Source organism: Euprymna scolopes, chromosome 46 (assembly GCF_053919585.1).
Source record: "Euprymna scolopes isolate OS-2025 chromosome 46, ASM5391958v1, whole genome shotgun sequence".
Taxonomy (NCBI): Eukaryota; Metazoa; Mollusca; class Cephalopoda; order Sepiida; family Sepiolidae; genus Euprymna; species Euprymna scolopes.
In genome coordinates this window covers 35280648-35352736 of record NC_136527.1, presented here as the reverse complement: position 1 = coordinate 35352736, position 72089 = coordinate 35280648, and the positions used below count along the sequence as shown (strand labels likewise).

Genomic DNA, 72089 nt, shown 5'->3' with positions numbered 1-72089 from the left:
AAACTTAATAGAAAAGATAATAATATTCATCTTGACCTCTGTAGTATTACTGAAGAATATATATTAAATAAAAATTAATAGAAAAGATAATAATATTCATCTTGACCTCTGTAGTATTACTGAAGAATATATATTAAATAAAACTTAATAGAAAAGATAATAATATTCATGTTAACCTCTGTAGTATTACTGAAGAATATATATTAAATAAAACTTAATAGAAAAGATAATAATATTCATCTTAACCTCTGTAATATTACTGAAGAATATATATTAAATAAAACTTAATAGAAAATATAATAATATTCATCTTGACCTCTGTAGTATTACTGAAGAATATATATTAAATAAAACTTAATAGAAAAGATAATAATATTCATCTTGACCTCTGTAGTATTACTGAAGAATATATATTAAATAAAACTTAATAGAAAAGATAATAATATTCATGTTAACCTCTGCAGTATTAATGAAGAATATATATTAAATAAAACTTAATAGAAAAGATAATAATATTCATCTTGACCTCTGTAGTATTACTGAAGAATATATATTAAATAAAACTTAATAGAAAAGATAATAATATTCATCTTGACCTCTGTAGTATTACTGAAGAATATATATTAAATAAAACTTAATAGAAAAGATAATAATATTCATCTTGACCTCTGTAGTATTACTGAAGAATATATATTAAATAAAACTTATTAGAAAAGATAATAATATTCATCTTAACCTCTGTAATATTACTGAAGAATATATATTAAATAAAACTTAATAGAAAATATAATAATATTCATCTTGACCTCTGTAGTATTAATGAAGAATATATATTAAATAAAACTTAATAGAAAAGATAATAATATTCATCTTGACCTCTGTAGTATTACTGAAGAATATATATTAAATAAAACTTAATAGAAAAGATAATAATAATCATCTTGACCTCTGTAGTATTACTGAAGAATATATATTAAATAAAACTTAATAGAAAAGATAATTATATTCATCTTGACCTCTGTAGTATTACTGAAGAATATATATTAAATAAAACTTAATAGAAAAGATAATAATATTCATCTTGACCTCTGTAGTATTACTGAAGAATATATATTAAATAAAACTTAATAGAAAAGATAATAATATTCATGTTAACCTCTGTAGTATTACTGAAGAATATATATTAAATAAAACTTAATAGAAAAGATAATAATATTCACCTTAACCTCTGTAGTATTACTGAAGAATATATATTAAATAAAACTTAATATAAAAGATAATAATATTCATGTTAACCTCTGTAGTATTACTGAAGAATATATATTAAATAAAACTTAATAGAAAAGATAATAATATTCATGTTAACCTCTGCAGTATTACTGAAGAATATATATTAAATAAAACTTAATAGAAAAGATAATAATATTCATCTTGACCTCTGTAGTATTACTGAAGAATATATATTAAATAAAACTTAATAGAAAAGATAATAATATTCATGTTAACCTCTGCAGTATTAATGAAGAATATATATTAAATAAAACTTAATAGAAAAGATAATAATATTCACCTTAACCTCTGTAGTATTACTGAAGAATATATATTAAATAAAACTTAATAGAAAAGATAATAATATTCATCTTAACCTCTGTAATATTACTGAAGAATATATATTAAATAAAACTTAATAGAAAATATAATAATATTCATCTTGACCTCTGTAGTATTACTGAAGAATATATATTAAATAAAACATAATAGAAAAGATAATAATATTCATCTTAACCTCTGTAATATTACTGAAGAATATATATTAAATAAAACTTAATAGAAAATATAATAATATTCATCTTGACCTCTGTAGTATTACTGAAGAATATATATTAAATAAAACTTAATAGAAAAGATAATAATATTCATCTTGACCTCTGTAGTATTACTGAAGAATATATATTAAATAAAACTTAATAGAAAAGATAATAATATTCATGTTAACCTCTGTAGTATTACTGAAGAATATATATTAAATAAAACTTAATAGAAAAGATAATAATATTCATCTTAACCTCTGTAATATTACTGAAGAATATATATTAAATAAAACTTAATAGAAAATATAATAATATTCATCTTGACCTCTGTAGTATTACTGAAGAATATATATTAAATAAAACATAATAGAAAAGATAATAATATTCATCTTGACCTCTGTAGTATTACTGAAGAATATATATTAAATAAAACTTAATAGAAAAGATAATAATATTCATGTTAACCTCTGCAGTATTAATGAAGAATATATATTAAATAAAACTTAATAGAAAAGATAATAATATTCATCTTGACCTCTGTAGTATTACTGAAGAATATATATTAAATAAAACTTAATAGAAAAGATAATAATATTCATCTTGACCTCTGTAGTATTACTGAAGAATATATATTAAATAAAACTTAATAGAAAAGATAATAATATTCATCTTGACCTCTGTAGTATTACTGAAGAATATATATTAAATAAAACTTATTAGAAAAGATAATAATATTCATCTTGACCTCTGCAGTATTACTGAAGAATATATATTAAATAAAACTTAATAGAAAAGATAATAATATTCATCTTGACCTCTGTAGTATTACTGAAGAATATATATTAAATAAAACTTATTAGAAAAGATAATAATATTCATCTTGACTTCTGCAGTATTACTGAAGAATATATATTAAATAAAACTTAATAGAAAAGATAATAATATTCATCTTGACCTCTGTAGTATTACTGAAGAATATATGTTAAATAAAACTTATTAGAAAAGATAATAATATTCATCTTGACCTCTGTAGTATTACTGAAGAATATATATTAAATAAAACTTAATAGAAAAGATAATAATATTCATCTTGACCTCTGTAGTATTACTGAAGAATATATATGAAATAAAACCTAATAGAAAAGATAATAATATTCATCTTGACCTCTGTAGTATTACTGAAGAATATATATTAAATAAAACTTAATAGAAAAGATAATAATATTCATCTTGACCTCTGTAGTATTACTGAAGAATATATATTAAATAAAACTTAATAGAAAAGATAATAATAATCATCTTGACCTCTGTAGTATTACTGAAGAATATATATTAAATAAAACTTAATAGAAAAGATAATAATATTCATCTTGACCTCTGTAGTATTACTGAAGAATATATATTAAATAAAACTTAATAGAAAAGATAATAATATTCATCTTGACCTCTGTAGTATTACTGAAGAATATATATTAAATAAAACTTAATAGAAAAGATAATAATATTCATGTTAACCTCTGCAGTATTAATGAAGAATATATATTAAATAAAACCTTATAGAAAAGATAATAATATTCATGTTAACCTCTGCAGTATTACTGAAGAATATATATTAAATAAAACTTAATAGAAAAGATAATAATATTCATCTTAACCTCTGTAATATTACTGAAGAATATATATTAAATAAAACTTAATAGAAAATATAATATTATTCATCTTGACCTCTGTAGTATTACTGAAGAATATATATTAAATAAAACTTAATAGAAAAGATAATAATATTCATCTTGACCTCTGTAGTATTACTGAAGAATATATATTAAATAAAACTTAATAGAAAAGATAATAATATTCATGTTAACCTCTGCAGTATTAATGAAGAATATATATTAAATAAAACTTAATAGAAAAGATAATAATATTCATCTTCACCTCTGTAGTATTACTGAAGAATATATATTAAATAAAACTTATTAGAAAAGATAATAATATTCATCTTGACCTCTGTAGTATTACTGAAGAATATATATTAAATAAAACTTAATAGAAAAGATAATAATATTCATGTTAACCTCTGCAATATTAATGATGAATATATATTAAATAAAACTTAATAGAAAAGATAATAATATTCATCTTGACCTCTGTAGTATTACTGAAGAATATATATTAAATAAAACTTAATAGAAAAGATAATAATATTCATCTTGACCTCTGTAGTATTACTGAAGAATATATATTAAATAAAACTTAATAGAAAAGATAATTATATTCATCTTGACCTCTGTAGTATTACTGAAGAATATATATTAAATAAAACTTATTAGAAAAGATAATAATATTCATCTTGACCTCTGCAGTATTACTGAAGAATATATATTAAATAAAACTTAATAGAAAAGATAATAATATTCATCTTGACCTCTGTAGTATTACTGAAGAATATATATTAAATAAAACTTATTAGAAAAGATAATAATATTCATCTTGACCTCTGCAGTATTACTGAAGAATATATATTAAATAAAACTTAATAGAAAAGATAATAATATTCATCTTGACCTCTGTAGTATTACTGAAGAATATATATTAAATAAAACTTAATAGAAAAGATAATAATATTCATCTTGACCTCTGTAGTATTACTGAAGAATATATATAAAATAAAACTTAATAGAAAAGATAATAATATTCATCTTGACCTCTGTAGTATTACTGAAGAATATATATTAAATAAAACTTATTAGAAAAGATAATAATATTCATCTTGACCTCTGTAGTATTACTGAAGAATATATATTAAATAAAACTTATTAGAAAAGATAATAATATTCATCTTGACCTCTGTAGTATTACTGAAGAATATATATTAAATAAAACTTAATAGAAAAGATAATAATATTCATGTTAACCTCTGCAGTATTACTGAAGAATATATATTAAATAAAACTTATATATATATATATATATATATATATATATATATATATATATATATATATATATATATATATATATATACTATAATAATTATTAAATACCTACAGACATGTTTCATCCTTTCGGGCATCATTAGTGCAAGATGTCACGATTACCGCCAGTCGGGAGATTCAAACCCGGCAACGCAGCCATCTCTAACTCTATTAGCAAGAAACAAATCCACACGCTTACCGTCAACCGCGAGCAATATCGTTGAAATTTATTTATTTTCAAATGTCTTAACGTCTGTAAGAGTGATCAAATGATTATAATATCATGATCTGCGCATGCGAGCTAAAGTGGCCAACTTTATTTCAATTGTAAAGTGCTCAACGATGAGAAACAAATGGGTGATAGAAGTATTGACTTTAATAATTATAAAATACCTTCGAACACTAGTGTTTCATCTTTTCGGGAATCATTGCTGCAGGGTGTCACGATTACAACTGGTCAGAAGATTCGAACCCGACAACGAAGCCATCTCTCTTGTAGATGGTTCCCTCCTGTTTTTACAATATACATATATATATATATATATATATATATATATATATATATATATATATATACATATATATATATGTATATGTGTGTGTGTGTATGTGTGTGTGTGTGCGTGTGTGTGTGTGTGTAAACATAATAGGAGATCCAAAAGTAAATACACTTTCGCCATCGAGATTTGTCAGCCAATGGTCGTTCAAATAATTAAGCCGTTTATTTCTTAACTCAAAAAGTTGGAGACTTATAAAGTTATATTATCAAGGAAAGCACCATTTGTGCCTTATAATTTATTAATCTACATAGTCACCACCATTCTCATGAAATGAAATATTCAGGTCATGTATGTCAAAGGTCATTCATCACATTAATGCAACTTGCAGTTTCCACATATCCGTTCTATAAAATTATAATGATAAAACAAACTAAAGACACATTCATATATGCATGCAAGCGTGGTTAAATATATATATATATATATATATATATATATATATATATATGAACAAATGATTAATAAAATATGTTAAAAACATCTTGAAAAAGAGTTAAAAACATTTAATTTTTACTTTAACATTTAATTCCCCTTTTTTTGCAATATTTCATTTTTACTGTAACATTTAATTCCCCTTTTTTTGCAATATTTCATTTTAACTTTAACATTTAATTCCCCTATTTTGCAATATTTCATTTTTACTTTAACATTTAATTTCCCTTTTTTTGTAATATTTTATTTACTTTAACATTTTATCCCCCTTTTTTTTGCAATATTTCATTTTTACTTTAACATTTAATTCCCCTTTTTTTGCAATATTTCATTTTTACTGTAACATTTAATTCTCCTTTTTTTTGCAATATTTTATTTTTACTTTAACATTTAATTCCCTTTTTTTGCAATATTTCATTTTTACTTTAACATTTAATTCTCCTTTTTTTTGCAATATTTCATTTTTACTTTAACATTTAATTCCCCTTTTTTTGTAATATTTTATTTTTACTTTAACATTTAATTCCCCCTTTTTTGCAATATTTCATTTTTACTTTAACATTTAATTCCCCTTTTTTTGCAATATTTCATTTTTACTTTAACATTTAATTCTACTTTTTTGCAATATTTCATTTTTACTTTAACATTTGAAACCCTTTTTTTTCAATATTTCATTTTTACTTTAACATTTAATTCCGTTTTTTTTTGCAATATTTCATTTTTACTTTAACATTTAATTCCCCTTTTTTGTAATATTTTATTTACTTTAACATTTTATCCCCCTTTTTTTGCAATATTTCATTTTTACTTTAACATTTAATTCCCTTTTTTTTGCAATATTTCATTTTTACTTTAACATGTAATCCCCCTTTTTTTGCAATATTTCATTTTTACTTTAGCATTTAATTCCCCTTTTTTTGCAATATTTCATTTTTACTTTAACATTTAATACCCCTATTTTGCAATATTTCATTTTTACTTTAACATTCAATTCCCCTATTTTGCAATATTTTTTTTACTTTAACATTTGATTCCTCTATTTTGCAATATTTAATTTTTACTTTAACATTTAATTCCCCTTTTTTTTCAATATTTTATTTTTACTTTAACATTTAATTCCCCTTTTTTTTGCAATATTTCATTTTTACTGTAACATTTAATTCCCCTTTTTTTTGCAATATTTCATTTTTACTTTAACATTTAATTCCCCTATTTTGCAATATTTCATTTTTACTTTAACATTTGATTCCCCTTTTTTTGCAATATTTTATATACTTTAACATTTTATCCCCCTTTTTTTGCAATATTTCATTTTTACTGTAACATTTAATTCTCCTTTTTTTTGCAATATTTTATTTTTACTTTAACGTTTAATTCCCTTTTTTTGCAATATTTCATTTTTACTTTAACATTTAATTCTCCTTTTTTTTGCAATATTTCATTTTTACTTTAACATTTAATTCCCTTTTTTTGCAATATTTCATTTTTACTTTAACATTTAATTCTCCTTTTTTTTGCAATATTTTATTTTTACTTTAACGTTTAATTCCCCTTTTTTTGTAATATTTTATTTTTACTTTAACATTTAATTCCCCCTTTTTTGCAATATTTCATTTTTACTTTAACATTTAATTCCCCTTTTTTTTGCAATATTTCATTTTTACTTTAACATTTAATTCTACTTTTTTGCAATATTTTATTTTTACTTTAACATTTGAAACCCTTTTTTTTCAATATTTCATTTTTACTTTAACATTTAATTCCGTTTTTTTTCGCAATATTTCATTTTTACTTTAACATTTAATTCCCCTTTTTTGCAATATTTCATTTTTACTTTAACATTTAATTCTCCTTTTTTTTGCAATATTTTATTTTTACTTTAACGTTTAATTCCCCTTTTTTTGTAATATTTTATTTTTACTTTAACATTTAATTCCCCCTTTTTTGCAATATTTCATTTTTACTTTAACATTTAATTCCGTTTTTTTTTGCAATATTTCATTTTTACTTTAACATTTAATTCCCCTTTTTTGTAATATTTTATTTACTTTAACATTTTATCCCCCTTTTTTTGCAATATTTCATTTTTACTTTAACATTTAATTCCCTTTTTTTTGCAATATTTCATTTTTACTTTAACATGTAATCCCCCTTTTTTTGCAATATTTCATTTTTACTTTAGCATTTAATTCCCCTTTTTTTGCAATATTTCATTTTTACTTTAACATTTAATACCCCTATTTTGCAATATTTCATTTTTACTTTAACATTCAATTCCCCTATTTTGCAATATTTTTTTTACTTTAACATTTGATTCCTCTATTTTGCAATATTTAATTTTTACTTTAACATTTAATTCCCCTTTTTTTTCAATATTTTATTTTTACTTTAACATTTAATTCCCCTTTTTTTTGCAATATTTCATTTTTACTGTAACATTTAATTCCCCTTTTTTTTGCAATATTTCATTTTTACTTTAACATTTAATTCCCCTATTTTGCAATATGTCATTTTTACTTTAACATTTGATTCCCCTTTTTTTGCAATATTTTATTTACTTTAACATTTTATCCCCCTTTTTTTGCAATATTTCATTTTTACTTTAACATTTAATTCCTCTTTTTTTTGCAATATTTCATTTTTACTTAAACATTTAATTCCCCTTTTTTGCAATATTTGTTTTTTACTTTAACATTTAATTTCCCTTTTTTTGCAATATTTCATTTTTACTTTAACATTTAATTCCCCTTTTTTGCAATATTTCATTTTTACTTTAACATTTAATTCCCCTTTTTTGCAATATTTCATTTTTACTTTAACATTTAATTCCTCTTTTTTTTTGCAATATTTCATTTTTACTTTAACATTTAATTCCCCTTTTTTGCAATATTTCATTTTTACTTTAACATTTAATTCCTCTTTTTTGTTGCAATATTTCATTTTTACTTTAACATTTAAGTCCCCTTTTTTTGCAATATTTCATTTTTACTTTAACATTTAATTCCCCTTTTTTGCAATATTTGTTTTTTACTTTAACATTTAATTCCTCTTTTTTTGCAATATTTCATTTTTACTTTAACATTTAATTCCTCTTTTTTTTGCAATATTTCATTTTTATTTTAACATTTAATTCCCCTTTTTTGCAATATTTGTTTTTTACTTTAACATTTAATTTCCCTTTTTTTGCAATATTTCATTTTTACTTTAACATTAAATTCCCCTTTTTTGCAATATTTCATTTTTACTTTAACATTTAATTCCCCTTTTTTGCAATATTTCATTTTTACTTTAACATTTAATTCCTCTTTTTTTTGCAATATTTCATTTTTACTTTAACATTTAATTCCCCTTTTTTTGCAATATTTCATTTTTACTTTAACATTTAATTCCCCTTTTTTGCAATATTTCATTTTTACTTTAACATTTAATTCCTCTTTTTTTTGCAATATTTCATTTTTACTTTAACATTTAATTCCCCTTTTTTTGCAATATTTCATTTTTACTTTAACATTTAATTCCCCTTTTTTGCAATATTTCATTTTTACTTTAACATTTAATTCCCCTTTTTTTGCAATATTTCTTTTTTACTTTAACATTTAATTCCCCTTTTTTTGCAATATTTTATTTTTACTTTAACATTTAATTCCCCTTTAGTAGCAATATTTACTTTTTACTTTAACATTTAATTCCCCTTTTTTGCAATATTTCTTTTTTACTTTAACATTTAATTCCCTTTTTTTGCAATATTTCATTTTTCCTTTAACATTTAATTCCCCTTTTTTTGCAATATTTCATTTTTACTGTAACATTTAATTCTCCTTTTTTTTGCAATATTTTATTTTTACTTTAACGTTTAATTCCCTTTTTTTTCAATATTTCATTTTTACTTTAACATTTAATTCCCCTTTTTTTGCAATATTTCATTTTTACTTTAACATTTAATTCCCCTTTTTTGCAATATTTCATTTTTACTGTAACATTTAATTCTCCTTTTTTTTGCTATATTTTATTTTTACTTTAACGTTTAATTCCCCTTTTTTTGTAATATTTTATTTTTACTTTAACATTTAATTCCCCTTTTTTTGCAATATTTCATTTTTACTTTAACATTTAATACCCCTATTTTGCAATATTTCATTTTTACTTTAACATTCAATTCCACTATTTTGCAATATTTTTTTTACTTTAACATTTGATTCCTCTATTTTGCAATATTTAATTTTTACTTTAACATTTAATTCCCCTTTTTTTTCAATATTTTATTTTTACTTTAACATTTAATTCCCCTTTTTTTTGCAATATTTCATTTTTACTGTAACATTTAATTCCCCTTTTTTTGCAATATTTCATTTTTACTTTAACATTTAATTCCCCTATTTTGCAATATTTCATTTTTACTTTAACATTTGATTCCCCTTTTTTTGCAATATTTTATATACTTTAACATTTTATCCCCCTTTTTTTGCAATATTTCATTTTTACTGTAACATTTAATTCTCCTTTTTTTTGCAATATTTTATTTTTACTTTAACGTTTAATTCCCTTTTTTTGCAATATTTCATTTTTACTTTAACATTTAATTCTCCTTTTTTTTGCAATATTTCATTTTTACTTTAACATTTAATTCCCTTTTTTTGCAATATTTCATTTTTACTTTAACATTTAATTCTCCTTTTTTTTGCAATATTTTATTTTTACTTTAACGTTTAATTCCCCTTTTTTTGTAATATTTTATTTTTACTTTAACATTTAATTCCCCCTTTTTTGCAATATTTCATTTTTACTTTAACATTTAATTCCCCTTTTTTTTGCAATATTTCATTTTTACTTTAACATTTAATTCTACTTTTTTGCAATATTTCATTTTTACTTTAACATTTGAAACCCTTTTTTTTCAATATTTCATTTTTACTTTAACATTTAATTCCGTTTTTTTTTGCAATATTTCATTTTTACTTTAACATTTAATTCCCCTTTTTTGTAATATTTTATTTACTTTAACATTTTATCCCCCTTTTTTTGCAATATTTCATTTTTACTTTAACATTTAATTCCCTTTTTTTTGCAATATTTCATTTTTACTTTAACATGTAATCCCCCTTTTTTTGCAATATTTCATTTTTACTTTAGCATTTAATTCCCCTTTTTTTGCAATATTTCATTTTTACTTTAACATTTAATACCCCTATTTTGCAATATTTCATTTTTACTTTAACATTCAATTCCCCTATTTTGCAATATTTTTTTTACTTTAACATTTGATTCCTCTATTTTGCAATATTTAATTTTTACTTTAACATTTAATTCCCCTTTTTTTTCAATATTTTATTTTTACTTTAACATTTAATTCCCCTTTTTTTTGCAATATTTCATTTTTACTGTAACATTTAATTCCCCTTTTTTTTGCAATATTTCATTTTTACTTTAACATTTAATTCCCCTATTTTGCAATATTTCATTTTTACTTTAACATTTGATTCCCCTTTTTTTGCAATATTTTATATACTTTAACATTTTATCCCCCTTTTTTTGCAATATTTCATTTTTACTGTAACATTTAATTCTCCTTTTTTTTGCAATATTTTATTTTTACTTTAACGTTTAATTCCCTTTTTTTGCAATATTTCATTTTTACTTTAACATTTAATTCTCCTTTTTTTTGCAATATTTCATTTTTACTTTAACATTTAATTCCCTTTTTTTGCAATATTTCATTTTTACTTTAACATTTAATTCTCCTTTTTTTGCAATATTTTATTTTTACTTTAACGTTTAATTCCCCTTTTTTGTAATATTTTATTTTTACTTTAACATTTAATTCCCCCTTTTTTGCAATATTTCATTTTTACTTTAACATTTAATTCCCCTTTTTTTTGCAATATTTCATTTTTACTTTAACATTTAATTCTACTTTTTTGCAATATTTCATTTTTACTTTAACATTTGAAACCCTTTTTTTCAATATTTCATTTTTACTTTAACATTTAATTCCGTTTTTTTTTGCAATATTTCATTTTTACTTTAACATTTAATTCCCCTTTTTTGCAATATTTCATTTTTACTTTAACATTTAATTCTCCTTTTTTTTGCAATATTTTATTTTTACTTTAACGTTTAATTCCCCTTTTTTTGTAATATTTTATTTTTACTTTAACATTTAATTCCCCCTTTTTTGCAATATTTCATTTTTACTTTAACATTTAATTCCGTTTTTTTTTGCAATATTTCATTTTTACTTTAACATTTAATTCCCCTTTTTTGTAATATTTTATTTACTTTAACATTTTATCCCCCTTTTTTTGCAATATTTCATTTTTACTTTAACATTTAATTCCCTTTTTTTTGCAATATTTCATTTTTACTTTAACATGTAATCCCCCTTTTTTTGCAATATTTCATTTTTACTTTAGCATTTAATTCCCCTTTTTTTGCAATATTTCATTTTTACTTTAACATTTAATACCCCTATTTTGCAATATTTCATTTTTACTTTAACATTCAATTCCCCTATTTTGCAATATTTTTTTTACTTTAACATTTGATTCCTCTATTTTGCAATATTTAATTTTTACTTTAACATTTAATTCCCCTTTTTTTGCAATATTTTATTTTTACTTTAACATTTAATTCCCCTTTTTTTTGCAATATTTCATTTTTACTGTAACATTTAATTCCCCTTTTTTTTGCAATATTTCATTTTTACTGTAACATTTAATTCCCCTATTTTGCAATATGTCATTTTTACTTTAACATTTGATTCCCCTTTTTTTGCAATATTTTATTTACTTTAACATTTTATCCCCCTTTTTTTGCAATATTTCATTTTTACTTTAACATTTAATTCCCCTTTAGTAGCAATATTTCATTTTTACTTTAACATTTAATTCCTCTTTTTTTTGCAATATTTCATTTTTACTTTAACATTTAATTCCCCTTTTTTGCAATATTTGTTTTTTACTTTAACATTTAATTTCCCTTTTTTTGCAATATTTCATTTTTACTTTAACATTTAATTCCCCTTTAGTAGCAATATTTCATTTTTACTTTAACATTTAATTCCGTTTTTTTTTGCAATATTTCATTTTTACTTTAACATTTAATTCCCCTTTTTTGTAATATTTTATTTACTTTAACATTTTATCCCCCTTTTTTTGCAATATTTCATTTTTACTTTAACATTTAATTCCCTTTTTTTTGCAATATTTCATTTTTACTTTAACATGTAATCCCCCTTTTTTTGCAATATTTCATTTTTACTTTAGCATTTAATTCCCCTTTTTTTGCAATATTTCATTTTTACTTTAACATTTAATACCCCTATTTTGCAATATTTCATTTTTACTTTAACATTCAATTCCCCTATTTTGCAATATTTTTTTTACTTTAACATTTGATTCCTCTATTTTGCAATATTTAATTTTTACTTTAACATTTAATTCCCCTTTTTTTTCAATATTTTATTTTTACTTTAACATTTAATTCCCCTTTTTTTTGCAATATTTCATTTTTACTGTAACATTTAATTCCCCTTTTTTTTGCAATATTTCATTTTTACTTTAACATTTAATTCCCCTATTTTGCAATATTTCATTTTTACTTTAACATTTGATTCCCCTTTTTTTGCAATATTTTATATACTTTAACATTTTATCCCCCTTTTTTTGCAATATTTCATTTTTACTGTAACATTTAATTCTCCTTTTTTTTGCAATATTTTATTTTTACTTTAACGTTTAATTCCCTTTTTTTGCAATATTTCATTTTTACTTTAACATTTAATTCTCCTTTTTTTTGCAATATTTCATTTTTACTTTAACATTTAATTCCCTTTTTTTGCAATATTTCATTTTTACTTTAACATTTAATTCTCCTTTTTTTTGCAATATTTTATTTTTACTTTAACGTTTAATTCCCCTTTTTTGTAATATTTTATTTTTACTTTAACATTTAATTCCCCCTTTTTTGCAATATTTCATTTTTACTTTAACATTTAATTCCCCTTTTTTTTGCAATATTTCATTTTTACTTTAACATTTAATTCTACTTTTTTGCAATATTTCATTTTTACTTTAACATTTGAAACCCTTTTTTTCAATATTTCATTTTTACTTTAACATTTAATTCCGTTTTTTTTTGCAATATTTCATTTTTACTTTAACATTTAATTCCCCTTTTTTGCAATATTTCATTTTTACTTTAACATTTAATTCTCCTTTTTTTTGCAATATTTTATTTTTACTTTAACGTTTAATTCCCCTTTTTTTGTAATATTTTATTTTTACTTTAACATTTAATTCCCCCTTTTTTGCAATATTTCATTTTTACTTTAACATTTAATTCCGTTTTTTTTTGCAATATTTCATTTTTACTTTAACATTTAATTCCCCTTTTTTGTAATATTTTATTTACTTTAACATTTTATCCCCCTTTTTTTGCAATATTTCATTTTTACTTTAACATTTAATTCCCTTTTTTTTGCAATATTTCATTTTTACTTTAACATGTAATCCCCCTTTTTTTGCAATATTTCATTTTTACTTTAGCATTTAATTCCCCTTTTTTTGCAATATTTCATTTTTACTTTAACATTTAATACCCCTATTTTGCAATATTTCATTTTTACTTTAACATTCAATTCCCCTATTTTGCAATATTTTTTTTACTTTAACATTTGATTCCTCTATTTTGCAATATTTAATTTTTACTTTAACATTTAATTCCCCTTTTTTTGCAATATTTTATTTTTACTTTAACATTTAATTCCCCTTTTTTTTGCAATATTTCATTTTTACTGTAACATTTAATTCCCCTTTTTTTTGCAATATTTCATTTTTACTTTAACATTTAATTCCCCTATTTTGCAATATGTCATTTTTACTTTAACATTTGATTCCCCTTTTTTTGCAATATTTTATTTACTTTAACATTTTATCCCCCTTTTTTTGCAATATTTCATTTTTACTTTAACATTTAATTCCCCTTTAGTAGCAATATTTCATTTTTACTTTAACATTTAATTCCTCTTTTTTTTGCAATATTTCATTTTTACTTTAACATTTAATTCCCCTTTTTTGCAATATTTGTTTTTTACTTTAACATTTAATTTCCCTTTTTTTGCAATATTTCATTTTTACTTTAACATTTAATTCCCCTTTTTTGCAATATTTCATTTTTACTTTAACATTTGAAACCCTTTTTTTTCAATATTTCATTTTTACTTTAACATTTAATTCCGTTTTTTTTTGCAATATTTCATTTTTACTTTAACATTTAATTCCCCTTTTTTGTAATATTTTATTTACTTTAACATTTTATCCCCCTTTTTTTGCAATATTTCATTTTTACTTTAACATTTAATTCCCTTTTTTTTGCAATATTTCATTTTTACTTTAACATGTAATCCCCCTTTTTTTGCAATATTTCATTTTTACTTTAGCATTTAATTCCCCTTTTTTTGCAATATTTCATTTTTACTTTAACATTTAATACCCCTATTTTGCAATATTTCATTTTTACTTTAACATTCAATTCCCCTATTTTGCAATATTTTTTTTACTTTAACATTTGATTCCTCTATTTTGCAATATTTAATTTTTACTTTAACATTTAATTCCCCTTTTTTTTCAATATTTTATTTTTACTTTAACATTTAATTCCCCTTTTTTTTGCAATATTTCATTTTTACTGTAACATTTAATTCCCCTTTTTTTTGCAATATTTCATTTTTATTTTAACATTTAATTCCCCTATTTTGCAATATTTCATTTTTACTTTAACATTTGATTCCCCTTTTTTTGCAATATTTTATATACTTTAACATTTTATCCCCCTTTTTTTGCAATATTTCATTTTTACTGTAACATTTAATTCTCCTTTTTTTTGCAATATTTTATTTTTACTTTAACGTTTAATTCCCTTTTTTTGCAATATTTCATTTTTACTTTAACATTTAATTCTCCTTTTTTTTGCAATATTTCATTTTTACTTTAACATTTAATTCCCTTTTTTTGCAATATTTCATTTTTACTTTAACATTTAATTCTCCTTTTTTTTGCAATATTTTATTTTTACTTTAACGTTTAATTCCCCTTTTTTGTAATATTTTATTTTTACTTTAACATTTAATTCCCCCTTTTTTGCAATATTTCATTTTTACTTTAACATTTAATTCCCCTTTTTTTTGCAATATTTCATTTTTACTTTAACATTTAATTCTACTTTTTTGCAATATTTCATTTTTACTTTAACATTTGAAACCCTTTTTTTCAATATTTCATTTTTACTTTAACATTTAATTCCGTTTTTTTTTGCAATATTTCATTTTTACTTTAACATTTAATTCCCCTTTTTTGCAATATTTCATTTTTACTTTAACATTTAATTCTCCTTTTTTTTGCAATATTTTATTTTTACTTTAACGTTTAATTCCCCTTTTTTTGTAATATTTTATTTTTACTTTAACATTTAATTCCCCCTTTTTTGCAATATTTCATTTTTACTTTAACATTTAATTCCGTTTTTTTTTGCAATATTTCATTTTTACTTTAACATTTAATTCCCCTTTTTTGTAATATTTTATTTACTTTAACATTTTATCCCCCTTTTTTTACAATATTTCATTTTTACTTTAACATTTAATTCCCTTTTTTTTGCAATATTTCATTTTTACTTTAACATGTAATCCCCCTTTTTTTGCAATATTTCATTTTTACTTTAGCATTTAATTCCCCTTTTTTTGCAATATTTCATTTTTACTTTAACATTTAATACCCCTATTTTGCAATATTTCATTTTTACTTTAACATTCAATTCCCCTATTTTGCAATATTTTTTTTACTTTAACATTTGATTCCTCTATTTTGCAATATTTAATTTTTACTTTAACATTTAATTCCCCTTTTTTTTCAATATTTTATTTTTACTTTAACATTTAATTCCCCTTTTTTTTGCAATATTTCATTTTTACTGTAACATTTAATTCCCCTTTTTTTTGCAATATTTCATTTTTACTTTAACATTTAATTCCCCTATTTTGCAATATTTCATTTTTACTTTAACATTTAATTCCCCTTTTTTTGCAATATTTTATTTACTTTAACATTTTATCCCCCTTTTTTTGCAATATTTCATTTTTACTTTAACATTTAATTCCCCTTTAGTAGCAATATTTCATTTTTACTTTAACATTTAATTCCTCTTTTTTTTGCAATATTTCATTTTTACTTTAACATTTAATTCCCCTTTTTTGCAATATTTGTTTTTTACTTTAACATTTAATTTCCCTTTTTTTGCAATATTTCATTTTTACTTTAACATTTAATTCCCCTTTTTTGCAATATTTCATTTTTACTTTAACATTTAATTCCCCTTTTTTGCAATATTTCATTTTTACTTTAACATTTAATTCCTCTTTTTTTTTGCAATATTTCATTTTTACTTTAACATTTAATTCCCCTTTTTTGCAATATTTCATTTTTACTTTAACATTTAATTCCTCTTTTTTGTTGCAATATTTCATTTTTACTTTAACATTTAAGTCCCCTTTTTTTGCAATATTTCATTTTTACTTTAACATTTAATTCCCCTTTTTTGCAATATTTGTTTTTTACTTTAACATTTAATTCCTCTTTTTTTGCAATATTTCATTTTTACTTTAACATTTAATTCCTCTTTTTTTTGCAATATTTCATTTTTATTTTAACATTTAATTCCCCTTTTTTGCAATATTTGTTTTTTACTTTAACATTTAATTTCCCTTTTTTTGCAATATTTCATTTTTACTTTAACATTAAATTCCCCTTTTTTGCAATATTTCATTTTTACTTTAACATTTAATTCCCCTTTTTTGCAATATTTCATTTTTACTTTAACATTTTATTCCTCTTTTTTTTGCAATATTTCATTTTTACTTTAACATTTAATTCCCCTTTTTTTGCAATATTTCATTTTTACTTTAACATTTAATTCCCCTTTTTTGCAATATTTCATTTTTACTTTAACATTTAATTCCTCTTTTTTTTGCAATATTTCATTTTTACTTTAACATTTAATTCCCCTTTTTTTGCAATATTTCATTTTTACTTTAACATTTAATTCCCCTTTTTTGCAATATTTCATTTTTACTTTAACATTTAATTCCCCTTTTTTTGCAATATTTCTTTTTTACTTTAACATTTAATACCCCTATTTTTGCAATATTTTATTTTTACTTTAACATTTAATTCCCCTTTAGTAGCAATATTTACTTTTTACTTTAACATTTAATTCCCCTTTTTTGCAATATTTCTTTTTTACTTTAACATTTAATTCCCTTTTTTTGCAATATTTCATTTTTCCTTTAACATTTAATTCCCCTTTTTTTGCAATATTTCATTTTTACTGTAACATTTAATTCTCCTTTTTTTTGCAATATTTTATTTTTACTTTAACGTTTAATTCCCTTTTTTTTCAATATTTCATTTTTACTTTAACATTTAATTCCCCTTTTTTTGCAATATTTCATTTTTACTTTAACATTTAATTCCCCTTTTTTGCAATATTTCATTTTTACTGTAACATTTAATTCTCCTTTTTTTTGCTATATTTTATTTTTACTTTAACGTTTAATTCCCCTTTTTTTGTAATATTTTATTTTTACTTTAACATTTAATTCCCCTTTTTTTGCAATATTTCATTTTTACTTTAACATTTAATACCCCTATTTTGCAATATTTCATTTTTACTTTAACATTCAATTCCCCTATTTTGCAATATTTTTTTTACTTTAACATTTGATTCCTCTATTTTGCAATATTTAATTTTTACTTTAACATTTAATTCCCCTTTTTTTTCAATATTTTATTTTTACTTTAACATTTAATTCCCCTTTTTTTTGCAATATTTCATTTTTACTGTAACATTTAATTCCCCTTTTTTTGCAATATTTCATTTTTACTTTAACATTTAATTCCCCTATTTTGCAATATTTCATTTTTACTTTAACATTTGATTCCCCTTTTTTTGCAATATTTTATATACTTTAACATTTTATCCCCCTTTTTTTGCAATATTTCATTTTTACTGTAACATTTAATTCTCCTTTTTTTTGCAATATTTTATTTTTACTTTAACGTTTAATTCCCTTTTTTTGCAATATTTCATTTTTACTTTAACATTTAATTCTCCTTTTTTTTGCAATATTTCATTTTTACTTTAACATTTAATTCCCTTTTTTTGCAATATTTCATTTTTACTTTAACATTTAATTCTCCATTTTTTTGCAATATTTTATTTTTACTTTAACGTTTAATTCCCCTTTTTTTGTAATATTTTATTTTTACTTTAACATTTAATTCCCCCTTTTTTGCAATATTTCATTTTTACTTTAACATTTAATTCCCCTTTTTTTTGCAATATTTCATTTTTACTTTAACATTTAATTCTACTTTTTTGCAATATTTCATTTTTACTTTAACATTTGAAACCCTTTTTTTTCAATATTTCATTTTTACTTTAACATTTAATTCCGTTTTTTTTTGCAATATTTCATTTTTACTTTAACATTTAATTCCCCTTTTTTGTAATATTTTATTTACTTTAACATTTTATCCCCCTTTTTTTGCAATATTTCATTTTTACTTTAACATTTAATTCCCTTTTTTTTGCAATATTTCATTTTTACTTTAACATGTAATCCCCCTTTTTTGCAATATTTCATTTTTACTTTAGCATTTAATTCCCCTTTTTTTGCAATATTTCATTTTTACTTTAACATTTAATACCCCTATTGTGCAATATTTCATTTTTACTTTAACATTCAATTCCCCTATTTTGCAATATTTTTTTTACTTTAACATTTGATTCCTCTATTTTGCAATATTTAATTTTTACTTTAACATTTAATTCCCCTTTTTTTTCAATATTTTATTTTTACTTTAACATTTAATTCCCCTTTTTTTTGCAATATTTCATTTTTACTGTAACATTTAATTCCCCTTTTTTTGCAATATTTCATTTTTACTTTAACATTTAATTCCCCTATTTTGCAATATTTCATTTTTACTTTAACATTTAATTCCCCTTTTTTTGCAATATTTTATATACTTTAACATTTTATCCCCCTTTTTTTGCAATATTTCATTTTTACTGTAACATTTAATTCTCCTTTTTTTTGCAATATTTTATTTTTACTTTAACGTTTAATTCCCTTTTTTTGCAATATTTCATTTTTACTTTAACATTTAATTCTCCTTTTTTTTGCAATATTTCATTTTTACTTTAACATTTAATTCCCTTTTTTTGCAATATTTCATTTTTACTTTAACATTTAATTCTCCTTTTTTTTGCAATATTTTATTTTTACTTTAACGTTTAATTCCCCTTTTTTTGTAATATTTTATTTTTACTTTAACATTTAATTCCCCCTTTTTTGCAATATTTCATTTTTACTTTAACATTTAATTCCCCTTTTTTTTGCAATATTTCATTTTTACTTTAACATTTAATTCTACTTTTTTGCAATATTTCATTTTTACTTTAACATTTGAAACCCTTTTTTTTCAATATTTCATTTTTACTTTAACATTTAATTCCGTTTTTTTTTTGCAATATTTCATTTTTACTTTAACATTTAATTCCCCTTTTTTGCAATATTTCATTTTTACTTTAACATTTAATTCTCCTTTTTTTTGCAATATTTTATTTTTACTTTAACGTTTAATTCCCCTTTTTTTGTAATATTTTATTTTTACTTTAACATTTAATTCCCCCTTTTTTGCAATATTTCATTTTTACTTTAACATTTAATTCCGTTTTTTTTTGCAATATTTCATTTTTACTTTAACATTTAATTCCCCTTTTTTGTAATATTTTATTTACTTTAACATTTTATCCCCCTTTTTTTGCAATATTTCATTTTTACTTTAACATTTAATTCCCTTTTTTTTGCAATATTTCATTTTTACTTTAACATGTAATCCCCCTTTTTTTGCAATATTTCATTTTTACTTTAGCATTTAATTCCCCTTTTTTTGCAATATTTCATTTTTACTTTAACATTTAATACCCCTATTTTGCAATATTTCATTTTTACTTTAACATTCAATTCCCCTATTTTGCAATATTTTTTTTACTTTAACATTTGATTCCTCTATTTTGCAATATTTAATTTTTACTTTAACATTTAATTCCCCTTTTTTTTCAATATTTTATTTTTACTTTAACATTTAATTCCCCTTTTTTTTGCAATATTTCATTTTTACTGTAACATTTAATTCCCCTTTTTTTTGCAATATTTCATTTTTACTTTAACATTTAATTCCCCTATTTTGCAATATGTCATTTTTACTTTAACATTTGATTCCCCTTTTTTTGCAATATTTTATTTACTTTAACATTTTATCCCCCTTTTTTTGCAATATTTCATTTTTACTTTAACATTTAATTCCCCTTTAGTAGCAATATTTCATTTTTACTTTAACATTTAATTCCTCTTTTTTTTGCAATATTTCATTTTTACTTTAACATTTAATTCCCCTTTTTTGCAATATTTGTTTTTTACTTTAACATTTAATTTCCCTTTTTTTGCAATATTTCATTTTTACTTTAACATTTAATTCCCCTTTTTTGCAATATTTCATTTTTACTTTAACATTTAATTCCCCTTTTTTGCAATATTTCATTTTTACTTTAACATTTAATTCCTCTTTTTTTTTGCAATATTTCATTTTTACTTTAACATTTAATTCCCCTTTTTTGCAATATTTCATTTTTACTTTAACATTTAATTCCTCTTTTTTGTTGCAATATTTCATTTTTACTTTAACATTTAAGTCCCCTTTTTTTGCAATATTTCATTTTTACTTTAACATTTAATTCCCCTTTTTTGCAATATTTGTTTTTTACTTTAACATTTAATTCCTCTTTTTTTGCAATATTTCATTTTTACTTTAACATTTAATTCCTCTTTTTTTTGCAATATTTCATTTTTATTTTAACATTTAATTCCCCTTTTTTGCAATATTTGTTTTTTACATTAACATTTAATTTCCCTTTTTTTGCAATATTTCATTTTTACTTTAACATTAAATTCCCCTTTTTTGCAATATTTCATTTTTACTTTAACATTTAATTCCCCTTTTTTGCAATATTTCATTTTTACTTTAACATTTAATTCCTCTTTTTTTTGCAATATTTCATTTTTACTTTAACATTTAATTCCCCTTTTTTTGCAATATTTCATTTTTACTTTAACATTTAATTCCCCTTTTTTGCAATATTTCATTTTTACTTTAACATTTAATTCCTCTTTTTTTTGCAATATTTCATTTTTACTTTAACATTTAATTCCCCTTTTTTTGCAATATTTCATTTTTACTTTAACATTTAATTCCCCTTTTTTGCAATATTTCATTTTTACTTTAACATTTAATTCCCCTTTTTTTGCAATATTTCATTTTTACTTTAACATTTAATTCCCCTTTTTTTGCAATATTTCTTTGTTACTTTAACATTTAATTCCCCTTTTTTTGCAATATTTTATGTTTACTTTAACATTTAATTCCCCTTTAGTAGCAATATTTACTTTTTACTTTAACATTTAATTCCCCTTTTTTGCAATATTTCTTTTTTACTTTAACATTTAATTCCCTTTTTTTGCAATATTTCATTTTTCCTTTAACATTTAATTCCCCTTTTTTTGCAATATTTCATTTTTACTGTAACATTTAATTCTCCTTTTTTTTGCAATATTTTATTTTTACTTTAACGTTTAATTCCCTTTTTTTTCAATATTTCATTTTTACTTTAACATTTAATTCCCCTTTTTTTGCAATATTTCATTTTTACTTTAACATTTAATTCCCCTTTTTTTGCAATATTTCATTTTTACTGTAACATTTAATTCTCCTTTTTTTTGCTATGTTTTATTTTTACTTTAACGTTTAATTCCCCTTTTTTTGTAATATTTTGTTTTTACTTTAACATTTAATTCCCCTTTTTTTGCAATATTTCATTTTTACTTTAACATTTAATTCCCCTTTTTTTTGCAATATTTCATTTTTACTTTAACATTTAATTCTACTTTTTTGCAATATTTCATTTTTACTTTAACATTTTAAACCCTTTTTTTTTTCAATATTTCATTTTTACTTTAACATTTAATTCCGTTTTTTTTGCAATATTTGTTTTTTACTTTAACATTAAATTCCCCTTTTTTGTAATATTTTATTTACTTTAACATTTTATCCCCCTTTTTTTGTTATATTTCATTTTTACTTTAACATTATATTCCCTTATTTTGCAATATTTCATTTGTACTTTAACATTTAATTCCCATTTTTTTGCAATATTTCATTTTTACTTTAACATTTAATTCCCCTATTTTGCAATATTTCATTTTTACTTTAACATTTAATTCCCCTATTTTGCAATATTTCATTTTTACTTTAACATTTAATTCCTCTTTTTTAGTAATATTTCATTTTTACTTTAACATTTAATCCCCCTTTTTTTGCAATATTTCATTTTTACTTTAGCATTTAATTCCCCTTTTTTTGCAATATTTCATTTTTACTTTAACATTTAATACCCCTATTTTGCAATATTTCATTTTTACTTTAACATTCAATTCCCCTATTTTGCAATATTTTTTTACTTTAACATTTGATTCCTCTCTTTTGCAATATTTTATTTTTACTTTAACATTTAATTCCCCTTTTTTTTCAATATTTTATTTTTACTTTAACATTTAATTCCCCTTTTTTTTTGCAATATTTCATTTTTACTGTAACATTTAATTCCCCTTTTTTTTCAATATTTTATTTTTACTTTAACATTTAATTCTCCTTTTTTTTGCAATATTTCATTTTTACTTTAACATTTAATTCCCCTTTTTTTTCAATATTTTATTTTTACTTTAACATTTAATTCTCCTTTTTTTTGCAATATTTCATTTTTACTTTAACATTTAATTCCCCTTTTTTGCAATATTTCATTTTTACTTTAACATTTAAGTCCCCTTTTTTTGCAATATTTCATTTTTACTTTAACATTTATTTCCCCTTTTTTTGCAATATTTCATTTTTACTTTTACATTTAATTCCCCTTTTTTTGCAATATTTCATTTTTACTTTAACATTTAATTCCCCTTTTTTTTGCAATATTTCATTTTTACTTTAACATTTAATTCCCCTTTTTTTGCAATATTTCATTTTTACTTTAACATTTAATTCCCCTTTTTTTGCAATATTTCATTTTTACTTTAACATTTAATTCCCCTTTTTTTGCAATATTTCATTTTTACTTTAACATTTAATTCCCCTTTTTTTGCAATATTTCATTTTTACTTTAACATTTAAGTCCCCTTTTTTTGCAATATTTTATTTTTACTTTAACATTTAATTCCCCTTTTTTGCAATATTTCATTTTTACTTTAACATTTAATTCCCCTTTTTTTGCAATATTTCATTTTTACTTTAACATTTAATTCCCCTTTTTTTTGCAATATTTCATTTTTACTTTAACATTTAATTCCCCTTTTTTTGCAATATTTCATTTTTACTTTAACATTTAATCCCCTTTTTTGTGCAATATTTCATTTTTACTTTAACATTTAATTCCCCTTTTTTTTGCAATATTTCATTTTTACTTTAACATTTAATTCTACTTTTTTGCAATATTTTATTTTTACTTTAACATTTGAAACCCTTTTTTTTCAATATTTCATTTTTACTTTAACATTTAATTCCCCTTTTTTTTCAATATTTCATTTTAACTTTAACATTTAATTCCCCTTTTTTTGTAATATTTTATTTACTTTAACATTTTATCCCCCTTTTTTTGCAATCTTTCCTTTTTTACTTTAACATTTAATCCCCCTTTTTTTTTCAATATTTCATTTTTACTTTAACATTTAATTCCCCTTTTTTTTCAATATTTTATTTTTACTTTAACATTTAATTCCCCTTTTTTTGTAATATTTTATTTACTTTAACATTTTATCCCCCTTTTTTTTCAATCTTTCATTTTTACTTTAACATTTAATTCCCTTTTTTTTGCAATATTTCATTTTTACTTTAACATTTAATCCCCCTTTTTTTGCAATATTTCATTTTTACTTTAGCATTTAATTCCCCTTTTTTTGCAATATTTCATTTTTACTTAAACATTTAATACCCCTATTTTGCAATATTTCATTTTTACTTTAACATTCAATTCTCTTATTTTGCAATATTTTTTTTACTTTAACATTTGATTCCTCTATTTTGCAATATTTCATTTTTACTTTAACATTTAATTCCCCTTTTTTTTCAATATTTTATTTTTACTTTAACATTTAATTCCCCGTTTTTTTGCAATATTTTATTTTTACTTTAACATTTAATTCCCCTTTTTTTTGCAATATTTTATTTTTACTTTAACATTTAATTCCCCTATTTTGCAATATTTCATTTGTACTTTAACATTTAATTCCCCTATTTTGCAATATTTTTTTTGTACTTTAACATTGTATTCCTCTATTTTGCAATATTTCATTTTTACTTTAACATTTAAGTCCCCTTTTTTTTCAATATTTCATTTTTCCTTTAGCATTTAATTCCCCTTTTTTTGCAATATTTCATTTTTACTTTAACATTTAATTCCCCTATTTTGCAATATTTCATTTGTACTTTAACATTTAATTCCCCTATTTTGCAATATTTTTTTTGTACTTTAACATTGTATTCCTCTATTTTGCAATATTTCATTTTTACTTTAACATTTAAGTCCTCTTTTTTTTCAATATTTCATTTTTACTTTGACATTGAATCCCCCTTTTTTTGCAATATTTAATTTTTACTTTAACATTTAATTCCCCTTTTTTAGCAAAATTTGATTTTTACTTTAACATTTATTTCCCCTTTTTTTGCAATATTTTATTTTTACTTTAACAGTTAGTTCCCCTTTTTTTGCAATATTTAATTTTTACTTTAACATTTAATTCCCCTTTTTTTGCAATATTTTATTTTTACTTTAACATTTAATGCCCCTTTTTTGCAATATTTAATTTTTACTTTAACATTTAATTCCCCTTGTTTTTGCAATATTTTATTTTTACTTAAACATTTAATGCCCCTTTTTTTGCAATATGTCACTTTTACTTTTACATTTAATTCCCCTTTTTTTGCAATATTTCATTTTTACTTTAACATTTAATTCCCCTTTTTATGCAATATTTCATTTTTACTTTAGCATTTAATTCCCCTTTTTTTGCAATATTTCATTTTTACTTTAGCATTTAATTCCCCTATTTTGCAATATTTCATTTTTACTTTAACATTTAATTCCCCTTTTTTTTTGCAATATTTCATTTTTACTTTAACATTTAGTTCCCATTTTTTTTGCAATATTTTATTATTACTTTAACATTTAATTGCCCTTTTTTGCAATATTGTATTTTACTTAACCATTTAATTCCCCTTTTTTTGCAATATGTCATTTTTACTTTAGCATTAAATTCCACTATGTTGCAATATTTCATTTTTCCTTTAACATTTAATTCTCCTATTTTGCAATATTTCATTTTTACTTTAACATTTAATTCCCTTTTTTTTGCAATATTTCATTTTTACTTTAACATTTAATTCCCCTATTTTGCAATATTTTATTTTTACTTTAACATTTAATTCCCCTTTTTTTTTGCAATATTTCATTTTTACTTTAACATTTTATTCTCCTTTTTTTGCAATATTTCATTTTTACTTTAACATTTAATTCCCCTTTTTTTTGCAATATTTCATTTTTACTTTAACATTTAGTTCCCAATTTTTTGTCAATATTTTATTATTACTTTAACATTTAATTGCCCTTTTTTGCAATATTGTATTTTACTTTAACATTTAATTCCCCTATTTTGCAATATTTCATTTTTACTTTAACATTTAATTCCCCTTTTTTTGCAATATTTCATTTTTACTTTAACATTTAATTCCCCTTTTTTTGCAATATTTTATTTTTAATTTAACATTTAATTCCCCTTTTTTGCAATATTTCATTTTTCCTTTAACATTTAATTCCCCTTTTTTTGCAATATTTTATTTTTACTTTAACATTTAATTCCCCTTTTTTTGCAATATTTCTTTTTTCCTTTAACATTTAATTCCCCTTTTTTTGCAATATTTTATTTTTACTTTAACATTTCATTCCCCTTTTTTGCAATATTTTATTTTTACTTTAACATTTAATTCCCCTTTTTTTGCAATATTTCATTTTTCCTTTAACATTTAATTCCCCTTTTTTGCAATATTTTATTTTTACTTTAACATTTAATTCCCCTTTTTTTGCAATATTTCTTTTTTACTTTAACATTTAATTCCCCTTTTTTTGCAATATTTTATTTTTACTTTAACATTTCATTCCCCTTTTTTGCAATATTTTATTTTTACTTTAACGTTTAATTCTACTTTTTTGCAATATTAAATTTTTACTTCACCATTTAATTCCCATTTTTTTGCAATATTTCACTTTTACTTTAACATTTAATTCCCTTTTTTTTTGCAATATTTCATTTTTACTTTAACATTTAATTCCCCTATTTTGCAATGATTCATTTTTACTTTAACATTTAATTCCCCTTTTTTTGCAATATTTCATTTTTACTTTAACATTTGAAACCCTTTTTTTTCAATATTTCATTTTTACTTTAACATTTAATTCCCCTTTTTTTTGCAATATTTCATTTTTACTTTAACATTTTATTCTCCTTTTTTTTGCAATATTTCATTTTTACTTTAACATTTAATTCCCTTTTTTTTGCAATATTTCATTTTTACTTTAACATTTAGTTCCCATTTTTTTTGCAATATTTTATTATTACTTTAACATTTAATTGCCCTTTTTTGCAATATTGTATTTTACTTTAACATTTAATTCCTTTTTTTTTGCAATATTTTATTTTTACTTTAACATTTCATTCCCCTTTTTTTGCAATATTTTATTTTTACTGTAACATTTAATTCCCCTTTTTTTGCAATATTTCATTTTTCCTTTAACATTTAATTCCCCTTTTTTGCAATATTTTATTTTTACTTTAACATTTAATTCCCCTTTTTTTGCAATATTTCTTTTTTACTTTAACATTTAATTTCCCTTTTTTTGCAATATTTTATTTTTACTTTAACATTTCATTCCCCTTTTTTGCAATATTTTATTTTTACTTTAACGTTTAATTCTACTTTTTTGCAATATTAAATTTTTACTTCACCATGTAATTCCCATTTTTTGCAATATTTCATTTTTACTTTAACATTTAATTCCCTTTTTTTTTTGCAATATTTCATTTTTACTTTAACATTTAATTCCCCTATTTTGCAATATTTCATTTTTACTTTAACATTTAATTCCCCTTTTTTTGCAATATTTCATTTTTACTTTAACATTTTATGCTCCTGTTTTTTGCAATATTTCATTTTTACTTTAACATTTAATTCCCCAATTTTTTGCAATATTTCATTTTTACTTTAACATTTAGTGCCCATTTTTTTTGCAATATTTTATTATTACTTTAACATTTAATTGCCCTTTTTTGCAATATTGTATTTTATTTAAGCATTAATTCCCCTTTTTTTGCAATATTTCATTTTTACTTTAACATTTAATTCCCCTTTTTTGCAATATTTTATTTTTACTTTAACATTTCATTCCCCTTTTTTGCAATATTTTATTTTTACTTTAACGTTTAATTCTACTTTTTTGCAATATTAAATTTTTACTTCACCATTTAATTCCCATTTTTTTGCAATATTTCATTTTTACTTTAACATTTAATTCCCTTTTTTTTTGCAATATTTCATTTTTACTTTAACATTTAATTCCCCTATTTTGCAATATTTCATTTTTACTGTAACATTTAATTCCCGTTTTTTTGCAATATTTCATTTTTACTTTAACATTTTATTCTCCTGTTTTTTGCAATATTTCATTTTTACTTTAACATTTAATTCCCCAATTTTTTGCAATATTTCATTTTTACTTTAACATTTAGTGCCCATTTTTTTTGCAATATTTTATTATTACTTTAACATTTAATTGGCTTTTTTTGCAATATTGTATTTTACTTAAGCATTAATTCCCCTTTTTTTGCAATATTTCATTTTTACTTTAACATTTAATTCCCCTTTTTTTGCAATATTTAATTTTTACTGTAACATTCAATTCCCCTTTTTTTCAATATTTTATTATTACTTTAACATTTAATTCCCCTTTTTTTGCAATATTTTATTTTTAATTTGACATTTAATTCCCTTATTTTGCAATATTTCATTTTTACTTTAACATTTAATTCCCCTATTTTGCAATATGTCATTTTTACTTTAATATTTAATGCCCCTTTTTTTTTCAATATTTCATTTTTACTTTAACATTTAATTCCCCTTTTTTAGCAATATTTGATTTTTACTTTAACATTTATTTCCCCTTTTTTTGCAATATTTTATTTTTACTTTAACAGTTAGTTCCCCTTTTTTTGCAATATTTAATTTTTACTTTAACATTTAATTCCCCTTTTTTTGCAATATTTTATTTTTACTTTAACATTTAATGCCCCTTTTTTTGCAATATGTCACTTTTACTTTTACATTTAATTCCCCTTTTTTGCAATATTTCATTTTTACTTTAACATTTAATTCCCCTTTTTATGCAATATTTCATTTTTACTTTAGCATTTAATTCCCCTTTTTTTGCAATATTTCATTTTTACTTTAGCATTTAATTCCCCTATTTTGCAATATTTCATTTTTACTTTAACATTTAATTCCCCTTTTTTTTTGCAATATTTCATTTTTACTTTAACATTTAGTTCCCATTTTTTTTGCAATATTTTATTATTACTTTAACATTTAATTGCCCTTTTTTGCAATATTGTATTTTACTTAACCATTTAATTCCCCTTTTTTTGCAATATGTCATTTTTACTTTAGCATTTAATTCCCCTATGTTGCAATATTTCATTTTTCCTTTAACATTTAATTCTCCTATTTTGCAATATTTCATTTTTACTTTAACATTTAATTCCCTTTTTTTTGCAATATTTCATTTTTACTTTAACATTTAATTCCCCTATTTTGCAATATTTTATTTTTACTTAAACATTTAATTCCCCTTTTTTTTGCAATATTTCATTTTTACTTTAACATTTTATTCTCCTTTTTTTTGCAATATTTCATTTTTACTTTAACATTTAATTCCCCTTTTTTTGCAATATTTCATTTTTACTTTAACATTTAGTTCCCATTTTTTTGCAATATTTTATTATTACTTTAACATTTAATTGCCCTTTTTTGCAATATTGTATTTTAATTTAACATTTAATTCCCCTATTTTGCAATATTTCATTTTTACTTTAACATTTAATTCCCCTTTTTTTGCAATATTTCATTTTTACTTTAACATTTAATTCCCCTTTTTTTGCAATATTTTATTCTTAATTTAACATTTAATTCCCCTTTTTTGCAATATTTCATTTTTCCTTTAACATTTAATTCCCCTTTTTTTGCAATATTTTATTTTTACTTTAACATTTAATTCCCCTTTTTTTGCAATATTTCTTTTTTCCTTTAACATTTAATTCCCCTTTTTTTGCAATATTTTATTTTTACTTTAACATTTCATTCCCCTTTTTTTGCAATATTTTATTTTTAATTTAACATTTAATTCCCCTTTTTTTGCAATATTTCATTTTTCCTTTAACATTTAATTCCCCTTTTTTGCAATATTTTATTTTTACTTTAACATTTAATTCCCCTTTTTTTGCAATATTTCTTTTTTACTTTAACATTTAATTCCCCTTTTTTTGCAATATTTTATTTTTACTTTAACATTTCATTCCCCTTTTTTGCAATATTTTATTTTTACTTTAACGTTTAATTATACTTTTTTGCTATATTAAATTTTTACTTCACCATTTAATTCCCATTTTTTTGCAATATTTCATTTTTACTTTAACATTTAATTCCCTTTTTTTTTGCAATATTTCATTTTTACTTTAACATTTAATTCCCCTATTTTACAATATTTCATTTTTACTTTAACATTTAATTCCCCTTTTTTTGCAATATTTCATTTTTACTTTAACATTTGAAACCCTTTTTTTTCAATATTTCATTTTTACTTTAACATTTAATTCCCCTTTTTTTTGCAATATTTCATTTTTACTTTAACATTTTATTCTCCTTTTTTTTGCAATATTTCATTTTTACTTTAACATTTAATTCCCTTTTTTTTGCAATATTTCATTTTTACTTTAACATTTAGTTCCCATTTTTTTTGCAATATTTTATTATTACTTTAACATTTAATTGCCCTTTTTTGCAATATTGTATTTTACTTTAACATTTAATTCCCCTTTTTTTGCAATATTTTATTTTTACTTTAACATTTCATTCCCCTTTTTTTGCAATATTTTATTTTTAATTTAACATTTAATTCCCCTTTTTTTGCAATATTTCATTTTTCCTTTAACATTTAATTCCCCTTTTTTTGCAATATTTTATTTTTACTTTAACATTTAATTCCCCTTTTTTTGCAATATTTCTTTTTTACTTTAACATTTAATTCCCCTTTTTTTGCAATATTTTATTTTTACTTTAACATTTAATTCCCCTTTTTTGCAATATTTTATTTTTACTTTAACGTTTAATTCTACTTTTTTGCAATATTAAATTTTTACTTCACCATTTAATTCCCATTTTTTTGCAATATTTCATTTTTACTTTAACATTTAATTCCCTTTTTTTTTTGCAATATTTCATTTTTACTTTAACATTTAATTCCCCTATTTTGCAATATTTCATTTTTACTTTAACATTTAATTCCCCTTTTTTTGCAATATTTCATTTTTACTTTAACATTTTATGCTCCTGTTTTTTGCAATATTTCATTTTTACTTTAACATTTAATTCCCCAATTTTTTGCAATATTTCATTTTTACTTTAACATTTAGTGCCCATTTTTTTTGCAATATTTTATTATTACTTTAACATTTAATTGCCCTTTTTTGCAATATTGTATTTTATTTAAGCATTAATTCCCCTTTTTTTGCAATATTTCATTTTTACTTTAACATTTAATTCCCCTTTTTTTGCAATATTTTATTTTTACTTTAACATTTCATTCCCCTTTTTTGCAATATTTTATTTTTACTTTAACGTTTAATTCTACTTTTTTGCAATATTAAATTTTTACTTCACCATTTAATTCCCATTTTTTTGCAATATTTCATTTTTACTTTAACATTTAATTCCCTTTTTTTTTGCAATATTTCATTTTTACTTTAACATTTAATTCCCCTATTTTGCAATATTTCATTTTTACTGTAACATTTAATTCCCGTTTTTTTGCAATATTTCATTTTTACTTTAACATTTTATTCTCCTGTTTTTTGCAATATTTCATTTTTACTTTAACATTTAATTCCCCAATTTTTTGCAATATTTCATTTTTACTTTAACATTTAGTGCCCATTTTTTTTGCAATATTTTATTATTACTTTAACATTTAATTGGCTTTTTTTGCAATATTGTATTTTACTTAAGCATTAATTCCCCTTTTTTTGCAATATTTCATTTTTACTTTAACATTTAATTCCCCTTTTTTTGCAATATTTAATTTTTACTGTAACATTCAATTCCCCTTTTTTTCAATATTTTATTATTACTTTAACATTTAATTCCCCTTTTTTTGCAATATTTTATTTTTAATTTGACATTTAATTCCCTTATTTTGCAATATTTCATTTTTACTTTAACATTTAATTCCCCTATTTTGCAATATGTCATTTTTACTTTAATATTTAATGCCCCTTTTTTTTTCAATATTTCATTTTTACTTTAACATTTAATTCCCCTTTTTTTTGCAATATTTCATTTTTACTTTAACATGTAATTTCCCTATTTTGCAATATTTTTTTTACTTTAACATTTGATTCCTCTATTTTGAAATATTTCATTTTTACTTTAACATTTAATTCCCCTTTTTTTTCAATAGTTTATTTTTACTTTAACATTTAATTCCCCGTTTTTTTGCAATATTTCATTTTTACTTTAACATTTAATTCCCTTATTTTGCAATATGTCATTTTTACTTTAACATTTAATTCCCCTTTTTTTTGCAATATTTCATTTTTACTTTAACATTTAATTCCCCTTTTTTTTTGCAATATTTCATTTTTACTTAAACATTCAATTCCCCTATTTTGCAATATTTCATTTTTACTTTAACATTTAATTCTACTTTTTTTTGCAATATTTTATTTTTACTTTAACATTCAATTCCCCTATTTTGCAATATGTCATTTTTACTTTAACATTTAATTCCCCTTTTTTTTGGAATATTTCATTTTTACTTTAACATTTAATTCCCCTTTTTTTTGCAATATTTCATTTTTACTTTAACATTTAATTCCCCTATTTTGCAATATTTCATTTTTACTTTAACATTTAATTCCCTTATTTCGCAATATGTCATTTTTACTTTAACATTTAATTCCCCTTTTTTTTGCAATATTTCATTTTTACTTTAACATTTAATTCTCCTTTTTTTTGCAATATTTTATTTTTACTTTAACATTTAATTCCATTTTTTTTGCAATATTTCTTTTTTACTTTAACATTTAATTCCCCTTTTTTGCAATATTTTATTTTTACTTTAACATTTAATTCCCCTTTTTTGCAATATTTCATTTTAACTTTAACATTTAATTCCCCCTTTTTTGCAATATTTCATTTTTACTTTAACATTTAATTCCCCTTGTTTTTGCAATATTTCATTTTTACTTAAACATTTAATGCCCCTTTTTTTGCAATATTTCATTTTTACTTTAACATTTAATTCCCCTTTTTATGCAATATTTCATTTTTACTTTAGCATTTAATTCCACTTTTTTTGCAATATTTCATTTTTACTTTAGCATTTAATTCCCCTATTTTGCAATATTTCATTTTTACTTTAACATTTAATTCCCCTATTTTGCAATATTGTTTTTTTACTTTAACATTTGATTCCTCTATTTTGCAATATTTCATTTTTACTTTTATATTTAATGCCCCTTTTTTTTTCAATATTTCATTTTTACTTTGACATTTATTCCCCTGTTTTTTTGCAATATTTTATTTTTAATTTAACATTTAATTCCCTTATTCTGCAATATTTCATTTTTACTTTAACATTTAATTCTCCTATTTTGCAATATTTCATTTTTACTTTAACATTTAATTCCTCTTTTTTTGCAATATTAGTTTTTATATTAACATTTAATTCCCCTTTTTTTTTGCAATACTTCATTTTAACTTTAACATTTTATCCCCCTTTTTTTGCAATATTTCATTTTTACTTTAACATTTAATTCCCCTTTAGTAGCAATATTTCATTTTTACTTTAACATTAAATTCCCCTTTTTTTGCAATATTTCATTTTTACTTTAACATTTAATTCCCCTTTTTTTTGCAATATTTCATTTTTACTTTAACATTTAATTCCCCTTTTTTGCAATATTTTATTTTTACTTTAACAGTTAGTTCCCCTTTTTTTTCAATATTTTGTTTTTACTTTAACATTTAATTCCCCTTTTTTTTGCAATGTTTTATTTTTACTTGAACATTTAATTCCCCTTTTTTGCAATATTTCATTTTTACTGTAACATTTAATTCCTCTTTTTTTTTGCAATATTTTATTTTTACTTTAACATTTAATTCTCCTTTTTTTTGCAATATTTCATTTTTACTTTAACATTTAATTCCCCTTTTTTGCAATATTTCATTTTTACTTTAACATTTAATTCCCCTTTTTTGCAATATTTCATTTTTACTTTAACATTTAATTCCCCCTTTTTTGCAATATTTCATATTTACTTTAACATTTAATTCCCCTTTTTTTGCAATATTTCATTTTTACTTTAACATTTAATTCCCCTTTTTTTTGCAATATTTCATTTTTACTTTAACATTTAATTCCCCTTTTTTGCAATATTTCAATTTTACTTTAACATTTATTTCCCCTTTTTTTGCAATATTTGTTTTTTACTTTAACATTTAATTCCCCTTTTTTTTGCAATATTTCTTTTTTACTTTAACATTTAATTCCCCTTTTTTGCAATATTTTATTTTTACTTTAACATTTAATTCCCCTTTTTTTTGCAATATTTCTTTTTTACTTTAACATTTAATTCCCCTTTTTTGCAATATTTCATTTTTACTTTAACATTTAATTCCCCTTTTTTGCAATATTTCATTTTTACTTTAACATTTAATTCCCCTTTTTTTGCAATATTTCATTTTTACTTTAACATTAAATTCCCCTTTTTTGCAATATTTCCTTTTTACTTTAACATTAAATTCCCCTTTTTTTTGCAATATTTCCTTTTTACTTTAACATTAAATTCCCCTTTTTTTTGCAATATTTCTTTTTTACTTTAACATTTAATTCCCCTTTTTTGCAATATTTCCTTTTTACTTTAACATTAAATTCCCCTTTTTTGCAATATTTCCTTTTTACTTTAACATTAAATTCCCCTTTTTTTGCAATATTTCCTTTTTACTTTAACATTTAATTCCCCTTTTTTTCAATATTTCATTTTTACTTTAACATTTAATTCCCCTTTTTTGCAATATTTCATTTTTACTTTAACATTTAATTCCCCTTTTTTTGCAATATTTCATTTTTACTTTAACATTTAATTCCCCTTTTTTGCAATATTTCCTTTTTACTTTAACATTAAATTCCCTTTTTTTTGCAATATTTCATATTTACTTTAACATTTAATTCCCCTTTTTTTTGCAATATTTCATTTTTACTTTAACATTTAATTCCCCTTTTTTGCAATATTTCCTTTTTACTTTAACATTAAATTCCCCTTTTTTTTGCAATATTTCCTTTTTACTTTAACATTAAATTCCCCTTTTTTTTGCAATATTTCATTTTTACTTTAACATTTAATTCCACTTTTTTTTGCAATGTTTCATTTTTACTTTAACATTTAATTCCCCTATTTTTTGCAATATTTCATATTTACTTTAACAAGCTATCGACGATAAGGTTCTACCATACATACAAAATACACACATTTCATTCATGGATTTTGACTAGTCGCAGCTCCATGGATCAACAACTTTTCCATTTTTTTAATCTCTTAAAGAAATACATGAATTCTTGATTTAATATATTGAAATTCTTATTTAGCGACTGGAAAATTTTTTTTTGATATCGGAAAAAAAAACATTGGATAAAATAGGAAAAAATGTTGTCATCGTCCAATATTAAGTGAATTATGTAAACATAAAATAAGCTTCCACACACAAAAAAACGAGAAAATCATCGTGGTTTTTGAATTAACAAAGTTTTAACATTTGAACTTTACAGGTAAATTTCTAAAAAACACTTCTTTTTTGTTTTAAATTTGAATATTTTATTTATTTATCTTTTATCTTCAATTTGTGATGTATAAAACTTTGGTGAGCTAATTGATTCTATTAATTTTTATAGACATTTCAAAATGGGGGATTAATTTCACAAAAAAACGTTTGTCTTAAATATTAAATTTAGTTTATTGGAAAGAGCATAAAATTTTACATTGAGCCTGAAAATATCGTAAAAATTGAACCATTAGAAAAATTTTGATAGATTTTTAAAGTTTAGAAATTGTGAAAAATTTAACTTGTAAATTTCAATTGATTTCATTACGTAAAAAAATAGCGTCATTGAAGGCGCGCGTCGCCGCGCATGTACTTTGTAAACACTGTTTTATAAATAATAAAAATAATATTTCTAATATTTTTTGAACAACTTTATTAGTTTATTTGGGAAGTATATTCCATAAAGAAAATAAACAACCCACTTTAATGCGAGAAATTACGAGTTTTTTTTATATTTTAATCGCAGTTTCGTGTTAGGTGTGTCAAAAATTCCCCCAAAATTCTGATACACCTAATGCATTGATGTTGAATTTATTTTCTTTAAAATAAATATGCCCGCCACAATGCATTCTTCCCCAACGATGATCATTAAATGTAATGATCATTGAAAAAAGAAACACAGTTTTTTTTTTATCTCAAATTGCGTATGTACATGAAAAGTTAAAAAAAAATACAGAATAAAACTTTTTAATCCAAAGTTAAATAAAGGTAAATATATATTCTAACATTTTGTTAACTTTATTTCACGTTTTCGTTCCTCGAACAACTGAAAGAGGTTAAGAAATGATTGAACACCAAATGTTATATCGCTGATGACTTGGATGGGCGTGGTTACACGAGCATTTTTGTTAATGTTTCCAAACCAATTGATTACGACGAAAAGAGAAAAGTGTGTAAGCAGTTCAGTTGAAATACATGCCACACAAAATATTTTCATCCAATAATAATCGATAAATTATTCCAAGTAAAAAAATTCGTTCGCATAAATACAAAACACAAGTATTTTCATCCAATATTAATCGATAAATTATTCCAAGTAAAAAAATTCGTTCGCATAAATACAAAACACAAAGTATTTTCATCCAATAATAATCGATAAATCATTCCAAATAAAAAAATTCGTCTGCATAAATATAAAACAATCCCACAAAATTTTGTTAACTTTAGTTAAAATAATGAAAATGTCTAATATTTTGTAAATTTTTTTTCATGTTTTCGCTACTTTAACAAAAGAATTCAGGAAATAATTTAACACCAAATGTTATATCGCTGGTGACTTGGGTGGGCACGTTTAAATGATTTAGACATGAGAAACGTTGTAAAACACTAAGTAGAAGTACATCCCATACAAAGCATTTTAATCCAATAATAATCGATCAATAATTCTAAGTAGAAAGATTCGTTCACATAAATATAAAACAATCCCACAAACTATAACTGCTACACAACTTACTATCTATGCCGAGGCTGTATATGGCTAATCAGTTTATACTTGTTGATTTTTTATCGATATCCTGATGCTGCAACATTAAATGATAATGCCACAGTCTAATTTCTAATATAAGTAGAACAACAAAATTGCCACAGTTATTAGTTTGTTTTTGTAGGTAAGAACATCACAGAGTTACACATTTCTTACATCGTTTAATGCATCTCTGGAGATAGCTTTTGTAGAAGATGCAAAAATTTAGAAATCTAGCTGCATATTCTGGAAAACGCTTCCCTTTCAAAAACAATTTTCTGGCTTCAAAATGTGAAAATCGGATGGTGCAAGGTGATGCAGAGTAAGTGCATGGCAGAGGATTTCAGATAACCCTAACCCTAACCCGCACTTCTGATCTCGAACGATTTGTGTTGTGCATCAGTGGGATATTTTGCAGGGGGATATTTGCTGATCTGGCCCAACATCTTAATTTTTATAGTTTACTTATATTTCCTGAAAACTAAAGCATAATAAGCTCCTGTAAATGTGGATACCGGTTTAACAAACCTACAGTGAATATTGCTTTGGTACAGTATGGTAATCGACGCGTTTTTGCTTCTGGAAAGTTGTGAGCAACCAAGAAATTCATCCGATAAGTTCCACAAACCCTGCACTTATCCTGACTTTTTAGGCGATTTGGCGAATAGTCAAGCATGGATCTTCAAAAAAGGTAGCCTCACTATGGTTGAGAGTAAACTCATCAATAACAGATGGAGGGCAACCAAGTCCAAGTGCTGTTGCTGCTACAGATTTCATGACATTGGAATTCATAATAACGTTTTACAAGAATAATATGATGTGACATCATTTCTAATTTCATCACGAGTTTCTCATGGTGTGCGTGATTTTAAGAAATCATGCACCAGAAACATATACATGAAAACAACAATAATAAAAGGCTAAAACCTGAAGTAGATATTTAGACATAAATACTTGATATAAAATAGATGTTTTATTGAGATGTATTAAATTTTTAAAAGTAAAAAATGATTTATATTATATGTTCTTTTGGGTGGTTTTAAAGATTTACACGAGAATAAAAACTTTCTTTTAAAAGTAAATTATTATATAACAACAATACAAACACACACATATAACAAGAATACCAAAATTTTGTTTTAACTTTTTCAAATTTTATCATTTGTGCATGGATCATACTACCAGATGCCGGACATTCACAAAATCTCAAAACAATACAATTGTGTGTTCATATGTTTGTCTAAAGCTGATTTCATATAAACAAAAGAGCTACATTACAAAAAATATTTTCAGTTTTTCTTATTTTACTTTGTAGGGAAAATCAAAACTTACTTGGCTAGCATCTGTGCGTGCTTCAAAGGGTCGGTTGTGTAACAAAAAGTAGAAAAAAAAAGGAGTAAAATGGCTGTTTACATGTTTGTCTAAAGCTGATTTCATAAAAACTGTTAAGACGTGACCTCGACATAAAAGTTGTATGCTCTTTCATTTTAAAGATTTACATAAGAATAACAAATTTGTTTTTTAAAGAAAATAATTAACTAAATCAAACGATCATATGGCTTTTTTGTTTTTCTTATTTTACTCTGTAGGAAAAATCGAAACTTACTTAGCTAGCATATGTTCATGCTTCAAAGGGTCGGTTGTGTAACAAAAAATAGAAAAAAGCCCAAAATCTTTACACGCAATGGGTTTTATGGATAACAGTCATGGCAGCGATGCAGAATGTCGCCATTTCTATGCTAAAGAAACAGGTGAACTAAAAGAAAAGACATGTACAGAATAGAGGACGAGTTAAAAGAAATGTGTTACGTATGTAGGCATGTACAAGTGAACTTGAAAAGTACTGAGTTTTGAAGTTGAACGATTTGACAACATAATGACACGTTTTGGAGTTAATAGTTTTTACAACAGAATGTCTGCTTGTGGATGTAATAGTTTTGACAACAAAATGTCGACTTTTGGATTTTATAGTTTTGACAACAAAATGTCGACTTGTGGAATTAAAAATTTTAATAACAGGGTGTCTTGTGGATTTGGACATTTTGCGAACAAAGTGTAACTTTTGGAGTTGACAGTTTTCATAACAGAATGTTGACTTTTTGAATTGGAAGTTTTAAAAACAGTACACGCTTAAACTCTATAAGAGATACATAGATATTTGCATGTTCAATTCAAGCTCTTTTGTATTCAGTATATTTTGCATGTGACAAACAAATGTTCCTTTTATACAAATCACTCTTGTACTTGGTTCATCAGGTATATTTGCCAGGTAATTTTAAAAATTCTTTTGTCTGATTTAAGTTCCTCCTATAATTACTGGAATACAGATTTTCTAAAGATTACAGTTTATTTTCTATGTCGTACATAAAACCCTGGTATTTCGTTATATTTTTGTCACTTTGTTTAACCAAATAATATTTCTTTTTCTATGTCGTGCATAAAACATAGGAAGTCGCGATTTCTGAAAAATACTGCAGTGAATAAAGGGGAAATTAAGTTCTAACGTTGATTCTTTCTCCTTGTCTCATTTTATTATGTCAGCTTTAATAATAGCCGTAGGAGTCACAGTCGATGGTGTATATGTCAAACTGTTGTTCCCAGGACTTGCTGCAGCTTTAATTCCTCCATTTTCTAAGCATGTAGCTGTAGGAATCGTAGAGTCATAGTCGATGGTGTATGATATGTCCAACTGTTGTTCCCAGGACTTGCTGCAGCATTCAATATTCAACATTTTACAGATGATGTGGATATATTCACACAATCCATTGTTTTTAACTGTATAGTAGCCATCCTCTAGCAAATGTCAAATGGCTCAAACTAACTTCTCTGTTGCACAAACTACACTTGTCATGCTGAGATCCTTTATCTTATTATGGAAGATCATCAGATATTGTTTCCCACATGTGTTAGCATATGATGCAATAAATATGGCCTCTGTCAAAAGGAACCAGGTACTTCAAAAGAATGTGGTTTGTCTCTTTCCTTTTGATTTTCCTGGGGAGGGGGCATTCTACCGAATGCCAAACATTCTCCCATGATTTTAGTTACTCCAACCAAGAGATCGTTTTTACGATCCTAACCGTCCTTTTAAGTGCTATCATTTGTATTTCTTTTGCACTTGGTTCATGAGGTATATTCGCCAGATAGTTTTTGAAATTCTTTTTCATTAGCATGATTTCTTCTATAATGACTGGTATGATTGATACCTTCTTAAGATTCCAGTTTCTTTTCATGTCGTACATAAGTCCTTGGTATTTTGGTATTTTCTCCCTCTCTGATCTGTAAGAGCCAGCATCATCAAGATTGCTTATTTCAACTAGGGTTGCCACATTCTCCTTCTAGTCCCATATCACTATGTAAGGCTTCCGTATGTGTTTTCATATGACTTAACAAATTTGACTTCTGTGCAAAAGAAGAACTACAAATTTTACATGAATGTGGCTTGCCTCCCGTATGTGTTTTCTTATGACTCAACAAATGTGACCTCTGTGCAAAAGAGGAGCCACATAATTCACAATAATATGGTTTCTCTCCCGTATGTTTTCTCATATGAGTCAATAAATTTGTCTTCCATGCAAAAGAACAACCACATACGTCACAAGTGTGTGGTTTCTCTCCGGTATGTATTTTTACATGACTCAACAAACTTGACTTCCATGCATAGGAAGAACCACAAACTTCACAAGAATGTGGTTTCTCTCCTGTATGTGTTTTCATATGACTCAACAAATTTGACTTCCATGCAAATGAAAAACCACATACTTCACAAGAATGTGGTTTCTCTCCTGTATGTGTTTTCATATGACTCAACAAACTTGATTTCTCAGCAAAAGAAGAACCACATACTTCACATGAATGTGGTTTCTCTCCCGTATGTATTTTCATATGATTCAACAAATTTGACTTCTGTGCAAATGAATAACTACATATTTCACAGGAATGTTGTTTGTCTCCTGTATGTTTTTTCATATGATTAAACAAATTTGATTTCCGTGCATATGAAGAACCGCATACTTCACAAAGATATGGCTTCTCTCCTGTATGTGTTTTCATATGATACAACAAAGTTGACTTATTTGCAAAAGAAAAACCACATATTTCACAAGAATGTGGTTTCTCTCCTGTATGTGTTTTCATATGATTCAACAAAGTTATCTTCTGTGCGAAAGAAGAACCACATACTTCACAAGAATGTGGTTTCTCTCCCGTATGTGTTTTCATATGAGAAAACAAATGTGACTTCCATGCAAATGAATAACCACATACTTCACAAGAATGAGGTTTGTCTCCCATGTTTGCTTGTATCTAATTCCACAAAAATTTTATGCAATGGATAGTGTGATAAATTCCAATGACGAAATTTCCTTCTGATGCTTTAATGAAGTTGTTTTCATTGCACAAATTCTGGAAATATAAAATACATTTTAAAAAATACATTTCATTTCGTGAAATTGGATTTTTTATGTTAATTTTCATAAATATTAATTTATTATTAATGAAATTCAAAACAAAATGTGTATAGTTTTAATCAATACTGGTTGGTTAATTTGGTTCTATTTTCAAATATTTAACTAAAAATTTTTTTACATTCTTTATTTTTAGAGATGAAGATTTATTAATCATTTTATTTTGATTCTTCAGAACACTGTTTTCATCTTGGGTGTTATTTTAACAATGTTTCTATATTACCTCCCATCTCATTCAGGTGTATTTTGTTGAACTTGGAATCTTTCTCTTAAACACACAAATCTATACAAAATTCTAGTGTTTATTTGTTTGTTTAACCAGCATATCGACCTTTTTAGGGATCAGTTAATGCTGTATATATTATTTTAAATTCTTTGATACTTCTGAAGTCTATCAACATTCTTTGGGTCATTTTATACGATTTCAAATTTTTTTCCAAGTCGATTTTCGCTGGGTATATTCGGGTAATATTTTGGAATAGTTTGTTATTTTATGGCATTTATATTTTATGGTAAAGGTTTGCTCTTTTTAGGAAATTTAGAAAAGTTTTGGGGCTTTCTTTTTTGAAGAGTTCTTTTAAGTTTGTTGCCTTGTAGTAGTGTTGATGGATGTGTGTGAGGTCATAGCAATCAAGTAAAGGTGTTTCACTGTATAAGGTTTGTGACATGGTATACTGTTGAGAGGTTCTTCACTTTTTAGTATATAGAGTGAGTTATGTAGGTGTCTCCTATCCGGTTATGTGATAAGGCTACTTCGTTGTAGGATTTTCTGGGATTTAGTAGTCTTTTTAAAGTATAATTTGGAAGAGTTTGTTGTTTGGAAATTGTTCCAGTCCTCACGAACAACACAAGAGCATGCTACTCTCATGTTTTAAACAAAGGGTGCCATTGGATAATTTTAAATCCTATTTTCCATCTCAATGAAGATTGAAACTTCAACGTCCAGGAGTATGTAACTTACAACTGAATTTTACCAAGTACTCTAACCATAGCAGCACAGATTCTAGCAGACAATACGAGTAGGAATTTATTTGTTTTTAGATGTTATCACTATTTATTACTATATATTTATGCACTGGATTCTAAAGCCAGCTTGATCTTCACCGTTCTTCTCCATCTATAATTTACACTTCATCCCATAAGGACAAAAATGAAAGAAAAAATATTGTTATGTTAATGTAAATAAAAATAATAAAAACAAAAATGAAAAAATAAAAAATAATATGCACATATCATACTCAAAGGATAAGTGCCCTATGGAATATAGTCGACACTGATTTTAAATGTTGTACAATGTTTTTTGTTTGTTATTTTGTTTTATACTTGTATTTTTTGGTTTTCAAAAGAATATATATATATATATATATATATATATATATATATATATATATACTGATTCTGATTGTTGGACAGTTTCATTATTATATTTGTTTTGCATTGCAATAACTGTTTTGTTGAATTGTGACAAAAAGAAGGGTGAATTGATTAGATGCTAAAGAGCATTGAGACGGAGAGGGAATGTAAAAAAATATATGTGAATAGTTTTTTTTTTAAATAGAGAGGGGAGGGATGTCGTGTGTTGAATATGCACACAAAGCAACACATGACAGCTCATAACAAACGCATAGAACGATGGTGTCTGTTTGTCAGTATTGATATTGTCAGTGGTAGAAAGGTTAACTATTTGACACGTGCAGCTATTGAAGATGAACCCACTTGCAAAAAGCAGGTCACATATATAGCCCAGAGAAAAAGGCAAAAGATAAAGAAGTTTACACTTCGCCAGCAATCAACATTGCACATGTGTTGCTCAATCCATACTAGCTAAGAATACCAATAGCAAAATATCTCATAAAATATTGGCCCATTTTTACAGTGATCATATCACTCTACAACTGACTACAATAACCCACAGTGTGTGTCAATTTTTTTCTCTCTCTTGTTCTTCATATATAGACAAAGCCCTTTTACCTATGCAGGTAGAGAAGAGAAGGAATTTTTGTTAGTTTCATATGATTGTAGGTGATTTTTCAGTTGAAATCTTTAATATATGTCAGTTATTGATAAGCTTTTTTTCATGCTACTCTGAGAAATGATGTCCTTTTAGCGACCAATGAAAATAAGGTGCCCTATATCCAAATAGAACTAATAAGCACGTATCCTCCTTGTGACAATCACTAGTTTATCCTCTATGACCTCAAAATGAGGCCGAGGATTAAAATTTTACTTGCTTACATCCTCCCAGATGATTATCATAGATAACATTTGAAACGTATCGAGATTTCATAAGAAACACATGGATAGGGATCTAAAAGTTAGATACACAAGTTATTTTACTCATAACAAACACATGACTAGGTATCTAAAAGGTAGATACACAGGTTCTTTTACTCATAGCCGAAAGAAAAATAAAAGTTCATACAAATAAGAAGAGAGGGATAACGGTTCCTTACTTAATTTCCATGGACACAAGCCTTCCTTCAATCATAAACGGAAGAAAAATAAAAGTCCATAACAATAGCAAAGGGGGAGTAACAGCAGTAGTAAAAAATAACAAGAAGAATTAACAATAAAACATACAATCCAACACCAAGAAAAATTAATAATGAATCACACTTATTGAAAAACTAAAATAATCTCAGTTTTTAAATAACTTTCAAAATCCCTGGATAAAGCAAATTTCCAGAAGGATCTTACCAGCTGAAATAAATTATGAAAGAAATTAGAGATATAATACTCAGATTTTATTTAAATGCTGCATATATAATTCAGCTATACAAAAACACATGTTCTTGTAATATAACGTGCTTTGTGCTACTGTGAGAAAATCAGCAGCAGCCATAGGTTTGCTGACTACTGAAAATATAAGCAGCTGCCGTCTTAGCACATATGCAAATAAAGCAAGTGTGCATATGCTGATTTCATGGGAAGGAGAAGAGAAAAAGGCAGAAAAAAGGACACGATGAGAAAAGACAGCAATCAAACGTATTTTAACTCAGTGAGGCAAAATGTGCTGCATGGTTGAAAAAATGGTAACGCAGGTGAGGAAAATGGCAAATACAAAAAGGGCATTCTGACAGAGATGTAAAACATGCAAGTGATATATTTTTAAACATAGTCAAGAGCGTTGTTGGAAATCACTGGAGTAAATGCTTGTGTATCCACCTAAAATAATCATATTTTATGTCTTCCCTTCTAAATTTGTTCTTGCGATGGTATCAGATTATGTGCAGGTGTAAGTTTTTTTTTTAAATGAATGGTTCGAGTGCAAGAGCTTCATTACATACTCTCATCTCTATAACTGATCAGTAAGATTCGAAACCAAAATCCCAGTGAATTTGAATATTTGGTGTGTAAGCTGTGCAGATTACTGCATGTACGATCACAATCCAGTAAGTAAATATTCAACAAGTGTTATTTTTACAATGTTTGCATAATAAATAACACTCAAGATGAGAACAGTAGTGTTAATAATCTAAATAATACAATGAATCATTCCTAATCTAAAAACTTTAAAAACGTAATATTGTAATTTGTTTAAGAGTCATGATTATGTTTTTAAGGTTTGTTGCTTCGTTTAATGATCTTTCCAACCACCGCCCGCAATCCTTTACAATGACGACTTTTATCAATTTTTTGGAGAATGCTGAAAACGAATATGTACTTCAAAAAATGGTGCAGAGAAATAGTTTTCATGATATTAAAAATTTACTTTTTCAAAGAGTGAAGGATCTTATTTAAATATGAATTAAACGTAAATGAGCACCCACTTTATGGCCACCTAGGGAATGGGTCAATTTTTTCCTTTGTTTTGGTCGAAAAATATTTTTCGTTTTCTTTTCTGATTTCCTCTGTCAATAAAGACACAAGGATATTAAAAAACAAAAATAAAGTATAATCTGTATAAAAATACGTGTACTTCCTTATGTTATCAGTAGTGACCATTTTCGTTTGCAGCAAATTTAAATGCGATATTCGAAAACCTAAAGAAGTTGTAATATTAAAAGTTAAGGTGAAAAATAAATAACAATTAACCAAAATGGCTTTCAGGCAGACCAACAAAATAAATTTAAAAAACTTATCACCATGTGGCCAGAAAGTGGTTTCTTATTTTACATAACATTTATATAGAAAATGTGAGAAAAAAAGTTAAACTCACCTGACTTGAGGAGGTTGATGATCGGACTAAAAACCGGTGACGTTTGACTCGTGCTTATATCTACTGCTGCTGCTGCTTCTGATGGAAGTGTTTGCATATGACTGACTGTTACTAACTATCTAAAGGATTGTGACAGGGTCTGCTTAGATGACGGAAACTTTCAGTGGACATTATTTATTGCCGATAATAAAAGTACAGACGCACAGGTTGGTCTCCTAGCCTCTTGACTTCTGATCAGAGCAGGGGTTGCGATCTTGCAAAATTTTGCAAAGGTGGTCCCCAGCCCAACTCTGATCTGCCTACTTTATTGTTGGAGAATTTTCGATAAAAACTGATTCCAACTTTTTGAAAAAGTAATTTCCTCATATCATGAAAAGTAATTTTCTGTGCCACTTTTGAAGTATATATTCGTTTTTAGCACACCTGAAAAACTTTAAAATAATCCGCTGAAAAAAATGAAAAAACAAAAAATAAAACTTTTTACTTTAAACTTATGAAACAATTAAAAATACATAAAATTTATAAAATTATTTTTTTTTGGTAAACGACGACAATTGTTTTTTATGTTTAAGTCAATATTAAAAACAAAAAGCAATCGACATCAAAAAGTGTTCAATGATAAATCAACATTTTCATTAGGATTATTCGTTTAGTAAAAGTAGTTATCTCCCTTACATTTTTAACGTATTCCAAAAATGCGCACAAATCGATACTAATTTCATGTAGTAATACTTACGTTTTTGTTTTATAATCTGCTTTCGATTAACTTTATCTGCTTTTATAAAGGAAACGATTTTTTTTAAATGTTATTGACTTTACAAGCTCAAGTTAACATTCAATTTGATGAACGGAAGAGCCAGTTCGCAGAAAATAAAATTAAAGAGGAAAATTAAAAAAAAAATAATTTCAAAATAGAGCCGATCTATATGGTGAATATCATCACGGATAAAATTAATATTATTTTATTAAATATTTTAATATCTACATGAGAAAGAAAAGAGTACAAGCGTCATCTTCATTAATTCTATAATTCGTGGGACATGCAATTTAATGGCGGAAACTGATAACAGGTGAACATAGATTGAGATTGTCGGACTTATCATAGTTTTATGTATTTCCGATTATTTCTTCAATGTGTTTTGAAAGATTAAAGTCTAAAGTTAACTTCTATGTGTGTGACTCTTTGTTCACCCATTCATAATCAGCATCTATCAATTTTTAGGATCAAGGTTGCAAGTGCAGGAATCTCTTGAAATCAAAGGTAGTAGAGCATCTGCAAAACCGTTAAAAGTAAATTTAACAAAATCACAGATTAATAGAAGGTTTCCACCAAGGCACATCCTCACAAACATAAAATAAAAATAGAGAAATAACTTCGGAAAATAACGACACTTGAAAAAGAACTCGAAATCAATGTATTAATGTCAAATAACAACATTTATTTACGTGTTAGGAATATTAAATCAAATCGTTCAAACGTAAATGTTTTCTTGTCACGAGTGTTCATTATGTACGCTTGGCTAAATTAGGATCTCGTGAGAATAGCATGAAGTTTAAGATTACTGATCTTTATTAACAGAGTGTCACGCGTGGCTTGAAATGAAGTTGAATTTTTTTTTTTTTAGAGAAAAACAGTCATTAAACCATGCAATCGAAATTTTTGTGGTAATTGTTATCATTAAAACCACATTAAATATTTTTTTTAATATTATTTTTTTTTAAATATTGAATGAATACTGCTTATCGTAATGTTCCTGAAATATTAAAAACATTTTTAATTGTTAACATCTACAATGTTTTATTTTTTATATAAAAAAAGCAAACAGAAATTCATGCGTTTTTTTTTTCATTTAAAAAGACAATAATTTGCGATTTTAGTCATTATATCGATGTCACTGGACACATGTATCCATAAAAATAAAACTGAGTTTTTAAAGAAAAGGAAATAATAAAATCCATTTAATAATTGATATTTTAAAGTTTATTATCCATTTTCATATTAAGTTAAATGAAATGATAAAAAATATAAATAAATAAACCACGATAAAATATTTAGTTTTATATACAAATAACGATTTACTAAACGACGTTTTATTTACTGGATATTTTTCCGGCATTCACCGGAAGTTATTATCTTCCCTTTTAAGTTTGATTTGTTTATATTTTTAACCTTTTTGATTAACGCACTCATATTGAGAGTAGATACGGTAAAAAAAAAAAACAATGAAAGAAAAGCAAACAAACAAAAATATTGTTAAGAACACAAAGACAAAAGATAAGAATCAGGAAGTCGTATGCTAATTAACACGTAAAAAAAAAAAAAAAAAAAGTGAGAGAAAAACGCATACACAAAACGAGAAGTTATAAAAGGCTGAATGGGGAGTCGTTTGCGTAAAGAAATGAACAACACAACTAGAAGTAAGGGGGCCGGACTTGTGGGTAAAGAAAATAAACAAAGTTAGTAGTTAAGATGAAATAATAAAAAACGTTAAAAATATTAAAAAGAAGGAGATATATAATGTTTCTTACCGGAGATGACTTAAAATAACGAAGGACAACAGAAGATAAAAGACAAAGACATATGGGAGCTAAAAAGGCTGCTGCCTACAATTACACTTAAAGAAAAAACACCGGTCGAACTGCCGGTGTCGAGTCAGGAGAAACTCTATAAGAAAAAAATGTCGGTCAAGGGAGAGAACTGTTGAAGGGGCTAAACTAAGGGACATAATTCATACAAAATAGATGTTTAAAAAAATCCACACACTTTTATAATTACTATAATTTATTTGTATTTAAAAAAAATTATTAAAAAGACGATTTAACAGTTAATCTTGGAACTTTACTGTTTTGTAAGTAAGCTATTTGTAATGAAATCGATTTCGAGCCTAATTTTCACTTTTAAAATATTCGTCCATTTTCTGATGGAACAAATATTTTAAAAGTGAAAATAAAGTTCGAAATCGCTTTCATTATATATATATATATATATATATATATATATATATATATATATATATATATATATATATATATATATATATTAAATAAAAAGTGGCTTATTTAACAAAACAGTAAAGTTATAAATATATATGCACTTTCGTAAATAATTGAATTCATTCAAAAACGTATCGCTAACACAAAAACAAACAACATCTCTCTTTCTCTTTCTCTCTCTCTCTCTCTCTCTCTCTCTCTCTCTCTATATATATATATATATATATATATATATATATATATATATATATATATAGATAGATAGATAGATAGATAGATAGATAGATGTGTGTGTATATATTTCATAGAAAAACTTTACTATTTGATAATTAAACAATACTTTTATTTTAATCGATTTCGAAATTTATTTTGATTTTTCTTAAAAAACAAAACTTTATCGTTAATTTCTGATTATATACATGGATAATCCAACATATTCCTATAGACAAGATTGACAAAATACTCTCTAACCCTGGTAAAAATAGGACCCCAATTTCTGAATTGTAATTTACTTATTTGAGGAATAATATTAAAAAAAAATATTGTAATTTCTTAAATAAATGATATTATTGATTTATTTATTTATTTATTTTTTAAATTACCCTTGGTTCCTTAGCTATAATAAATATTGTAATTATCCCCCTTGGCCGGAAATAGCTGTTCCACCATCTAAACTCGATTATAGTCGTAACACGTGTATTAATTTTAAGTTAATAAAACTTTTATCAAACGTTTTCCTGTTTCCTCTTACTTCATTCTTCTTTACACATCACTACAATTTTATCAACTTCAAATTAAAGAAAAACAACGAAATGAATAAACTACTACACCTGACATATTTGCCGTGGAATCCACTACTCTGAATTCAGAGAGAGAGTATACAAACACTGGAAACTAACCTTCAATAACTATATACGTACCACAAACAATGACGAAATTGAAAATAACTCGCAAAACTTCTTTGTCAGCAGCGATCTATGAAATAATGAGATGTTATGGACTATAACAGCACGATAACAGCTCTCGACACTACCTATATTAACACTACAAATAATGAGATGTTATGGACTATAACAGCACGATAACAGCTCTCAACACTACCTATATTAACACTACAGGATATCTATGCAATGGTCTGATCCCTTCTCCTCTTTTTTCTCATCTTTTTCCACGTACAACTCCTAATGCACCAAAGCTAAAGCTCGTCATCACACTATTGCTGACAACAAATTAATAAGAAAGGAAACTACCAGGATGTTGCGAGAAGTCATAATAGAGTCCTCTATATCTCCTTGGTGAGCTCAAGTTTTATTGACCTCCAACGAAAATCACAAAAAAGAATGGTCGTCGACTACAGTGATAACATAAATAGATTTACAGAACTTGACGCCTATCCTATGCTTAACATCAATAAAATGATTGACGATGTAGCATGGTGTAATATCTTCACAACACTTGACCTGTATCGATAACATTATAGAGAAGGAGAATTTGATAGACATCTTCGTCTACGTAGACAATGTCACAATATGCAGGAAGGATCAAAAAGAGAACTACAATCACCAAATATTTTATGATGTCGCAAAAACATACAAAATATTTTATGATGTCGCAAAAACATACAAAATATATTATGATGTCGCAAAAGCATACAAAATATTTTATGATGTCGCAAAAAACATACAAAATCACGCTGAACCAAAGTAAAATCGTCATTTCAGAAACCTCAATCACTTTACTTGATTACACAATCCAAAACAATCAAATTGCACCTGACTACCAAAAACTGAAACAAATCATCGAAAAGTCACCACCTCTAAATCTCGCATCTCAAAAACGAGTAATCGGAATACTCTTGTATTATAGTAAGTTCATGCAAAACTTCTCTGATAAAATACTGCTATTCAACCACAGCAAAAAGTTTCCACTATCCCCATCTGTCTTAAACTCTTTTCAAACATTGAAGACTGATCTAAAAATGCTAGACTAATAACAGTTGACTCGGATAGGAATTTGAATTAGAAACAGATGCAAGTAATTACTGCATAGCTGCTACAATAAACCAACAAGGTCGACCAGTTGCATTCTTTTCACGGACGCTAAACCCGAACGAAATTAAACATCATGCTGTTGAAAAGGAAGCTGCTGCTATTGTCGAAGCTTTGCAGACGTGGCGACACATTTTACTCGGAAGACACTTCAAAGTCTTTACGGTCCAAAAAAGCATTAGTTTCATGTTTAACAACAGTAGGATATACAGTTCAAATTTAGCATCGGGGAATGGAAGATGCAACTGCTGACACATTCTCTTACATCTCTGCTCTAACTCACACTCTACAAGACCTTCGCGATTTGCATATTAGACTATGCCATTCTGGTATTACACGACCCAACCACTTCATCAGACCAAGGAATCTCACATACTCTTGGAACAAGTTAAAAATATAACTGACTCTTGTTCATCATGCCAATATCTAAAGCCTAAATTTGCCAGTTGTAACAAAGCAAAACTCGTACAGGCTATTCTACCTTTTCAACGATTAAACATTGACTTCAAAGGTAAACTACCAACTTCTTCGCATATTAAGAAATACTCATCATAATTTATGAGTATTTTTGCTTTCCTTTTGCCTTTCCCCGTAAAGACATGACAAGCAAAACCATTATCTGCTGTCTAATCCAGCTATTTTCAAGTTGTTGTATGTCTACTATGATACATACTGATAGGGCTGCAGACTTCTTTTCTGGTGAAATTAGAGATTACTTACCCCGGAAAGGTATTGCTATCTCGAAAACTCGTAGATATCACCCTGAAGGTAATGGGCAGGTTAAGAAACTCAATGGAATTTTATGGAAGACCATCCAAACAACCTTACACTCGAGCAACATGAACCTGTCCAATTGGGAAGATCTGACACTCTTCACTCAATTAGATCGCTACCTTGCACTGCCACTAATATGACTTCTCATGACACGCTACTCATATATACCGTAAATCCTCCTCTTGATATCGTCTTGGACAAAACCGGCTCCAGTATATGTGAGAAATCATGCTAAGACTAGTAAGGTCGACATTCCTGTAACTCCTGCTACTCTATTAGACGAAACCCCCTGTAATGTACGTAGGTACACAGGGGACGATAACAGGGGAACACCGACAAACGGGGGATGTAGAAAAGCATGTAGATACTTGCGGTCGACTGAATAAAGTCTTAAAACAAACTCGGCGTTTGCGTTCTCAGTGAGAAACATCACATGGCGACGAGGATGAGATCATTTCTCATAAAGGGGAAAGTTATTTAAACTTTTTCTCCGAAAACATCGCGTTTAATAGAAATTAAAGAGCGACATATTTCTACCTGCACACACGCATTTTAAAATGGTGAACTCGATGAATTCTCGCCGAGTGCAGGTGATTGGGACACATACTCAGAAAGATTGGAGTATTATTTCGAGGCTAACGGAATACAAGATCCAGGAAAAACAAAAGGCCGTCCTTCTTTCTGTTTGTGGTGGTGAAACATTTTCTCTGCTGAAGGATCTCGTTACGCCGCACAGCTTAAGAGACAAAAGTTATTAGGAACTCTCGCTCTCGTTAAAAGAGCACTGCAACCCAACACCGTCCGTAATTGTTGAGCGATTCAACTTTTACATGTGCCGCCAACAACCAGGTCATTCAATTTCGGATTTTATTGCTCATTTAAAAAAAAATTACAAAGTTTTGTGAGTTTGGAAATACGATAGAAGAGATGTTGAGAGATTTGGTCGTTGTTGGATTAATGGATGACCGAATCCGTCGACGACTGCTTTCCGAGAGGAAACTAACATTTCCTTATGCTCAACAGATAGCTCTTGCCATGGAAAGTGCAGACAGGAATGTTAGTGACATGGCAGCCTGTTCAACGTCCAATTTTACAATACAGACGAAAGTCAACCAGGTTGAACGGCCTACTCCACTACGGAGGCAAAAACAAAGACCATGTTTCCGATGTAACGGAAAACATTACCCCGACTCCTGTCGTTTCTAAGAGGCAACGTGTAATTTTTGTCACAAAACCGGTCACATTTCGCCAGCCTGTTTGGCCCGGAAGTACAACGATAGAGCTGGACATCGTAAAACCCACAAAGTCACCAGTGAAGAACCAGTAGACGAGGATACAGGCAGCGACTGCGCCTCGGTGCATAGGCTGTTTAACCTGCCAGCAAATAGCAAAACCGAGCCCCTGATGGTGTTGGTGGGCATAAATGGTCGCAATGTCGAGATGGAGATCGACACCGGAGCTGCTCTTTCATTGATCAGCTGCAATGCATTTGAAAAACTATGGTGTGAACCTGATAAGCCGGTACTTAAGCCTATGTCACAGAAACTAGCAACCTACACGAGAGAATATCACGCCGTGTGGTACGTGTCAAGTGTCGGTAGACTATGATGGCCGACAGTTTCGTCTGCCATTAGTGATTGTTCCTGGTTCTGGCCCTGCACTTCTTGGTAGAAACTGGTTACGAGTAGTGCAACTCAGCTGGAAACGCATCTATCAGCTGAAAGCAGTAAATGCTACACCTGCAATTGAAGACATTATTGCAAAATACCCCGATGTTTTCAAGGATGAATTGGGCGCACTGAAGGATTTCACAGCAAAACTTAGTGTTGACCCGAAAACAAAGCCCATATTCTGCAAGGCTCGACACGTGCCCTTTGCATTGCGTGAAAAGGTTGATAAGGAGCTGGATCGACTAGAGTCTCTGGGTATTATCGAACCAGTACAGTACTCAGTACTCAGAATGGGCTGCCCCTATAGTAGCAGTTGTCAAAACTGACCAAACAATACGGTTGTGTGGAGATTATAAAACTACAATAAACAAATGTTCAAATCTCGACCAGTACTCTATCCCCAGGATTGATGATTTGCGTGCAAAATTGGTGCAGGGAAAGAAATTCACCAAGCTTGACTTGAGATCAGCGTTCCTGCAGGTTCCGTTAGAGGAAAACTCAAAGCAGTACCTTACAATCAATACACCACGGGGTCTCTACAGGTTCAACCGCCTCAGTTTTGGAGTAAAATCAGCTCCTGGTATCTATCAACGCTGTATGGACAATTTGTTGGCAAATGAACCACATGCCGTATGCTATCAGGACGACATACTAATTACAGGATCATCAGACGCGGAACACTTGATCACCCTTGACCGAGTGTTGGGGAAACTCTCGGAAGCTGGTCTCCGCCTTCGTCTGGACAAGTGCAAGTTAATGGCACCCTCTGTAACCTACTTAGGTCATTGGATTGACTTCGAAGGACTTCACCCTACAGCAGAAAAGATCCGTGCAATTCGGGATGCACCAGCCCCACGCAATGTGACCGAACTTAAGGCTTTCTTGGGCTTATTCCAGTTCTACGCTAGGTACGTCCACAACGTCGCAGATAAGTTGGGCCCCCTCTATTATCTACTGCGGAAAGGTGTCTCTTGGACGTGGGGCACCCCCCAATTAACAGCTTTTCAGCGAGCCAAAGATGCATTGCAGACCACAAATGTCCTGGTTCACTATGACCCGAAGAAGGAACTGGTACTGACCTGTGACGCCAGTCAATATGGTGTCGGAGCTGTTTTGTCGCACATCTTTGCCGACGGTTCAGAGAAACCTGTTGCTTTTGCTTCGAGAACAATGTCACCGGCTGAGAAAAATTATAGTCAGTTGGACAAGGAGGGACTGAGTATTATCTTTAGGGTACAAAAGTTTCATCACTACTTATTTGGACATGCATTCCGTATCATTACGGATCATAAGCCACTTATCAGCCTCTCAACAAATCCAACATTGGACACCCTGCCACCAAGAATAATACGTTGGTCACTGTTGATGAGTGCTTACGATTACACGATAGAATATAGGCTTGGTTCACACATCGTCACTGCCGACGCAATGAGTCGTCTCCCCCTGCAGGAAGCGTTAGATATCCCAACACCAGGCTGCATTATACATCTCATGGATCACCTGGACAATTCCACCGTTGACTCGACTGACATTTGTGCTCATACACGAAAAGACCCCATCCTCTCTAAGGTTGTTCAAGCCACACAACATGGAGGGCGCAATCTCCCACATGATGCTCCGTATTTACCATTTCACGCTCGGAAAAACGAACTCAGTGTTGAAAGGGGGTGCCTGCTGTGGGGTTCACGAGTGGTAATTCCCCACCATCTCAGGCAGTGAGTGTTGGACGAGCTTCACCAATGCTACCCTGGCATAGTCAAGATGAAGGCCCTCGCCCGGACCTATGTATGGTGGCCTAGGATAGATGCTGACATCGAAAAAAAGGTGAACAACTGTTACCCTTACCAGTGCTCCAGAAGCCTTCCTGCTAAGGCACCACTACACCCCTGGGAATGGCCAGCTGAACCTTGGCAGCGGGTTCACGTTGATTATGCCGATTACAATGGCCAATACCTGCTTGTCATTACGGATGTACACTCAAAATGGGTTGATGTCTATACCACAAGTGCAGCTACTTCAGCCACTATAATTGAAAGGTTGAGGCGTGGTTTTGCTACTCATGGTCTCCCGCATATTGTTGTCAGTGATAATGGTCCATGCTTCACCAGTTCAGAATTTGCAGAGTTCATGAAAAGGAATGGTATCAAACACAAATTTGTCAGTCCACATCATCAGGCATCAAATGGTCTAGCCGAACGCTCAATTGGGTTGGTTAAAAACGGTATTAAAAAAATGTCGGGAAGAACTCTGGAAACAAAGATATCCCGTTTTCCGCTGACATACGGGACAACTCCTCACACAACAACGGGGTCTACCCCGTCAGAGTTGTTGATGAAGCGAATATTGGGCACCAATCTGGATCGTATGAAGCTCGCCACCTCAAGTGTTGTATATAACAACCAAGAATGTCAAAAGTTTCACCATGACAAATCTGCCCAGATGCGTTCATTTGATGAAGACCAAGCAGTATTTGCACAGAACTTTGGTTCCGGATCCATGTGGTTGGCTGGTCACATTCTGGAAAGAGTATCTCCTTTATCCTTTCTAATCAGATTGCAGGATGGCCGGTTGGTTCGTCGTCATCAGGATCACATCAGGTCTCGCCGTTGTATCACCGAGCCAGCACCTCAATCCCCAAGTGAAAACAATCCAGAACGCATTTTCACGGAACTAAACATGCCTACAGATATGGCAACAGAAAATAACACACATCCACAGACTCCATTGACACATGAGAATTCGCCCGATTATGAGCAGCCAGATAGAGAAGTGAGTGAGCATACCCCACTAGCCCTGCCACGACGATCGAGCCGTACAATAAGACCACCGAATCGTTTTAGTCCGGATTGACTAAAGATTGAACAATTACCTTTTATTTTTTCTTAACTTAAAAAAGGGGGGATTTCAATGGTCACATACTGAGGCAGAATAATCCTCGACCACAAAAGGGTCACAAGCGCAGTCTACCCTGACCTTTTTCCATGATAAATGGACCTTTCTTTTTTTGGGGGGGGGGAGATGTAATGTACGTAGGTACACAGGGGACGATAACAGGGGGAACACCGGCAAAAAACGGGCGGTGCAACAAGAGACAGCATGTAGATACTTGCGATCGGCTCTCGGCTGAATAAAGTCTTAAAACAAACTCGGCGTTTGCGTTCTCAGTGAGAAACATCACAGAGATGTCTACTTTAACTGGCAGCTCGCAAACTCCATTCAGCTTTAAAGTTGATCACTGTAATTTTTTTCAGTCTTTTTCTGTTTGCTTTCCTCTTCTGAAAGCATATAAAATAATTTGAGTTTAAGTTTTGATACTATCTGTACTGTCTTAATATATTATAGGTTCATCACATTCACCACTGAAACTAAAGCATTTTCACAGGATAATGCAAAGGCATTAATTGGATATTTATTAATGTAATTTAATCTGACTCTCAATAGGTTGCTTTCTAATTCTGTTAATCATTTCATAAATATGACTTCGTTTATTCTGGAACTTGTTACTTTTTAATGTCAAACCAACAAATGTCATAAACATCAACAATAAAATTTATCAAAATATATAGTTTGGTTAAAGATTCTGTGGGTTGCCCCACCAGTCCATAGCCACATGAGCCTGATAGGTAATGTTAAGCATCTTGCCCGGTTTAACGGACCAATTTTCCACAATACAAATATAGGGACACCTTACGTCTGGAAATAGCAATTGTATATTCATAGGGAAATCTTTGGTCTTCCATTCCAAAATGAAACCCCAGAGGATTCCCGACAGTTGAATAAGATATTTGGGGTAAATTATGGCAATCATTTGCACATTATTTGCCCAGTGAATTAATGAATGTAGTAGTACTTTTTTGATGTGGCCAATTCAAGAGAATACCTTGGAATTTTTGTTAAATTATAAGGTCATTTGAGAAGACTATTTGACTATTTATAATCTTCTTCTTAATCAGTTGAAATAGAGCAGTAGGAATGGAAAGAAACATCATCCTGAACATATGATGTTGAAGTTATTGGTGATGATATCTTCATATTCTTTTGTTGGTTTAATCTACATTTTTATGGCAGTTCTATCTGTTGGTCCAAGCTGGAACGTACACATGACATACCCTTGGTCCCTATTCTATCTCTCTGATCTTTTAAATATTCACTGTCGTCCACAGATACCTGAAATATCAGATTTTATAAATATTAAAAACACAGTTTAAAAGATTAAATTAAAAATTATTTTACACGTCAAATAAAATGGAAAAATGGCTTTCAATATTTATTTTAACTGTAGAAATTCACTTATTTCAACATTTGTACAATTTAGATATTATGTTTTTCCCCCTTCACAATAAATTAAAAACAAAAATAGCTTAATTTCTGTTTCAGAAAGCAGATGATGTGCTTAGTCTGGCAATTTTATTTGATGCATTTTACATTAGTATTGCCACAGCTTAAAATGGGAAGGTTGCATGAACGTGATAAAATATCGAATAATGCATTCAACTTTGCCTTCCAGGGTTTCTAAACAACAGGGAAAGATTTTGTATTTATTTGTCTCCTGAAAGCATATAATTTTCACCTTGTTAACAATACTAATTACATTTAACAAAGGCAAACGAGGATTGACTGCCTTCTTAATATCTATGACATCGTTTGCTATTAATTTCAAATTGTCAAAACAAGAAAGTTGGGGATAAATGTTCATCAAAAAATAACTGTATTGGATTATTAGTACTTTTTCAGAATTTGACCTGGATCCTCGGGATTTTCTGTCAATTATTGTTCAGGCTCAACTGGCAGTTACCGGATTGAGTCGAGTAAAGAAACAGATGCAGACGAATTTCAAAACAAATAAATAAGAAAAAATAAAAATATACTGAAAATTTACTGAATATATATTGTTTATTTACTTTTATTATATATTTTGTAAATTTTTATCAACAAAAATTGTGTTTTTTCAAGAAAAGATTAATTTTTTTTTACCGCAAATTGTTAGGTGAAAGTACGTTTTTTTTCAAGAAAACTTATATGGTTCTCATTTTTTTTAAGAACATAGGCAAAAAAACAGTTCTATTTAATTTTGTAAATAGAATTTTTTATTAGAAAAGATGAATGATTTTTTTATGAAAACCGTAAACTATTAGGTGAAAGTACAGAATTTGTTTTCAAGTAAATTAACAAGTTTTTGTCAACAAATATTAAAAAATAAACAGGAAAAAGTAAAAGATTAATCCGGGGATAATTATTTGATAAGTTTTTTTCAGGGAATTGTAAATAAACTTTGAAATTTATTAAATTAAAATTAGTCAAGTTCCAAGTCTTACAGAAAAAAACACTTGTTTAAAAATAGTAACAAATTACAATAATTATCATCTTTTTTTTTAATAGTTGTCTATCTTGCTAAATATATCTATATAATTATAAAACTCAAATGAATTTGTAACGGGTGTTGTAACTCACATCCGGTTTATGACTTCCATTAGCACATGAGTACATGAACATAAACCCATAACAGCGTAAACAAACACACACAAATGTCTACTTTTGCAGAATTTGACCTTTCTTAAAAAAATATTCATACATTTTCTTCCACACCACCAACATAAAAAATAAGCCCGAAAATATGTTGTTTTTAATTTGCGTTACAAATAAATAATCAATGCAACAATAAAACATATTGTTTTACTGTGTATGTTTTCAGCTTCTCAATTGTTGTTGTTTTTTTGCGTTTAAATTAAAAGATATATCAAAATTTGAATTTAATTTGATGTGTTATGGTATCTGGTCAGTGCACATTTACCTATAAGTATGGCAAACCACTTATAATTTAATGGCTGCAAGTTTTTTTTAATAAACAATCATAAACAGAACGACTTACAGAAATCTATCTATATTCTTTTTTTTCATTTGATTATACTTTCATGGAAATGTTTATATTATGTCACAAAAACTATTTTTGTAAATATAGGGATACGCTACAACAGAACATCGACCACTCTAATTTTTTTTTTAGGAATAATAGAGGTCGCTGAGAACGAATCTGATAATAAAAACCGTCGCAAATTTACCGTTTGCATGGTATTAATCCCTGAACCCAGAGACTATTTTCCACCATTTTACAGCTTCCGTTTACTCTAAGCGCGAGCGCAACGACTGTTCAATGTACCTTCACGTATCAAACTGTCTTTTCACATGGCGTACGAATCTTTTGTGGAACATTTAAAATTATATGAAAAAGAAGAAAAGCATTTCAAGTGGAGTGGGGTTAATGTCAGAAGGACATTTTTTTTCAGAACTGAATTTTGACTTTTTTTTTCATTAGCGGATAATTTAAAATTTGAAGAAAATGTTTTAAAAATACATTATAGTACTTTTTTGGTAGTTTTTGATGCATTTTAAACAAAGTTTTCACAAACGGTTTACAAAAACAAACTTTTTGATGTTTTTCTTTCTTTTGTTTTTAAGGGAGGTTCAATTATACAACTTGTGTGGCTTAATAGGTGCTTCTACAGTTTAATAAACCGTTTTTCTCTAAGTAATGCAGCGACATTTACTGATTAGAATACCATTTAACATTTTTAGGAGATTTTACTATTTTCTGTTTACATCGGCTGAGGAGGCGCAGGGGGCGGGGTGAGGTTGGGGCATGCACTTGGTGTATCAGAATTTTTGTAGGAATTTTTGACACCCCTAACACGAAACTGTGAATAAAATATAAGATATTCGTAATTTCTCTTTTAAAAGTTTATTTTCTTTATGGATTATACTTCCAAAACAAACTATTAAAGTTGTATAAAAAGTAATAGAAATATTATTTTTTTTATTAAAAAAAACAGTAATGAAATTAATTCAATTTTACGAGTTCAGTATCAAGTATCAAAATGTTTCTATTGATTCTATTTTTACGATATTTTCAGGGTCAATGTGAAATTTAATGCTCTTTCCAATAAACCGAATATTTTAGACAAACGGTTTTTTTTTAATTCACGCCCTACACCATTTTGAAATGTCTATTAAAAAGTAAATAATTAATTTACTCACCAAATCACAAATTGAAGATAAAAGATCAATAAATAAAATATTCAAATTTAAAACAAAAAAGAAGTGGTTTATTTTAGAAATTTACCTGTAAAGTCCGAAGTTTAAAACCTTTTATTTTTAATCACGTTGGTTTTTTTTTTTTTTTTTTTTTTGTGAATTAAACATTGGTCCTTGCTCATTTGATTGAAAAAATATTACGGTTTGAATTACATTTTTCGAGTAGTTATAAGCTTGGAAATACAAGGGGTCGAATTATTCAATATTTTTCACGTAGTTTCTGACACACATAGGCATGCACCCAACACCACCCCGCCTCCCCCCACAATGTAAATCGAAAACATTAAAATCTCCTAAAAATGTTAAATGTTAAAATGTATTCTAATTGGTCAGCGCGTTACCGAGGTAAAACGGTTAATTTAACTGCAGAATTGTAGCAGAATTTTGGGGGAAATTTTGACACCCTAACACAAAACTGCGAATAAAATATGTAAAAAAAACTCGTAATTTCTCTGTTTAAAGTGTTGTTTATTTTCCAGAATAAACTATTAAAGTTGTTTAAAAAATAGTAGAAATATTATTTTTTTTATTTTTTAAAAAACTGTGTTTACAAAATGCCGGCGCGCCTGCATGCAGCCATTTTGTTTACGTAATGAAATCAATTGAATTTTACGAGTTATTTTTTCTCTTTAAAATCTATCAAAATTTATCTATTGATTCAATTTTTACGATATTTTCAGGTTCAATGTGAAATTTTATGCTCTTTCCAATAAACCGAATATAATATTCTAGACATGTTTTTCTTAATTCACCCCCCCATTTTGAAATGTCTATTAAAATGAAAATAATTGATTTTCTCATCTCAAATTTATATATCACAAATTGAAGATAAAAGATCAATAAATAAAATAAGCTAATTTAAAACAAAAAATACAGTTATTTGCAAATTTACCTGTAAAGTCTAAACCTTTTTAAAAAAACACGTTGAATTTTTTTAAGTGAAACCTTATAATCTTATTATATTGCACAGAAAGTTTTGTTTTATTACGACAATTATTTCTATTTCATTAAATGTTTTCTGAGATATTAGAAAAAAAAATCACTCCATGAAGAAGAAATAAAATATATTAAATCAAAAACTCATATATTTCTTAGAGAGAAAAAAAATCAAAATTTTGTCGAATTGTTTTCGTATAATCGGCGAAAAATGATGCATTCACCAATCACGAGTGATACGTTTGCCAAACGCGAGTGAAACATTCCCAAACACGAGTGCATTCAACAATCTCGAGTGAAATGCTTGGCCAAACACGAGTGAAACATGCGGCTAAGCACGAGTGAAACGCACGAATATATATCAACAAAACACCAACAAAACAGGCGATTTAATTTTTACCCTTTAGACAAAATTAATTTAAATGCAATCAACAAACTTCCTACCTACTCTTGATTGCATATATTTCGTTCTAGAATTAATTAGAGTCGTTTGTTTGTTTTCATGGGGACCAACCTCGCTAATATTACGCCGGCAAAATGAATACAGCTCATTCTGGCCCAATCGGGGAAAATCGCCGAGGGAACAACGACTGACGCTACCAGTCACGCTGTCGGATTCCAGCAGCAGTTTAACAGTCCTTATCAGGGCTAATAAGTTTTTCACAAATGCGATTCACTACTGCTTGCTTCCTGAGACCCACCAGCAACAAACTTCACTTCCAGTCTCCAGCGCTCACCCCTGCAGCTTTCCAGTCCTTGATGTCTTTCAGCTCACTCCTGCAGCCTTCCAGCCTTCGGTGTCTCCTGCAGCCTAGCTTGCCTTTTTTTTGCTCGCACTTGGCACCCTACCTGTTGTCCGTTCCTAAACACTGATCCCTCCGTTCTCTGTGTTGTCTATACTCAGGGTCGTCCGTCCTTAACACGGATCCCTCCGTTCTCAGTGTTGTCCGTTCCTAAACACTGATCCCTCCGTTCTCAGTGTTATCTATACTCAGGGTCGTCCATCCTTAACACTGATCCCTCCGTTCTCAGTGTTGTCCGTTCCTAAACACTGATCCCTCCGTTCTCAGTGTTGTCTGTACTCAGGGTCGTCCGTTCCTTAACACTGATCCCTCTGTTCTCTGTGTCATCCGTTCCTTAACACTGATTCCTCCGTTCTCAGTGTCACACGTTCCTTAACACCGACCCCTCCGTTCTCAGTGTCCACTTTTCGTTCCGGACCGCCATGACGTCCAGCTGATTGTTCAAGACCCAGTGAGCAACCCTGAACCACGCTACGTCTAGAGTACCTGTTCCCAACCTTAGCCTCCAGTGACGTGCAGCCTTGCAGGCGAGTAGCATCCAGATGCAACGATTATTTTTTTTGCTTCCTTTAGAAAAAAATAAAAGGCGAACCCTTGCCTTTAAACAAACAACCCGTGTCTGTCATTCTTCTTTGCCTTTTTGCTGTTTACCGTTTGCCTGTGTCTCCCTTGTTAGTTGTTGGGTCGATTGTCCCTGGACGACTGGCCCCGCAACACGTGTTTTTCTTTGAGAAAAGAAAAAAAAATTGTTTGATGTTATTTTAAAGGCAAAAACTTATAAGAAAAATATCACTAGTTTTCAGCTATGGAGGCATAAATTTCTTCACGCGAACGTGTGGTTTTTACGTCCTTTTGTTCATCCGTAGTTCAAAACAAGGAGAAACACTCCGTCGTTTAAAATTTCTTTTATTTAAAAATAAATGGAATTTAAAATATAAATGTGGATAAATTCTTTATAATGAAAAATGAATTTACACATTGAATTGTTTTTTTTATAGGTAAGTGATTTTTTGGAATTCATATCGATTTTTTATCCTCGAAACAATTAGAATTTCGTTGATTTTCTTCAAATATTTTAAAAAGAAAACCGATTAAAAAAAAAAACAAATATTACATAATTTGCTATTAGACCTGTTATTTTTTAATTTGGTCTTTGCTCCTTTAATTGAAAAAAATAGGGGTTGAATAACATTTTTCAAGTAGTTATAAGCTTGTAAAGATAAGAGGTCGAATTATTTAATTTTTTTCACGCATTCTTAAGATCGGTTTGTGACACTGCTACAGAAGCACCTGTTAAGCAACACAGATTCTATAATTGAATCCCCTCCCCTCCAAAAAAAAAAAAGAACGAAAAACTTAAAAATGTTTGGTGCTTATATTTTCGCCAACCGCATTAAAAACGACATAAGAAAAAAAAGTTCACCCCCAAAAGTACTATAATGCATTTTTAAAAATTTTGTTTGTTTTTCTTCAAATTTTATATCATCCGCCAATGATAAAAAAAAAAAAAATTGAAAATTCTTTTCTGAAAAAAAAATGTCTTTCTGACCCTCCCCCAAACTTGGAGTGCTTTTCTTCTTTTTCATATAATTTTAAATGCCTCATAAAAGATTTGTACGCCATGTGAAAAGGCAGTTTTGTACATGAAGGTAAATTCAACAGTCATCGTTTATGTTACCGCGCGCTTGCGCATAGCGTAAACAGAAACTGTAAAATGGCGGAAAATAGTCCCTGAGTTCAGGGGTTAATACCATGCAAACGGTAAATTTGTGACGGGTTTGATTATCAGATTCGTTGTTAGCGACCTCGCTACCCCTAAAATACACAAATTAGTGTGGTCGATGTTCTGTTGTAGCGATTGCCACTATTTTCTTTAAGTCACAAGTGTCACGCTCATTAGGGACTGCCAAACGATTGTGAAGATTGGACGGCATGTTTCCGTGGCGTCAGATTTGTGTTAACTATACGAACTATGGAAAAGCAGAAGCGACTTAATGATTTTTAAAACCTTTGTTTATCTTCTTCAAACTGCAATTAATAATTAATCTTTGTTATAATTTTGTTGGTTTTTAAGATTTACACAGTTTTATGATTAATAATATTAAAAACATTTGTATATTAAGCATGAAATACGGTTTTACTGAATGTTCATTTTGTTACCTACGATGTTCCATATTTTATTCGGTAAAACTGTAAACAAAATATGCGGGGGTACAAAATGTTTAATATTGTGCAATAATATTTTCAAGGTAAAATCCATTGAAAGCGGTCGGTCGGTGGTTCTATGAGAAAATAAAGCTGTGTACGCATTATAAATGTTTCTTTTCTGTGTCTTACGTTATACATTAGTACATTAGGGGTCATTTCGAGTTAAAAATTTATTTACTGCACTCATCTGGACTAGAGAAAATCATGATTTAAATGTGTATGTCTCGTCTAAATAACTAACGATTAATATCTAATATGGCCGACAAGACGGGTGATCAAAAAATCAGATCGAGCGTACCGCGTACCGGAAAACGAAATGAGACTAACGAAATGAGACCTCATTTGATCTCATTTCGGTTTCCGGTACGCTCGATCTGACTTTTTGATCACCCGTCTTGTCGGCCATATCAGAGAATACTCGTTAGTTATTTAGACGAGACATACACATTTAAATCATGATTTTCTTTAGTCCAGCCAGATCAGTGCAGTAAATAAACTTTTAACTCGAAATGACGCTAAAAAATATGTATATTTTACGAAAACTGCATTTTATAGGTAATTTCTCTCTAAAATGGATAAGTATCGAAAATTTCACGAAAATCTGACCATTTGTTAATTTTTGCTAGATTGATTAAAAACGGGTATGTTTTCACGTTCGAAATGCTTACTACGTGGGAACGTTATTTTAAAGGACCAATTATGTAAACATGATTTTCGTCTCGCAATTTCATTATTTTCATACGATGGAAAAATTTCATGATTTTGCCCTTATTTTTTTTTAATGTTACAAAATTTATATTGATAATATTAATTTATAATAAAGATACATCGTTTTACATATAATGGGGGTAATTCTGTGGTGAAATTTGGAGGTGCCTATATCTATAAAAGTGAAAATATCTGTGTGTGTGTGTGTGTGTGTGTGTGTGTGTGTGTGTGTGTGTGTGTGTGTGTGTCTGCCTGTCTGTCTGTCTGTGTACACTTTCCTGCCAAATAACTCGGTAAATTTCGGTCTACAGACTCGAGATTTGACATAAAGGGTATTGAGATTTGGGAAAATCTTGTTAATCGATTGTCGCCCAGAAATTTTGCTGTTAAGGAGTCAAAGTTTAATGATTTGATCATTAAAACTCTACCAAACTCTTCCGCCAATTGTTGGTCTAAACACTTGAAATTTTAGATATAGTTTACTTGGACATGGATCCAAACTTATACTTTGACTTGAGCCCAAAACAAAAAAAATGTTAAGTTGTTTTACTTGGGGTCCAAGTTTTAAAAAATTGACATCTGCAGTCTCCACTAAATTACTCAGTCAATATTTTACCTAAACTTTTGAAATTTTAGATAAAGTGTATTCAGACATAGCGCAAGTGTTTTAATCGTTGTTTTTGCTGAAAAGTTTGCTTTAAAGGGTCAAAGTTCCGATGCTTTTACCTCTGCGGTCTTTCGCAAACTATTAAGACAATTTGGAGTCTAAAATTTGAAATTTTACATAAAGGGCATTCAGGCATGCAGCAAGCTTTTTAATCAGTTTTGGGCGAAAATTTGACGTGCAAGAAATTAAAGTTTACAGAGTTGACCATTGTAGACCCTACCAAACTCCTCGGCCAATTTTGAGTCTAAAGACTTGACATATTAGATGTGAGTTACTTGAACATGAGTCAAACATTTTAATTAAATTTGAGCCCAAAACAATAAATGTTAAGGAGTCAAAATTGTGGTCAAATTAAAAAAAAATGAGATCTGCGGTCTCTAGCAACGTTTCTCTATGGTAGATAAGGAAGTCTATTATATAAACTGGCATTACCGTAATTATTCACACTTTTAAATATATACATAAAGTTATGAACAGTGCAGTATCCGAGCAAAGCTGGGCGGAACTGCTAGTAATATATATATATATATATATATATATATATATATATATATATATATATATATATATATAGTCATCAACATAAGTACTGTTTCGCTGTACCACAGCTCATCAGTATGGCTAGACAGGCAACTACCTCAAGCCAGGACCGCCTGTACGACAGTCAAGGCTTCTAACCATTACGCTAATTGGCGGCTTTTGTGCGAGTAGTGAATTAACGATGTTTTGACATTGTCCGAAATACTTGAGCTCGATTTGTTTACACAAAGTGTGTATGTGTGTGTGTGTGTGTGTGTGTGTTTATGTTTCGTCAAAACTAAAGAAATATGTACCAAAGCTATACTTGTTATGTTATGTGACTGTAATTATTCCGTTTACTTAGTTCTTCTAATCTGTGTATTTCAGATCTTCATCATTGTGATGTCATCCTGAAATAATATCAAAATAATGTATACTTATCGATGATGAAGATTGACTCGGTCTGATCCTAAGCGCAGAACCATCCTCTAAGCTCCTTCGCATCCACCAGTATAACAATCACACAAAAATCACTCTTGAGGATTTTGAACAACTAGGCTTTAGCCCAACTCTCTTTTCTCAGCTTAAAACCGCTGTTGTTGCTGCCATAAATGATATTGGTTGTCAAAGTTTCCTGGCCAATATCAAGGTGATACATCGATTGCGACTGAGAAAGCATGACGTCATTTCTGTCATTATGCGGATGCACGTCACCAACAACAAAGGTAACAACATCCTTGGTGCAATTGTTCTCTGACTGGAGGAGTATTTACGTTTTCTATACAGTGCGATTACATTCAACACATGCGAGCACCAACATTCCCCTCTAACACTACTGGCCAACCAATGGCGTGATCGAACTACGAGTTATATTAATGTCCTAGAAACGGTACCATACTGTGACAATGGACCAGTCAATAGTATCTCTCGGTTACACGCCTTTTTTCTGAGAGAAGAGTAAAACTATATCTGGGATGTTGGGCGTGGCTGGCTCCTTCACTCTCTCACGATGATGTTTTCATTCTGGTTGAACTCTAGCTGGAATTCCTTTCAATTCAAGAAACACCGTTTCGACATTTAAGGCAGACATAACACGACATGCAACACAATTGTGACACATGAGGAATCTTAACTATTTTATTTCACAGTTATATTACAATGTTTTATTAAAGAATCGACAATTATTAAATTAAACCTTTAACTTATGGCCTGTACTTTGGGGCAATTGTGTCAAATCCGGGGGTAATTGTGCCAACTAAAAAAAGTGCTCTTTATATGCGTGCTTGCCAAAAGAGCACTTTTAGCTAGTAACCTCGGACTTGGTGCAATTACCCCAAAGTAAGGTACTAAACTAGAACGCTGTTTTACAGAGAGACAAAAATATGCTTCTTACCCCATGGCTGTCAAAATGAAAAGAGGTTGAGAGGAACCAAATACATTGTTGTTCACTTTTCCCTCTGTATCACTCCGCACGAGACCAATCACCCCCCGGACATGCTTGGGGGATAGCTAGGACGGCCAGTGGTACTAGCAAAGAAATAGTATCACACGCCTCCTCATGTAGTGCCAAACCATGAAGCAAATATTGACCTTGATGCTACACCATGGCCCACCACACACCTGTTCCCATCTAACCACACTTGCAAGACGATGTAAAGGCAAGTCTAGATCAAGACATAACACTACAAGTCATGGAACCAGTGATTTGATAATGTGGTGCCATAGAATTGTCATCTGTGCAAAAAAGAATGGAAAACCTCGTCGTACTGTTGACTTCCAATCTCTCAACGCTAATGCGGTAAGAAAGATTCACCACACATAATTATCATTCTACCAAGCAAGGTATGTACCCCATGGTAAAGAAAAAGACGTTGTTCCATGTCTTGAATAGTTACCACAGTGTGCCAATCCACAACGAAGATAAACACCTCACAACTTTCATTACCTTTTTGAGGAGTCACACCCACGTCTGGTTACCACGCTACTTCAACAACCAAACAACCACATATTATTCTACCTAATGATAAACAGCACGCGTCTGTTGCCACCATGCCAACACCAGTGAATGATGCACATACCGTGTGAGACGAACAAGACTCAGAGAAGTGATCGCACATAGCAGTGACGTCACAACCTATGATCCCGTCAACTTTGAACACCACAAACAACAGCAGGCAGAAGCTCAACTGTGACACCAAGGCGCTCGAATCGAAATAAATTAAACCGCTATGGCTGAAAGACTATGTTCAAACAGTTGGGTCATATTAATTTCCGGATAGAGGGCAGTTCACACAGTAAAGTTATGTTATTCAATTTACTTAGTTCTACCAATCTATGTATTTCAGATCTTCATAATTTCTGATGTCATCCTGAAAATGGTGTATAATTATTTAAATATGAGATGCTTTCGTCTGTGTGTCGTTGTGCCTTTCTATTCGTTGTTGAAGAATCTGTTCTGATAGAAAATATCTTATCTTCAAATTTTCCAGTTTAACAAATGTCGATGAAATTCTATACGCGGGAGAGGTTCAAACTCAACTCCTGATTTTCCGTGCGACAGGCATGAACTTTAATACTCAGCAAAATTATCAAATCGAGCGAGGATTTAAAGCTTCTTTCAAACAATTTTATTTCAAACTACTGTTCTTATAATATGAATGTACACACGCGTATTTGCTTGATTTACGGACTGTTTTTTTCCTCAAAAGTAGCCACATAGATTTGCTAAAAAAATAATGGAGGTCACAGTGTCAATCTCCTTAGTTGACCAAACTCCAGCCCCGACTATCTCTCTTACTACACCTGAATCGATGAAGACAACACGGACGTCAACGAGATGCTTAAAATAAAGCTGAATCTAATCATAATGAAAATCGGATGATGCAAGGTGATGCAGAGCAAGTGCACGGCAGATGATTTCATAGATGTCTGCGCTTCTGATCTCAAACAATGTGTGTTGTGCATCGATGTGATATTTTGCAGGGATATTTGCTGATTTGGCCCAACTTCTTGGTTTTTATAGTTTACATATATTTAATGAAAGCTGAAGCATAATAAACTCCTGTAAATGTGGATAGTGGTTTAACACACGTAGAGTGAATATTACTTCGGTACAGTATGGTAATCGACGCGTTTTTGCTTCTTGGAAGTTGTCAGCAACCTAGAAATCCATCAGCTAATCACCACAGACCTTGCACTAATCCTGACCTTTTAGGTGACTTGGCGAATAGTCAAGCATGGATCTTCAAAAGAAAAGTAGCCTCAACATGGCTGAGAGTTTCCTCATCAATGACAGATGGAGGACAACCAAGTCTAGCTGCTGCTGCTGCTACAGATTTCATGACATATTGGAATTCACAATATCAACGTTTTAAGATGACAGATGGAGGACAACCAATAGGGGAAAGAAGGGAAGATTTTATTCCTTTCTCCCAAGCTAAAACAATACTTGAAACTCTAAATTCTAATGAAACTTTACTGTATTCTGTAAGTTAATAACCCCGACCCTTGAAAGCTAACAATCTTCTCCCCCCCTCATCAATGAGTTATTTTTTATATAAGAACAACACAGAGTTATTTATTTAGATAAGAACAACACAGAGTTATTTATTCAGATAAGAACAACACAGAGTTATTTATTCGGATAATAAGAACACAGAGTTATTTATTCAGATAATAACAACACAGAGTTATTTTTTAGAGAAGAACAACACAGTTATTTTTTTAGAAAAGAACAACACAGTTATTTTTTTAGAAAAGAACAACAGTTATTTTTTTAGAAAAGAACAACACAGTTATTTTTTTTAGAAAAGAACAACACAGTTATTTTTTTAGAAAAGAACAACACAGTTATTTTTTTAGAAAAGAACAACACAGAGTTATTTTTTAGATAACAACACAGAGTTATTTTTTTTAGATGAGAATAACACAGAGTTATTTTTTTATATAATAACACAGAGGTTTTTTAGATAAGAACAACACAGTTATTTTTTTTAGATATGAACAACACTGAGTTATTATTTTTAGATAAGAACAACACAGAGTTATGTATTTCGTGCATCGGTTTATGTATCTCTGGAGACAGTTTTTGTAGAATATGCGGAAATTAGAAAAAAACAAGATATATCATTTGGAAAACGCTTTTCTTTTCTGTGCTTCTGATCTCACACATTTTGTGTTGTGGATCGGAATGATATTTTTCTCGGGGAATATTTGCTGATCAGTCCCCACCTCTTTATTTTGAAAAAATTAATTTCCTGAAAATTGAAGCATAATAAGCTTTTTTTAAGTGTGGAAGCCGGTTTAAAATATCTAGAGTGAATCTTGCTTCGGTACAGTATGGTACTTAATGCGTTTTTGCTTCTGGAAAGTTGTCAGAAACCTAGGAATCCATTACATAGTTTCAACAGATCCTGCAATCATGACATTTTAGTGATTTGGCGAAGTCAAGCATGGATCTTCAAAAAAGGTAGTTTACCCATAGTTCAGAGTTGCCTCATCAATGACAGATGGAAGACAACCAAGTCTAGGTGCTGCTGCTACAGATTTCATGACATATTGGATTTCACAATGACAACGTTTTACAAGATTAATATGATGTGACATTGTTTCTTGTAATTTCATCATAAGTTTACTGTGGTGATTTCAAATAAAAGAACAGATCACTGCATCACACTTGATAGGATCCATTTCACACTTAACTAATTTAAAACATTGCAAATCAGGAACAATAATTAGTTCAGAGTTGTAATTTGCCACATGACCAATAGATATAAATCATTGCATATGCAATATTTCTATTAGATCAGACAAACGAAAGTGGGTCAAGGTCATTACTTATTGAAGATTTCTTGTATTTAAAAAATTATTCACAATAAACATATATATGAAAACAACAATGATAAAAGGCTAAAACCTTAAGTAGATATTTAGACATGAATACTTGATATAAAATAATTTTATTGGGATGTATTAAATTTTTTAAATACAAAACTCTGTTAAAACGTTTTATTGAGATGTGTTACAGTTTAAAATATATTTTCAAACTGTTAAAACATTTTATTGATGTGCACTAAATTTAAAAAAAAACTAAAAAACTGTTCAAATGTTTTATTGATATGTATTAAATCATAATTTTTTAAAATTTGATAAAACGTTTTATTGAGATGTATTAATTAAAAAAATAAAAGAGCTGTTAAAACTTTTTATGTATTAGATGTGTTAAATAAAAAATACTGTTAAAATGTTTTATTAAGATGTATTATATTCAAAAGAAACAAAAACATGAAGTTAAAACGTGAACTCGGCATAAAGGCTGTATGTTTTTTGGGTGGTTTTAAAGATTTACACGGGAATAAAAACTTTGTATTTAAAAGTAAATTATTAACAT

General features: G+C 27.3%; 1 long non-coding RNA gene across 1 annotated transcript; it reads right to left on the bottom strand.

The window, feature by feature from the left end:
* Positions 1–38905: 38905 nt before the first annotated feature.
* Positions 38906–48942, bottom strand: LOC145270440 (uncharacterized). Its single transcript, XR_013865357.1, has 3 exons — positions 48814–48942; positions 46285–46730; positions 38906–42063 (listed from the first exon to the last, which is right to left on the bottom strand). It is a non-coding gene; the product is annotated as an uncharacterized LOC145270440 (long non-coding RNA).
* Between the last annotated feature and the right edge of the window lie 23147 nt (positions 48943–72089).